Source organism: Benincasa hispida, chromosome 8, assembly GCF_027475165.1.
Source record: "Benincasa hispida cultivar pf3 chromosome 8, pf3_genome.v1.1, whole genome shotgun sequence".
Taxonomy (NCBI): Eukaryota; Viridiplantae; Streptophyta; class Magnoliopsida; order Cucurbitales; family Cucurbitaceae; genus Benincasa; species Benincasa hispida.
Window position 1 is genome coordinate 5,184,175 of NC_143485.1, and position 72,089 is coordinate 5,256,263.

The window sequence follows — 72,089 nt, forward strand, 5'->3', positions numbered from 1 at the left end:
TGGAATTATCAAATGATGACGGAAACAACATATTCAAAGTTAATGGGCAGCGAGTAAAGGCATATCATGGAGAAGGATGGCATCGCCACGTCGACTCCGTGGAACTAAAGAACTTTGAATAAAGAAGGAAGTAGGTGGTCCCTGCGTTATCAAACGATCGCAATCCATCAGGGACGCAAGTTCTGGGAAGCATCAATTCTTCAATTCTTCTCTACTATTCGGAATTCTCACTATATATTTTCATTTTGTATCTATCCTTATCTTCTATTTCTAAAAAAAAGATGGAGATTGTGATAAAGAATTTTGCTTTGTTTGAAAATATTTAACCCTCTCTCTTTTTTTTCTTGCAACGATCGAGGCGCTGGATTGCAGAAATGTTACGCGAAGAAGCCACTTATCTTAATCCATCACCGCAATCCAAAGAAGAGAGATCGTCGCAAAGATGGATGCATCAATACACAATGTGGGCGACAGCGCAAATTTGGGGGTGTATTCTTCCATATTCTTTTTTTCAAATTTCGCACTATCGCATCGCATTTTAGTTTTAAAAGTCCTATCACATCATCCTCTTTGATTACCGCAATCATTTGACATAGATAAATTTAGTAAGTTACCGCATGTTGTTTCTTTGCCAAGTATGATTTCAATGATGAAAAACATGCTTCTATTTCTTTCGTATATACTAGAGTCATCTTAACTTTATGATAGTCACCTCATGAAATATTTCTAGAAGTTAGGGGTTTGCTAGCTTTCTTTCAAACTCTCTTTACGAAGCTTTCTATGAACATCGCATGACTTATATCAATCTTTTGGCAATGAGGAAATTGCCACATTTTAAATTTGGGGGTGAAGTATTTATTTTCGACCTTGCTATTTAAAAAAAAAAAATTGAGAATAACAACTCCACTATCAACGCAATGGGAAACCTATGTTGATAAGAGTTAAATTGTGAAAGGCACTTACCTGTAGTTGGATGTTCACATGACACACGTGAGGGCAAGCCAAAACGAAAGTAAGTCACCAGGATCAACACATAAAATAAATAACCACAACTCTGCTACCAAAAAGGTATGAGTATAGTTTGAGAAAGAGCACATTGCTCGTAGTTGGATGTCCAAATGACACATATAAGGGCAAGCCAAAATGAAGGCAAGGCACTTGGACCAGCGCAAGGTCAGAAAAAAATAACAATGACAAAAAATATGCCAGGATAAAATCATTTGACACCCTGGTAAAAAAAAAAATTCTTTTTGAAATAAATCATGCGATGTTCCAGAAATTAGTAAAGTCCTTTCGAAGGTTAAGCTTGCAGTCCCTAGGTCTTAGAAAAATTTTAAGAAGAGACTTGAATAAGACTTAAGGAAACTTTGGTATATAGGATTTGAACGAAGTATCCTTGAGAAATCTAGGAAAAGAACATTGTGGTCGATTTGCTAAAAGAAATCTTTAGCTTATGCTTGAGGACAAGCATTGTTTAAATTTGGGGGTGTGATAACGGGCGAAAATGCACGTTATCATAGTGCTAAATTCTTAAACAATGTTGGCTTACGTTGATAAAACATGTTAAATTGCGTCCATTAAGCATCGATTTTATAATATTGTGGTCGCATGCATTCATCGCATTAGAACAGTTGATTTTCGTATTTTTATGCAGAATATGCGATGACGCAAGGTGGAAATTTCAATCATAGGAAATCATTGGTTGAGCGTAGCATCACCGCTAGGCTTTGCGGTGATCGTGTTCGCAAATATTCGTCCGAGAAGGATCGGTGCAACTTGGTCAGCACAACATGGTGGGCACATCTGGGTGAAAGGCTAATTAATCGCGATGGGACAGAAAATTAATGGCAGTCGAATCCGAATTAAGTTGATAGCCGATAACGATCACAATACATTCAGTTTTTTGGTGACAATTATTCGGCACATCAGTCAGGAATTAAAGAAGTCCCATCTGTACAATCATGAGAGAGAAGCCGCCTTTCACCCTGGATACTCTATAAATACGAGGGGCATCCTTCAGAAAAGGGGTTCAGCAGTTCGAAATTTCATACTTCAGTTCACACGTTTTTGTTCATAGTTTTCCTTTCATTTTAAGGCGGAGCAAGAAAAGAGTGGTGATGTCGGAGATCGCTCAAGGCAACTCGAGAGAGAACCTTGAGGCGAAGAAGCAGAGAGCAGGCTGACTCTCGCGAGAGCGAGATTATCTTTTGAGTATGAGTAGAAAAACAGTGTAAAAGCCTGGGCAGCAAGAGATTGCTACCATGCCCTTTATTCTATATTTGCATTATTATTTTATACTTCATCTTTATATTTATACAATGGAAGTTCTATTTCTACATCTGTTCACTCTCTTAGCACACATGAGTAGCTAAACTAGTCGAATGGGTTGATAAGAACTAAGCTAACATGACCTAGGAAGTTCATTGCTTGCGATTGTCTTGTTTTATGTTGTGCCAAATACCTTTTAGAGCTACTCGAGAGAGGGTCTAAAGAAAGAACCTAATGACTCGAGAGAGCTAGGTTAGAATCTAGACTCGAGAGAGCAAGATTAGAACTGCATAAACAAGAGATAGGGACTTAGAGATAAGCTCTGTTTGTCAACCTGCATCGCATGCATCCTAGAGATGAGAATGATATTATGTGGTTGCCTTATTTGTATGTGTGTCATTTCGTCATCGCATAAATAAGAATAGAGACTTATGTGTAGGTCCTATAGACTAAGCACATATATCGCATGCGTTCTAGCCTTAGAAGCCGTGGCATTCGCACCGAGAGTTGCTTTACTATTGTATGCATGTTGCATGATTGCATAGCATGAACGCGCCCTAGGAAGTGTTAGCTGAATCTTTTCTCAACCCATTCACCGCATACTCATCGCATTTCCCGTTTATCAACTTTTTTCAAACTCCGCCGCATTTGTTTATTTTTCATTAACGCAAACAACAATCCCAACACTTTATTTATTTATTTGGTTACCACAAAGTTTTCATAAAATTTACCAGCGCAACCTGTTTTCACAAGTCCCTAAGTTCGACCCTGGACTTACCAGGAAACTCAGTGGAATTTACACTTGGATTCCGCTGAGGAAACTTGAGTGCACAACGCATTTTCACCATCGCATATCATCCATAATTCACTTCATAAAATCAAGCATCAAAGACTATTCTTCAAGAATCCCTCAAACGAGTCGCGAACGGATCTCCTTCTTCAAAAAGAACACCACCAAACGGAGCCTCCTGTATTCTCCTTAGGGATTGAGAATGGCAAGAGGTGTGGGCTTTGCCTTAGGGTTTTAGAAGAGGGAAGGAGATGGAGAGGTGGAGAGGGAGGAGAAGAACTTTTCTTCTCTTTTCGTTTTTTCCAGAGAGAACTATTCTCTCAGTGTTTTATGGAGGAAGATGAATTTTGCACCATCCCTTTCACTGACCCCTCTCATCATGTATTTTCCAGAGAGAAATTAGGGGGAGTGAGTTATAACTCCCTCCCTTTAATTAATTAATATTAATTTAATAAAATTAAATTAACAATAATAATACATATAAAACCTTATTATATGTATATAAACTATATATTATATCCCAAACACATAATCTATAGTTACATATTGTATCAAATACAATATAATCTATAGATGTATTTTCTCTCAACCATGCATGACATTTAATATAAATCACATTTATAGTAAACTCACTTATATGAATCTCATTCATATAATTGATATTTTGATCATATCCAAATATTTAATTCCTCTCAATTTATTTATGATATTTAATATAAATCATATTTATATTAAATTTAATTACATGAATCACATTCATATAATTATTATTTGAATCATATTCAAATTCCTCTCATATTACCTTATAATGTATCAAATATATTATATTAATTATATCACTGATAACTTGTAAAAATACAAGTTATCTTTGCTCTTAAGTTAGAACAATTAGGGTTTTTAATGATAAACTCTCTTCATTTTTAATAGAGACGCATGGATTTACTTAAACAATAGCAATTTCATGTAAAAGAAGTTTATCACTAAAATTCGCGGTGCTAACGCATTACTTTGCAGGATTTCAATGCAAGAACTGACAATAACGCATTAGACAAGTGTCACAGAAAACGCACTAACATATGAGCCATGCGTCGGAGGGAATTCAACACATAGAAGATTCATTGCTCTGGGTTGATTGTGTCACATCACCACTTGCAAGCATGGGCACCTGCAATAGGCGGCGTCTGAAAAGTTTCTAGTAGCAAGCGGCATTTGAAAAGCTTCCAGAGTTCAGGCGCCAACCAGGACATGGAGTTTAATGCTGAACAGGGTATGGACTTAAATGCAGCCCATCCTCCAAGTGGACGAGACCAACGCCTATAAATACTTGAAGACCCTCCAGAATTAAGAGTTCAGACAATTAGAAGTTCCATACTCTCTGTAAATTTGTAGACTTAGTTTTAGTTTGTACAAGTTGTGCCGAGGTGTAAGATGATCGAAGGAGCTGAGAACCACCACCATCGCCGGCCAGGGAGTGGAAAAAGTTATTCTTGAGAAAGATACTCTGTCCTCGGCTCTTTAAAGTGATTGTACACAACAAGATTGAGCCAAAGAACTACAAGATATTGTATTCTTTGGCTTGACTCAATCTCTCTCTTAATATCATTTCCATTTCATTTTGATTGAATATAGTTCTTTGTAAAGACTTATTGATCCTTTATAAAATTCATATATTTGATCATCACTTTTGTTATTATTTATCTTCTGTTGAAAGCATTAGTACTTCATGCATAATTCTGTTCCAACACCTAAACCAACTTGACAACTTGGTGAAAGCTTCTTTACTTAGTTGTTCGAAAGAATAGCTAAGCCACATTAAGTAGAACGCCTAGTACAGCTAGAGATAGACTTACTGGTGTTTGTTGCATTCTAGGTTAGACACATGCATCTTAGAGATAGGCTTGTATGTTAGTCACATTGAGAAGTATTGAATGATGTCTAACGCATGAACAGAAAGATAAGTAACCCATCTCATTTCATCCACAATACATCAGTTGTGTGCAATTATCTTTAACCGGCGCGTCCACCTACTTAAATTCCATTTTCACATGATCCTTCATTTTCCACTCAACTCTTTTGTATTGTCTTGCACAAGCATAGCATGTTAGTGTAAATAATACATCTTTCACATTTATTTAGGAAAAACATCCTACTGCAAGTACAACGCATAATCTGTGTTAGTGAAACTGAGTCCCTGTGATCGACCATGGACTTGCCAGGAACCTAGATTAGATTTATACTTGGGTTTAATCTAGGAAAACTTAAACATTATTATAAGGAGTTGTATGCCTTCTGTGCATAATACTAACGCCCCAACGCATTGCATTCATTTAAACGCATCAAGGTAGAATGCAACACTTAGACTTTATTCTTCCAATCTGTTTTACTTTATGCACTCCTAAACCATCTCACGATAGCAAGCGAACAATCACATATATAATTAATTTAATTAATTATATCATATATAATTAACTCACTCGATTAATTTGAACACTTCAAATTAATCCAAAAATAATTCTCAATTAAATCTCTATTGAGCTACAGAAGGGACCTTATGAACCTGGAGATTGAAGCTCCAACGGTACTTGGATAATTAATTAAACTCTTTAATTAAATTACCCAACATCCGTTAACCGTCAGTCATTTTACTAAAGACCGACAACTGCACTCTTCGCACTACAGATAAATTTGTGTCCATTGGATATAACCAATCAACAGTGCGATGACCCTTTACAAATTGCTCGTAAGTACAACTGAGCCAAAATTATCGTTTTGCCCCTATAGTTACATCTAACTCCTTAAGTACCACTGATCCCTCTAATAAACAATAAGTCATAGTCCAACTATGACCAAATCCTTCTCAGGCCAGGAGAGGGTGTGGCCACTAAGTTCAAGTCTCGAAATCAACCCTTAAGGGAGAAACTTATCTACTTGCCCCTACATCAGGGAAGGAGTGAATTACATCTCGTGTAGCTGTGTTACCAGTTCCCCAATCAGACGAATCCCCAAAATGGTAGGCTTATTGAGTTGGCAATCTGGCCACTCTTACCCATACAAATCAAAGGACTGCCTTCATGAGTAGGAGTTCACAACTCACTCAGGATTCAGGTCATGTCACCTATGGTCATCCTAGTGAAATTTAAGCCTCTACTATTAACGGCGTTATATAAAGAGACTAATCATTTCGTGCTCCGTTCTTATACAAACTCTTTATATAGGATACCCCCACTCACATGTCTCTACATGAATGATCAGGATCATATTATTTGTAGCACTTTACAACACTTGTAATACCTACAAAGTGGGTTCTATCCGTAGTATCACCAGGATAAGGTACCCAGGCTTATTCATCTACTACAGACCATTTAGGTTATATTTAAACAAGATCCACTTGTATGTCTCTACTGATAGATAAATTAACATGCAACAGAGAAAAACATAATCAATAAGCACTTTAGTTACATTTAATTTGAGTTCTAAAAGCATGCTTTGACATAAATCAGAAGAGGGTTTCAAGTTTAACATACCTTTGATGAATCCTCCCAATTCCAAGCTGCTTTTCACGTGAATTCAACTCCAATTCTTCAGTGAACTACTAAGAGATCTTCTCTACTATTCTCAGCCTTCAATTTGAGTGGTGAAACTCCAAATTGAGTGAATTTGTGAAGGGAATTCTGTGGGTTTGAAGAGAGAAGAAGAAAATTGCAGAGAACCTTTCTTTTTTCCACTCAATCACCAAAGACTCAGGCAAATTTGAAGTCTTTTATTATGCCTTTACATGCAAGCATTATTGAATCCACAAATGCTAGCTCCAAGTTGCTAAGTCAGTGGGATTTGTGTGTAATTCTAAGAAAACACCTCCTACTAGGTGTGTTTTGTTGGATATTCCCACTTAAATCAAATTTTCATTTTTGAATTTCAAATTTTAATCAATTCCAAAATTACCTAAAATTTGATTTAATTAATTCATAATTAATTAAATCCAAAACACCAAAATTCAATATCTTAAATTGAATTTGAAATTGAAAAATTAATTTGCTTTTTAATTAATTAAACATATTTAATTAATTAAATAATTTAATATTAAATATTAAATTAATCACACACCTAATTTTAAACATGAATCCTATTCATGTAACTAATATTTAACTCAACATTTAAATATTATAAACTCTCCAATTTCATTTAATTTCACCAAATTAAACGTTTAATTATATCACATATAATTATATAAAACCCTAATTTTGAATTAGAACTTTATTCAAATCCAAACCCTAATTTCAATTTAAACATTTTCAATTTGAGATTCAATTTGAGCAATTCAAATTGATATCATTCTAAATTCATTTAATTTATTAATTCAAGGTGTTCATGTTGTACGAGCTAGTAGAGGGACCTTATGGACCTACAGATCATGAGCTCCAACGATTTAAGATTAATTGGCTAAAACTCTCTAGAGCAAATTAATCAGTATTCGTTAACTATTAGATCACACCATTATAGCTCGATAGTTGCACTCTTTCACTGTAGATATATTTGTGTCCATTTGATTTATCCATAATCAGTAAGTCGACCCTTCACAGATTGTTCGTAATAACAGCTGGGTCAATACGTTGTTTTACCCCTGATATTACATCTTGCTCTTTAAGTTCCACTGATTCTCTAATGAACAATTGGTTTGTGACCCAATCAATAAACCAAACCCCTCCTGGGCCAATGAGAAGGTGGGCACCCTTGCTCAAGACCTGGATTCAGTATTTAAGAGAACAGCATTTCTCCTATCCCTAAATCAGGTAGGCATGAATTCCATCTTGCACCCTATGTCCCCAGCTATCTACCCGGTCTTACCCCTGAAATGGGAGACTTATTGAGCCAACCCTCACCTATGCAAATCTAAGGATAATCTCAAATAAACAGGAGTTCATAGTTAGCTCAATATTAAGATTGAGTTACCTAGGTCATCTAAACGAAATAGTAAATCTTTAAACAGTAAACAACGTTATAAAGTAAGAGTGATTTATTTCTTGGTCTGATCTTATGCAAACTCATTGCATAAGACGCCCCCACTCCTCATGTCAATACATGAATGAATCAGGATCACTTTGTTTGTAGCACCTTTACAACAAATTGTAATAACTATAAAGTAGGTTGCATCTGATAGTGTTACCAGAACAAGGCACCCAACCTTATTCATATACTATAGATCGTTTTGGCTATTTACTCAAACTTGATCCATCTTTATGTCTTTACATAAAGTTCACATATTCATATAATAGCCATGTATCTTAGTTTATTGGATTTAGATTTTACAAATGCAATTTATAGATTCAATAGCAACTTTATTGAAGAAATGTTGAATAACATCTTTATTAATAATAGAATATATTTAACTTTACAAATTATGAGTTTTAGGATATACAACCCAACATCTACATACTTGTTTAAATTAAATAAAATAACCTAAGATCTTAGTTTATTGGATTGGGTATATGCTTATAAAATAACACTTATTTTATTAACAACAATATGTTTATACAAAGTTTACAAACTACGAGATTACAAAGAGATGTAGGACACTAATACGAACATCACTTCACTAAAGACCCACAACTGCACTCTTCGCACTGTAGAATATTTCAGCGTCCATGGATTTAACCATTATAGTAAGTTCATCCTTCATAAGAGTTTGTAATTACAGTTGGGTCAAATTACCATTTTACCCCTATAAGTACCATTTACTCCTTAAGTACCACTGATCCCTCCAATGAACAATTTGTTTATGGTTCTATCATAAACCAAGCCCCTTTCGGACCAGCGAGAGGGCAGGTACCCTTTGTTTAAGACCATAAATCAACACTTAAGGGAACTACTACTCTACATACCCTAAAGGTATGTATGAATGAGTTCCATCTTGTGTAGCAATGTTCCCAGCTACTTGTTTGAATAAGTCCCCAAAATGGTAGGCTTATTGAATCGGCAACTCGAGCCACTCTCACCATACAAATCAAAGGACTACTCATATAGACAGGAGTTCATAACTCACTCAAGATTGAGATAAAGTTACATGATTATCCTATGAAATATTAATCTCTTCAGTCAATAGTGTTACAATGAAGATTAAATATATCGTGGTCCAGTCTTCTACAAACTCATTGTATATGATACTCCCACTCGCATGTCTTTACATGAACGATTTGGATCAATTCATTTGTAACACTTATAACATTTGTAACAATTACAAAGTGGATCCTATCTATAGTGTTATCAGGATAAGGCACCCAACCTTAATCCATATACTATAGATCCTTTAGGTTATTACGTGAAACATGGTCCACCTGTATGTCCAATACATACTGTTTCAAGTCTCATGAAATAACTTTGGATTTTTTACATAATGGATAGCTAATTATTGAATATATAAAATAATCAATTATTATATCAAAGAACTAATTAACTACGAGACTTCGGGGCATAAATCCCAACAATCCCATCCCATGAAAGTGTGTGGTGAGGGACAATTCTTCTTTAAAAAAGGGGAATCAACCTAGGAAAAGACTAGGAATTTGAGGACTTGTCTCAAAATCTCTTAAGTTGTAATTTCCAACATTTATCATTCATTTATTTCTTATAGTTCCTTTACTTTTCTTTCATAATTGAACTCTATATTGTAGCTATGATTTATTATTCAATAAAGATTATTATTTTATCATTAGTTATGAGCTAAATCTTTCTAGGGGTTGAGCAATATAGATGTCCTAGGGTTGGTATGGCTTGAGTAATATTACATTTCATACCACTTTGTTTTTACATATTTTCTCTGTTGAATTTAAAGATAAAATTGGTAATTTAAACTAACCACTTAATTTAACGATCTAGTGGACCTCTAATGCTAAGGTTAGGGTGTACGGATGTCACAAGGGATATGGGACTTCGAGCCTAGAAATAAGACTGTCCCGTCACCTTAGAAATAAGGGGCAACATAGGATAAAGAAGTTGAATTAAAATTAATCTAAGATCCAGCTAACCATGAAAATATTGGGCATTTGTTATTTTGACCTCCTAAAGGAACTTGACACAAGACCGAATAGGAGTGGATTGTTGTTCATATAACTCACTGTCTTGGTATGATGCGGTCACATCACTTAAGGCATAACATAACACCCAAAAAGTTGAAACATTGTTTGCCTCTGCTCGATAATTATTATTTACTATTTCTCAGTTTTTTCCTCACTTACCATAATATAAACTTTTCATTGTTTACCTTGGTTTAATTGGTTCGCAGTTGTAACCAACTTAAAAATCGATCTAGTCCTTTGGGATTCGATACTTGGAATATTCTAAGTTTATTACTTCATCGATAGTGTATGCTTGCACTAAAACCTCATTTATCCGTGAATTTTTTCCACTCATATATTTGGTCGATCAATGATCAAATAAATTGGTAGTGAATGCATGCTAAATAAATAAACTATCTTTTGGTTGATTAATTATTTAGATACCAAACACCTTATAATTGTCAACATTTATCACGGCAAGTTTGTTTGTAATTCACATAAATATTGATCTACCTTTGGGTTGATGAATATTTGCACAAATATATATACTCAACATTAAACACCCTCATGAATGATCTCCACAAGAGAGAGTTACTTTGGCAACATCAAATTTCAATTATTCAATCTTACATTTAACATGACATTAACTCCAAAAGTAAATCTAACAAGATATGAAATTATGATCTACATTGATTTATCACAAAAAGACTCAATAAAAGAAGAATTGAACAACATCAATTAGAAACAACAGTGGTTGCATGCCAATAAAGCAAAATGTCAATTCAATTTTTCTCCTTTCGAAGACTTTAATTTTGAGGTGGCAAGAGTTTATGAAATTTAAGGAATACTGCATCTTTTGGCATTATATAAGATTTAAATGTAATAACAACTAATTGCCACTAAATTCCATTATAGGAAAATTCATCTTAGAAATTTACATAAATATGTAATTTAAAAAAATAACTTATTTGAAGGGGAAAAAAACGTAAGTGAAGCCTTATTTCGTTGTTTGAGAATTTGAGGTGGTTTTGGATCGAAAAACAATTTAAAATTTTAGGCCAAGACTTCTGTAGAAAAGGAGTTTGATTTTCTTGGATTCATCTCAATGTAAGTACCGTTACTATTCAAATGTCTTCATGTCAGGCAAAATAAATAGAATATTATCATTTTTATCAAACAATTTTTAGAAAAGCTTCCATGATATGTTTTTCATGATTTAATAGATATTGTGAAGCATGCATGCTATGAATGTTATCAAATGTGCTATGATTTTATGTTATGGGACTCTTTATTCCATGTTGCATGCTAGATCAATTTAGTGACAATTGTCCTCCTACCCGTAGCTATGTACACTCTAGTTTGTGACAATTTAGTGACAATCGTCCTCCTACCCGTAACTATGTACACTCTAGTTTGTGCTCTTTCAGTTTCATTAGTGTCACACCCCCTCCTGAGCTAACCTTTTTTTACCTAGAAGGAGGCGTGAAGACGGTAGATACCATCCTTTTGTTATACCTACTGCCCATCTAGCTTTAACTCAGACTTAGCTAAAGATAAAATTAACTTCAAGTTTTCATATATAGAAATTAAAGTCCATACAGTTTAATAGGTTTTACAAGTCATTTGTCCAATCCATTCCCAATTACTACATAAGACATTTAGCTCGTGGCAGACCTCGTCTTCTCGCAGCAATCCGGACTCTTCTGCTACCTGCGAAGGAAAACATAAGAGAAAAAAAATGAGCAAAAAGCCCAGGGAGTGGTAAAAAAACTACAGGGTCTCTTTCAACCCCTTAAGAGCAAACAACTCAATAACATCATCTCAACACAATGAGGTTACTACTCAAACCTCAGGCTTGCACATATCTATTTCCTGTTATCCCTACACACTCGGTAGACAAATAGTATTAGCTCCCTATGTGCACATAACACTTACAAGGTTTAAATAGTACAAGTCAAATTCAATTAAAAGAGATTAATTGGCTTGCCTCCCTGGCAACGATGTCATTTTGTTCGGTCGGGATTTTTACGTCGTTAATAAACCCCAGATTCAATCAAAAGAATACTTATAAATCATCGAACTACTACTTATACTATTAGGTAGCACAAATGGCAAGAACCAGATCGAACCACAGAGAGACCAAGAAATAAATCTCTCATAAACTAAATTTAACTGTAGAAAGCAATAAAAATGAGGGTTTTGGTTTTGATTGGCAGAAAAACTAAATGCATAAATTAAAATGCGGAAAAGTAAGATAGATTGAGAAAGAGAGATCGAACACAAGATTATCTTCATCAGTTTAGAGATTGTAGGATGTTCTATTAATCTAATCATCAATTAATTATGAAAACATGCTTTAAATTAACTATTTCTTAAGCCTAATCGAATATAGGGGCATCCCATACAAACTCCCTAATGAGAATCAACATGTCGTTAATTTCTAAATTAACTAAGCTCGTTACAAAGGCAATTTACTTAGCTAATTGCATTACGTTCATGGTTTGATTAAGACATTAAGCAAGAATAGCCAATTCTATCCTAATGCATTTTCAATCTTTAGGTTTTGTTATCAATTAAGTGATCCTAGATAACCTATAAAACATGCAATAATTCAAACTAAAACATATTGCTACTGAATTGAGCATGCTTTCAATGCAATTACGAACATAAAAAACACAGATAGCAAAGAAAAACATTCAAGAAATTTGAGTCGTTAGTTCATCAATCCTATATGCTTGTTCTAGAAAATTGAATAAAAGAAAGGAAATCATAAAGAAATAGAAAACGTCCAAGAAAAATTCATAGCAAACCTCAAAGAATTCAAGAAAATACTACAAAACTAAAAAACCGACGTCATGGCCTTCAATTGTTCATCAAATCCGATTCATGATGCCAAGATATACAATTACAACTCAAAATAAAGGAAATCTCATGATTTTTGGCTTGGAATGGCCAAAATCGAGCAGCGTGCTCCCTAAAACGGCCTAACTTTCCTCTTCCTTTTTACCTAATTCGAAAAGAAATATTTATACTACAGTGCAGTATCGCAACGTTGAGGATAGCGTCGCGACACTATTAAGAAAATGGCCTCAAGCGCTTAAGGAGCAGTGTGACGCTGGCTTGTGTGCACGCGAATGCTGGGAATTACCGTCAAAAGTTCGACAGCATTACAACGCTACCCTACACATCAGCAATTTGCCTTTCAGCGTTGGATTAGTGTCGGGCTAAGCAATTGATGAGCATCGCGACGTTCATCTTAGGGGCATTATGGTCATTTCATCTCCTTTGAAGCCCAGGTGCTCAAATTGTCTCTAAATTACTTCAAATTAACCATATTTGGCTCCAAACACTCAGTTCTACCTCTTGGTTGCTCGATACCTACAAAATAGGATAATTAACATTAAAAATCTACTAACGAGCTTGAGTTAAGCTAGGAATTATAACTCTTTTTGGGAGCTATCAAACACCTCCAACTTAATTCTTGCTCATCCCAAGCAAGGTAGAAACACACTTAAGAAAAAATTATTAAAAAAATATCATGCTTGCTCTAAAATTGTGCTTAGTTGTTACTCTAGTCTCAACAGTAAAAAAGGATGAAATTTTGCAATCAATAATGAAATTCAATTACAATCAATCAATGAAGCGCATTTTTAAGAATGATTCTAAATCTATTCATGCATGAGTGAGCCTAAAGCCTTGTTAGTTAAGCTTGCACGACCCGGAAAGGTTTCATAAGGTCCTCAATCCGCTTTTCCTCTACTCTGGTTCAGTTATCGACCTTGATCATACCAAACTCGCAAACAAAAGGCAACACTAAGACAAGGGTGCTTAAACTCACACACACAAATTTTAAAAGACATTTCTTTTACCTAGAGGGCTAGCTTTCACACTCAATCATCGGGAACCTAACCACTCTTTTCTCACGGAGTCCTAACTAGACACGGTGAAGGTAGCTCCTTTCACCTCTACCCATGCACACACATAACTCTTCTTTTTTTCTTTCTTTCTTCTTTTTTTTTTTTTTTTTTTTTTTTTTTTTTTTGCATGCTAGCTTTTGCCTCATTTTTTATAATTTTTTTTTAAATTTTTCAAGCAACTAATTTTCTTGTATGGTCTATATTTTTTTATTCACACACTAGGACCATTATTATCCATTTTGTCTAGTTTTGCTCTAAAACAAGTAAGGTTAAAGGTGGACCTTTTGGGGTGACAACAGAAATATAAACCTGATAATACAATTCTAAGCATGCCAGACTTTAATTTCACAAGAACAATGACTTAAAGATGCATGAGAAATAAGAAAAAAAAATTTTAATTGACTAAAAATCATGATTGTGCTCTCTTGACATTCTTTCATGCAAATTTTATCACAATCAGAGTGTGCCATGCACTATTTATCATAACAAACTAAGTAACAAAGTAGACAAACATTCAAGCACACAACATTGTCCGAGCACATCACTCAAAGACCTTAAATCAGATCAAAACTAAAACTAAATTACCCAACAGGTACCCCACCCCCAACTTAAAATGATACATTGTCCCCAATGTATACTAAGTAAAGCTCTAATTAAAAAGTACAATGGAACAGAAAACTTCAGTTCTCATGCACGGGGTGATGGTTGGATTACCGCTCTCTTCAATTTGGTTTTCTTTCTTTTTAGGGTTTTGTAAAGACCTACAAAAAAAGAAAAACAAAGGGGGAAAAAAAAAAGAAAACTATACACAAAATAAAATTAGTTTAAATTCTACTCTTAGAAAGTAATTAGAATTTGTCACCTGATTGCCTCTAAAAAGCGCAAATTTTTAATGTGGGTTGCTCCACGTGACCTGACCCCTGTCAAGGTACAAAGAAATTATCATATTTCTCTAATCCCTTCTTAGATGAGTCAATATAGCCCGGTAAGATTATAAGGGTTCCCATGTTTTGAAAAGAACCGGACAGGTCAAATTTAGTTTTTTCAATTTGTGGTAGAAAAGTGAAAAAGAAAGAATCAAAAGACTCAAGCAACCCTAAAAAATCGAAATAAAGAAAAAACTCAACAACTAACTCTTACTCATAAGAAAAAGATGAGTAATAATAAATATATATATATATATATATATATATATATATATATATAAGATGCCAGGTAAAAGAACATATCGAGGCTTGGAAGCCTCTAAATCTTTTACCTAAGACTCCTCGAGATGAAGCACGGGCTCACACTTTACCTCATTGACTTGTTCCTGACATGGTGGGGAATAAACATATTTTCTTCATCACTGTTGAAAGGGTAAAATTCCTCCACGAACTCAACCTCAGTGGTATAAACGATGGGAAGCTCTGAACGGTTCTCGAGAATTCTTGTTGACCAAATGAGGATTCCTGCACAAACTTATAAGAGATGTTAGAAAGTTCCCTACCCAAATCTTCTAATGATATACTTGAATTGGCAGAAGAAGCGCACATCGGTGTCAAACTTGGGCTAGGCATCTCCCAAGGGGAATAGTAATCGTGCTCAGAACCACGCAAAACCTATAATTTCCTAATAGCCAAATCTTGAAAAAGAGAGGTTAGTTGTGAAACTTGATTTTTAAGCTCATTAAATTCTCCTACCTCTTGTTCTCTTCACTGAGTCGCTTGCCTCGCACGAAGTGCATAGTAAATGTTCAAACCATATGCCATGAGAAAACAAGTAGACACAAGAAAAAGAAAAAATATTTTTGGAGTTTTTAAAGCTTACAAGTCAAATTCAACTAAAAAATTAATTGACTTGCCTCCTCGACAGCAACGTCATTTTGTTCGATCGGGATTTTTACGTCGTTAATAAACCCCAAACTCGATCAAAAGAATACTTATAAATCACCGAACTACTACTTATATTACTAGGTAGCATAAGCAGCAAGAATGGTGTTGAACCACAAAAAGGCCAAGAAATAAATCTCTCGTAAGCTAAATTTGAATGTGGAAAGCAGTAAAAACGAGGGTTTTGGTTTTGATAGGAAGGAAAACTAAATGCGGAAATTAAAATGCAGAAAAGTAAGATCGATTGAGAAAGAGAGATCAAACACAAGATTATCTTCGCCGGTTTAGAAATCGTAGGATTTTCTATGAATCTAATCATCGATTAATTATGAAAACATGCTTTGAATTATCTATTTCTTAAGCCTAATCGAATATAGGGACAACCCATACAAACTCCTTAATGAGAATCAACATGCTGTTAATTCTTAAATTAACTAAGCTCGTTACAAAGGTAATTTACTTAGCTAATTGCATTACGTTCATGGATTGTTTAAGACATTAAGCGAGAATGACCAATTCTATCCAATGCATTTCCAATCTTTATGTTTTGTTATCAATTAGGTGATCCTAGATAGCCTATAAATCATGCCATAATTCAAACTAAAACCTATTACTACTGAATTGAGCATGCTTTCAATGCAATTACGGACATCAAAAACACATATAACAAAGACAAACATACAAGAATTTTGAGTCATGAATTCATCAATCCTATATACTTGTTCTAAAAATTGAATAAGAGAAAGGAAATCATAAAGAAACAGAAAAAGTTCAAGAAAAATTCATAGCAAACCTCAAAGAATTCAAGAAAATCCTACAAACCTAAAAAACCGATGTCATTACCTTCAATCATTCATCAAATCCAATTCACGATGCCAAGATATCCAATTACAACTCAAAATAAAGGAAACCTCATGAGTTTTGGCTTGGAATGGCCAAAATCGAGCAGCATGCTCCCTAAAACGGCCTAACTCTCCTCTCCCTTTTTACCTAATTCGAAAAGAAATATTTATACTACAGTCGCAGTATCGCAATGTTAAGGATAGCGTCGTGAAGCTATTAAGCAAATGGCCTCGAGCGCTCAAGGAGTGGTACGACACTGGCGTGACGCTAGCGTGCGTAAAAGGTGCGCACACGAATGCTGGGAATTACCGTCAAAAGTTTATATCGTTGCAACGCTACCCTGCACATCAGTAATCTATCTTTTAGCATTGGGATAGCGTCGGGCTAAGAAATTGATGAGCGTTGCAACACTCATCTCAGGGGCATTATGGTCATTTTATCTCCTTTGAAGCCCAATACTCAAATTTCCTCCAAATTTCTTCAAATTAACCCTATTTGGCTCTAAATGCTCGATTCTACTCTTGGTTGCTCGAACCTATAAAATAGGATAATTAACATTAAAAAACTACTAACAAGCATGAGTTAAGCTAGGAACTATAACTCTTTTCTAGAACTATCAATTTTTTTCTTCACTTACGACTATCTCCAAACCCACATCTTTAAATTCTTGTTTTTCTTCAATTTTATCTTTCAGATTTTCTATTTGAAAAATTTTCAACCATGATTTATTTTTTTCTTTGGTATATGAAATCAATCCGTTCTTGACCTCTTACAAGTGAATTGATAGTTGATCAATATGTTGATTCATTTTCCTCAATGAAGTTGGATTTCTTTTGTTGTTTTCTTTATTTCCTCTAATTCTACAGTATCAAAGTAATTATTTTGTTAGATTCTTGGACATGTTTCAGTCTTATAGTGGCTATAAAACTCATCCATCAATTTTCCTTAATCAACCTTTCTTGATCGGGTTTCATAATCAAAAGAGTAATTTTAAGTCTTGAACGTTTTTATTGGGATGTAAAAATCCATTCTTAATAGTTCTCAATGATTCTTTAATTCATCTGACTCCCAATCTTTACGTTGATATCTTGAAAAATGGGTTTGATTGGATCGTGGGCCCTCTTCTGATATTGTCACTTCTTACTCCGTCCCAAACTACCTTTGAAACATCATCAAAGTCACTAAAATCACTAGAATCAATTTTTCAATGTGGATAATGATAGGTTCTTTGAGAAAATCAAGCATGGACAAAATTAGCATGTCGAAATTCTTCTTTGAAATAACTTGAATCGGAATTCTAGCACTGTTTTTGGAAGTACATTTGATTTTCTTGCCTATATCAACTCCTGTATTTTTTTTTTTTTTTTGGACATCTTCTTTGATTGGCAATATTTCATTCTTGCAAAATCTTAAATAATCTTTGATTTCTTATTTCTTTCTTGGAATTTTAAAGGTTTCCCCTAGTTAGATGTGGGTTGTTCAATAACGAGCACAACTCATGAAGCTCCCTCTTGTGATCGACGTCACCAAGAGTTATCCGGACTTCCACTTGCGATAGTCAACGTTGGCCCAGACGAATGCTCTGATATCAAATTGATATAGCCTAAAGAACATAAAAGGAGAATTCTCTCCAAGAATGAAGATTGTAAATCTTTTATTAGAATAATAATGTGTTTCATACAAGAGGGGAAAGTTCCTATTTATAGAGTTTTACTATAAGTAGGGGTAAAAAGGGAATTAATGTAGAATATTACCTAATTACACAACTAACCTCTATTCTTCTTACATCACTAGGTGTCACTAGTTACATACATTCAGTTACATGTGATTGCATAATCTAACCCTAGTAATGAGATTACTTACTGGGTATTTTTAAATACTCGTCCTTTCATTAAATATTTTTTTCAGGTAAAGGCAAAGATGTATCAGGAGCTTGACGAGGAGATTTGTTAACAGTGTCATGGAACTAGCGTCATCACTTCCGCTTATCAGTATCATGTTCTGAATATAATTTGTATGTTTTAATGCAAATTATCGAGTTTAGTAGTTTTAAATTTAAATGTCTTTTTTAGTCAAAGTTTTTTTAGGGATCCGAGTAGGATCATATCGCAACACGGAAGGTGGTGAATAAGGTTGCTTCATAAAATTAAAAAAAAATTTCTAGAAGTTTGACACCAAATAACACAATTGAAACCAATGAAAATAATTAGCAACACAAAATAACAAAATTTCAGAAACTAAATAGTAGAGAGTGAGAAAGATGACACCGGTAAGTGTTACAACTTTTACCTCTTTTTGATTTTTGTATAGATGACCTACTTCTAAGAAACTAATAAAAACTAATATTTTGCTTACGTCATAGAGCAATTAACCACCTAGGATTTGGTATCACGTTAGGGACATTTCACCCATCGCGAAATGATTGTAGCCCTAATTTGATGTCAATGTCTACATGATTTTCATTTTTTTCGCTGGTTTGTCAATTTTGCGCAACTTCTCTCCCACCGCGGTATTTTTAATAACATCATGATTTTTAATTAAATAGAATCATGAAAGACTCCCATTTTATAATTTGATAAGCACGCTATATGAATGGCAATACTACTTGTGGCCAAAGGAACGTGTTATTCACAATAACCATTAAAGTTTATGGGGATGTTTGTTTTAAAGGTTGGACTTGACAAACTAAAAAAACCTGTATATAAAAATATTTTTAAGAAGGAGTTGCCAAACACTTGTGTGTTTTTATTTTAAGGAGTTTTTCTTTAATCAAAAGTGTTTAAATAAAAATGAATTTTTGAAAAACTATTTCTTCTAATTCTTTTTTCATTTGGAGTTTTTTCTTTTTAATTATTATTATTATTTATTAGATTATCTTTTTAAATTCTCTCTCTTCCCTTATTTGTTTATATGCTTTCTTAGGAGATTTCATTTATTTTCTTCTATTTCTCCTACTGGAAATCGTTCACTTCAAGAAACATTCCTTATATGCTTCTTTTCATATTATAATTATAATTATTATTATTATTATTATTATTATTATTATTATTATTATATAGACATTTTTAATAAAAAATGAATAGTACGAAAGACTAAAAAGTAAATTGGACTAAATTTTTGTGTAAAATAATAGTTCATTAGATTGCAATTGTGTAATTAAGTATATTTATTTAAGCTATTAGTGTAGAAAACCATAATTTAAATTAGTTAAAGTGACAAAAGTCTATATAACATTTTATTTCAAAACCTAGTAAAATCAAAATATCAAATTATTAAAATAATAAATTAAATAAAATTATAATTTGCAAGTCTCTATTTCAAAATTCAAATTCTAAATTTTTTTAGATTATTTTAAACTTAACTATATTAAAATAATTAAGATGACAAGTTTAAACTAATATAAAATCCAACCATTAATTAAATATAAGAAAATATTTCACAACCTCAAGATCTACCTTCGTAGGCTTTCTACACTTCAAACACAGACTTATTAAACCTAAACTTCCAAAGTATGAACTCCAAATATAGTTTTCTTAGATCCAGACTATTTAAACCTCCCAGCATAATCCACATGCTTAACATTCTCAGATTTAGCATTTCAAACTTGTGCGCCAAACACCCTTTTAGGATTTGGAAGGCCAAAACAAGTTAAATAGAAGCATGTTTAATGGTTCAAGTTTAATTGAACATTTTCTTACATGATAAGATACAAGGTAATGAAAATGTGGTAGCAGATGCACTATCTAAGTATGTTTTGTTAAACACACTTCACACTAGGTTGATCATTAGTTTGCTCGAAACATTTTACCATTTTGCACCTATTGTTAAAAATCTAATGCAAAAACATGCGGTTCCTAATTATATGATGTTTGATTGTTCTTTATTTAATAAAAATCTCTAATGTTCTTGTTTTCTAACGTCATTAATTTCGTATTTGACCTATGTGTTTTATCATTAAATACATATGAGAATATATTATTTATTAATGACTTTCAAATGAAAGTTTATAAGGGTAAAAATTCCCATCCTTATTGAATTTCAAGGCAAAGTTGCCACAATTATTAACGACGTGCAAATTTATAATATTCAAAGTCACCTTGTCAAGTTCAAAGTAAATATTGGACTTGAGTCTAAGATAAAACTATGATTATCAATTCTATAAATTAAAAGTCAGGTAAAAATTGATGCAATAGATTATCAGTTTATCTTTTTATAACTTTGAATTAAACACTATAACAACAAATTATTTTATTGAGCCAAATTTTCTAATGGCTTATTTAAACCCCATTTAATAACTATTTAATTTTTTTTTTTTTATTGTTTAAAATTACACTTGTTTTATCACTTTTTTTTTTTAATTATAGTTTTCATCTTTCTTATATAACTAATTGAATTCTTGACGAAATTTTATTAAAAACTAAGGCTCCAATTCATCAATGTGGTTTTTGACAATTGTGTTTGTTTTCACATAATTTTTTCGTAATAATTTTCTCATCTTTTCTACAATAATAAGTGAATTCTTAGCCAAATTTGTCAAACAAAAACTACTATGTTTAATTTTCTAAACTTAATTTGATTTTTTAAAACATAAAAAAAAAGTTACAAAACAAAGAAATTTATAATGAAGAATAGAGTTTATAAGCTTAATTTTCAAAAATAAAATTGTTATCCAACATGATCACTTTTTATTTGTTTTCAAAATTTGAGTTACATTTTACAAACAACCTTAAAATATAGATTCCATAACATTAAAAAGAAAAAAAAATGTGAAAGTGATATTTACACGCTCGATTTTCAAAAATAAAAGAACAAAAAATAATAATTATCAAATAGAGCCTCAATTTTTGGGAAAAAAAAAAAGAGTCAGCAAAAACCTATCAAGTTTTATTTCACTTTGTACTTTTAATTTCATCAAAATTGAACATGTAACTTGTCTTAGTGTTACAATTTTACCCATACCCTTTTTTTTTTTTTTTTAATTTACCAACAAATTGTAACGAAAAACAATGTGCAAACCTTCAAAAGCCTTCATCAAAATTCACACAAAACTAAGTTTGATCAAAACATAAACTACAGTATCATAATTTCGAAAAAAAGAAAAATCCTCAACGTCGTTTTGCTTTAATATGTTAGCAATTGTATCTAAGTATATGGTGAAGTTCGATTCAAATAAAAATTGATAACTTGAAAAATGTAGAAGCCATTGAGTTTTCCTTTAATTTTATTTGAACTTTTATTTTTAATATACATCGTACTCCCAAAAAATTGATGCAATTCTACCATGTTTCAAATTATTTTTAGGGCAAATATCAATTTACACCCCTAAACTTCCGTATTAGTTTAAATCGCAAACTAATAATTATATCAATTTAAACCCTGAACTTCATAAGTGTGTCGATTTAAATCTTAAAGTTTCATGAGTGTATCAATTTAAACCCTCCATTGTATTTTATTTGGTTACACTTATGAAAGTTTAGGGTTTAAATTGATATTCTTATGAAAGTTCAGTGTTTAAATTGATACACTTATGAAAGTTTAGGGTTTAAAATGATATAATTATCAGTTTTTGGTTTAAATTGATACAATTTCTATTGGTAAGGACCTAGTCCATCTACCCACGTCTGGTCTTGGGTTGCATCTCTATGTTGATTGGTACACTCTAGTCCCTTCTCTCCTTTTAAGAACGTTGGCAAAAAAGTTTAACTTAAAAGCTCTTTCCCTAACCCTAAAAAGAAGTTAATCTGGAAGTGACGCCGCTAAGGCTAAGACTGATTCCTTTCTTTTCTAGGCTTTGACACCTTGTCCACTAGAAAGAGATGTATGAAAAAGAATACAGTCCAAGTAGAAAGCTAGTAAAGGCACTCGATTAACCGGCTTGTTTATAGCAGAGATCTTCATTCATAAAGGTAAAGAGGAATCCAAAAAAGGTTGGTGCTAACTCTACAACGATTCCGCCCGTTGCAAAAAGATGGGGTTAGTATTTCTTTAACTGTCTAATCTCGGGTCAAGAACGGTGAAGCGCGAAGTACATATTTGAGAAGCGATCTTTGTGAGGTCCATTGTACTTTTGCTTTGACCTCGGAAGAGGTGAGGTGATAGATAGGGTTTGGCCCTTCTTCTTGCTGGTTGAAAGGAAAAAAGGCTCAAGATATTAGAAAGCTACCTCTAACTAACTCATAGTAAGCCCAAGCTTCAGAACCATTCTGATACTAGTTTTGCCTAGTTAGTCTTCTTATTCTGATGATGATGAATGAGCCATTGATTTGAGAATTGAGGTCCTTGCGCGGGCGTCTCATCCCCAAGACTTGCTTGCTCCGTATGGAGTTCCCAGCCGCGGAGAGGAATGCCATCAACTAGGGTGCTATTGGCCACTAACCACTTGCTAACCGACTGCTCGGACTCTGCATTTCAAGTTCGTTATCCTAACCGTCTCATTTGCTCCACCGAGAGGCTTGCCCATTCTTTGATCTTATCTACAGCTTGGCTCATCGGCTCCCTATAGCTCTAGCCACTCACTATAATAGCTTGCTTCTCGGGTGGCTCACACCCTAGGTGGTGCTGCTGAGTTAGAGTGGGCTCAATAGTCGGCCTATGTTTCCGAGCGCATGCATAAAGGCATGATTAATTCTACAAATCTCACTATTGGTCCCAAGGTAAGCAATAACCAATTATACCAAAGGATGCGGTCAATACAGTTAGAATCACACATGTAACCTAAGTCAATTTACGAGGGCCAGGCTCCCGGTGGATTAGAGAAGATGGTTAGGATAACGAACTTGAAACGTGGAGCCCGAGCAGCCGATGAACAAGTGGTTAGTGGTCAATAGCGCCCTAGTTGATGGCATTCCTCTCTGCAGCTGGCACTCGAGGAACCACACCCACCAAATAATTCCACCTCGACTCCCCTTTGCCAGAAAATCTATGAATTATGGACGCCTTCAATAACAGCAGGAAGATCCAAGTCAGCACCGACAAAGATCTTTCTTCCTCGTGGTCAAGCCGGCTTGGAAGTAAGCTACCTGTCACCTATCTCAGCCCCTTTTTTCTTATTAGTAAGATAGGTTGCTCTTTTCTCTAATAAGAAGGTATCTTTGTGCCAAAGTTCTTTACAAGGGAGAGGAACATTGAGTAGCAATAAAGTCAGGGCCATGATCGAGCAACTAGTAGTCCTATCTATCTACCTCTCCAGACAATATCTTGAGTACCTATGATGGTGACCACATCCACTGGCATGTGATGTTTGGACATTGAGTCCTTGATAGGTTTCCAAGGAGGGCCATTGTAATTGGTTGTCTAGGGATGGAATTACAAGAGGGATCCTATATTCAGTCGATTTTTTTTTCACTCCTGCGGGGAAGGTAGATTTCTTACTAGTTCTTACCTTTATACTTTATTAGTTTCATTAGGGTAGTAGCCTAGCTCAGCTGGGTGAAGCTCTTAATGGAAAGAGTACTCTCATTAAAGCAAGGTGACATATTACCACTGACCTCAGACTACACATCTCATTTCCTCTTCCCGATCCCCTGAAAAAAGGCAGATGCTCTTGTATGCTTTCGATGTTTGACGCTCCCTTCAGTTCCCTTCAAACTGATATCTAAAGATTCCCTGTAACAGGATTGTTTGAAATGATGGTTTATTATAGGTTCTGATGGCATGAATAGGATGAGCATACAAATGAGCAGGAACATGGATAGCATAGTGGTTCGAGCCGGTCGAGAGTACGACAAGAGTGTTAGCCAAGTTCACTGGCATTACATGCCTTAGCACAGGAAGAGATGCCTTGCACTGTGTGGAACCATTTTCCTTTATTCATGCAGCAACTAGTGTTGGGCACAGTAGATGTCTTTACAGGATAGACTGTTTGAGACTTATTCAAAGATCCTTATCTCCCAAGTTTGGGTCAACGCTATGCAAACAAATGGTGACCTTGAATTTCCTCTCATAACAGCATGTACTACACTCATATCTCGATGGTCCCCAACAAATAACTCAATTGAGTTCAATAGTTGCTCAAACAAAAGTCAATCGTACTACCGAAGTTCATGTCCATCTTGATGCTCACTCAGGATTACAAATAAAGGGTAGAGATAACCCAAAGACTATAAGGTAGTAAGCCCAGGATGGGATTGTAGAAACTTCACTCTACCAACGAGGACGATAAGACCAAGCATTATAAAAATTCAAGGTTTAAATTGATACAATTATTAGTTTAGGGTTTAAATTGATACAATTTCTAGTTTAATGATATAAATTATTTTTACTACCGTCCAAATAATGTTTAAAATGTTTCGAATATATCCCTTGGTTTTAAGATTGTTCAATTATACTCTCATTGCAAATCAAATTTGATTCACATAGGAAACATAGTTTGTCCAATTTTCAAATTACTCACATTTGTTTTCCTTTCCAATATTTGATATTCTAGACGCCCATAAAATAAATGAAAATGGTTGGTTCAATTGGATTTAGCTTTTTAAATCTAAAGGTTGACTTCACTAAGCTTTCTATAACTCAAGAAAAAGAAAGATTTTCTAACCTCCCTAACTAGCTGCAATCAAACCTCACCTCTCCTATGTTAGGAATTCTCATCTACTAAAGAATATTTAATGCTAGAAGTTCGAGCAAATAAGGAAGCCCCATGTGTAGGTTCCACCATTTTTTGACAGAATTTTCAAGCTTACTAAAAAATACTGATTTTTTTTCAAGAGTTCGAAGAATAGAGGAAGGTGGAAACATCTCAACCTCTCTTGGTCAATGGTCAAAGACGTAAGCTCTAACCAATTAAACTATACTCAAATTAGTACCTTTTAGTAACCCTGCAATCTTAATCATGCATCACCATTCTTCAAAAACTAGTGCTTCTCAAGTCCTCAAGAGTTTAGATCCTTTACTTTTCCATCATTTTTAACAGAAAAGTTATGCCAAATGAAGAGCACATACACATTACAAAATCATATATAACTACAGCTCTGTCCAATTACATGCTGTGCAAGGGTTTTCAAACATGGGCTGAGCATACTAGACATTCAGGAAAGATTATCTAGTTAGCAAAACGAAGAGCAGAAATCGAGCAAATAAACCACATACAAAACAAGAGTATCAAGAAAAGGCACTACAAATTAGCCTGGGGTCAGTCGTACAACATTAACCCTGCTATGGAATTTGTATTAACATCTGTACCATTGGAGAATTGAATAAGCAAAGTGATTGATCATGGTTCCAGAGATTCAACCATTCAACTAAGAAAGTTTATTCCTCAGTCCCATCTCAAAAAGAAACCTTAGCATCAGATCGTAGTAGTTAATAATCCATGAGCTTCATCTGCAGAATACATACTTAGTGAATCTTTGGGTAAGCTTAATGAAGAAAGAACTCTTAAGCCCCATTTCATTACTATTTGGAAAAATGTTCTTATTCCCCTTTTCTTTCTAATGATGACTAATATATTACATTTGAATTCTTAGCCTAATTTCAAAAACAGAAAAAAAGACTTAAAAATTCTATTTTTTAAGATTATTTTGTTTTGAAATTTGCCTAAGAATTCAAACCATTCTTCAAGAAAACTGAAAACCATACCATCCAAATAGTGAGTAAACAAGCATAACTTTCAAAAACTAAAAACTAAAAACAAATCATTATGAATCGGAGTCTTATTGAGGCAGGCACAGTCTTTATAGAAAGAGAATAGATATTTAGTACATGTGCTGTTCATTCTTCATACAATTCTACTAGGTTCAATGTGAGGGTAGACACATTTATAGTACAGGAACTAGTGAATTTGGAATCTAGCTGTCCAAAAAGATAATATTTCTCCAGACAAGTTTGGTTCCGCATTGAACCTCAATACCCTATTTTCTAGAAAGTATAGAAATTGAACCATATACTCGAACACAAATTTCTGAACAAACAGTGGTATAAACATGATTGGATACTTTACATCGAAAGTGCAGGAGACTAAAAATCAAAAGTAAAAAAAATGAAGGTATAATTATAAATTGCAAATAGAGAGCAGACGGTGAAATTACCTTAATTTAGTCTGCCACGTTGATTAGCGGAGACTATTAGTGATTTCAGATGCAAGTCGGAAAAAGATAAAGGGAAGAAATCTCAAACCTCCTTCATAGATGTGAGTATCCCGTGTTCTTCACTTTTCAAATTTAAAATCCGAAAATTTTGAAACAGTCTGACATGTCCATTCTGAAAATGGGCTTTTTTGAGTTAGAACATCTGAATTTGCTTTTCAAACATGAGCCACCAAAAATATACTCAATGAATCCATTATATCCATTATATTTAAACACAAAGATGAAACTAAGGAACATAACATACAGGCCCTTCCATCCCTGCCTCCTACAGTGATATCAAGTAATCTAAAGCTACTCTTAACAAATTGCTATAAGAAAAAACTAACAATTTGTATGTACACCAAATGACTAACATTTTTCCTTTACAAATCCAGTGCATACAAATTAAAATTACCAGTCACATCGGGCAATTCCATCCTACCAAGAGTATCAGGTGCCGTTGCCAGTTTCTGTAGCAAAGCCCAAACCTTCCTTCCAAGTACACAAGCAAGATCCATTGTGAGGAGCGGAGAGTGAAAGAAAGGCCAACTTAATTATCATCAACTTTCTGCTTCTTCCAACGGTATGCAGCTTCAAGGATCTTGAGATTTGTCGTTTGTGTTTCTTCAGGGAACAAGTAATCTATGTATTCCTCGAACCTGCCAAAGAAAGTTTCAACATCAGCAAACAAAATATCTCAAAAGGAATTAACAAAAAGCCATCTCAAATGGAGAGTAAATTCCCTACCAAAATACTTCCCTCAGTGCATGTGCAACAAATTGCTTTTAGGAGAACGAATGGAAAAGGATTGAGATATAGAGAAATCTTTTTCTTTTTTACAATGGCTTAGTGCGTTGCAGGAGGAGATAACAGAAATGGAAAAATAGTTCTAGACTGCAACATTTTACCCCCAAATTTAAACAGTATAAAGAATCTAATTTGACAACTCGTCAACCAGATAACAATTGACCCATGGCATAAACATTAAGTGAGTCACATACCCAGCCGGACCATCCTCACTAACAATTTGACGCCTCTTCTTCAGCTTCTTTGGAAGCTTAGACTGCACTAAGCTGACATCACCAAGCTCACCAAAACTTGTCTCCATATTCAACCATTCCTCAAGGAGCATAGCTCTCTCCTCTTTCAACTCTGGTGCTGAATTTCTGTAGTAAGTAATAGCTTTTTCGAAGACCCCTGAAGCATGAAACTATGTCAGACTTCTATTCTACTTGAGGGATGACATACCAATACTAATGATCTTGAAAAAATACGATAATGTAGGGCTCCCTTACTTCTAGCCTGTTGAATACATTGTTGCTTCCGTGCATGAAGATATTCCTGCATGTTGTCTTCTGGTAATTCCAAAAGCTGGCTGTCATCCTCCATTGCCGATGCCTCAAATTTGGCATAACTGATCCACACTTTCAAGTGTTTTGTTCTGTCTAGAAGTCTCTCGTATAGCTCTCTAGTTCTTTGAAATTCATGTTCTGATATCTCAAAATCAATGTAGGCCTACATCAAACAATAAAAATATGAAAGATACTCATTTCAACCTCTAACAATCGTGTCATCAAACAAATAATTTGTTGGAAAACATGCAGATAAGATCAATTTGACATCCACAAGCATAGAAGTCTAGGGCATCACCTTACTACATCTTTTCAGGTAAACTCAAAATTTCAAACCCAAAAGTACATACACCAGACTCCCAAAGTTCATTGTGACAAAGCCTCTAGGGTAAGAAATAAGTTTTTATCATATTATTGTATCATTTTGAATCTAACTTAATCCCTCTTCACACATCATGACACTGTTTCACAGGCATATGCTCATACGTTTTTTATGATTATAATGTTAATATCTTCAAGTCCATATACCATAAGATAATTCGTGCACTCATCCTGAAAGTTGAATTGGTTAGAATCCTTTTAAGTCTAGTTGGCAGTAGCATGTAAAGTAGGGTCCCCAAATCATGACGCAAACAGAAGAGAATTGCAAAGTTTCCATTGCCCCAAATTATCACATGACGAATATGACAAATTGATTCTACTTTCACAGAACCTATGTGAAGAGAGAAATATTAATAGCTTCAACAAAATTGAGCTAAATGAACAATGCAAAGATGAAATGGAGTCAAAACTGCTGAATGAAGGGGAAAATAGATCCAAGAAGTCTGATAATTTAGACGAGTGAAAGAATTTGACAAACATAATTAAATGACTGGTCAAAAAAGCTATAAAAGTTGACATTTCAGGATAAATGACGAATACACACACTAAGTGGAACATTCAACTAAAGGTATAATTAGTGAAGTACCTTCCACAATAACTCTGGCATATCCAGTGCAGGCTGTGCAATTGCAAGCTCAAATATAGACCTCGCTCGATCAGTTTCACATAGAGATCTCTCCAACTCTGCATATTTACTCCATGCATAACAATTTTCAGGTGACCACACCAAATACTTCTCATAAAGTTTACGGCATCGATCTATGTTTCCCAGCTGCAGCTCTATCTCTATATACTTCTTGAATATCTGTTATTAAATAAAGTAACAAAATGAACTCTCCAACAAATGAGATGAAAGTTCAGGAAAACAAACTATATATATATAGAAAAATATACACATTACCTTATCTTTAGGAGCCCTCCCAATGGCATTGCCTAGAATTTGTCGGGCACCTTTAAGGTTCAATTGTCGTATTTCAAATTGTGCAGCTAATAGCCATATCTTTGCAAATGAAAACTTCGCATGAGGAATCAAATTTAGGCACTCCCTGCCACAAAATTCATATTAAATGGAAAAGGCTTTCATGTATATTTATAACATGTATTAATGATTATCAAGCCAGCTATCTAATGCTTTGCTAAATGATTATATTGCATGTTGAACTTTCTGTAGAGTAACACGATGTACGTTCAAATGCTTGAAACATCACGCAAGTTAGATATTGCCGGGCATGCAGCATAAAATTAAGCAAGAGCAAAGAAACAGGCTCCTGGAGAGAGAGACATAATACAATAGGAAAACATAACTTGACCTTCCCCAGACATTAACCGAACAGCACAGAATGAACTACAGCTTTTCTTTCCTTCACTCTCAATGAGTGTTGAAAAAAAGCATCTCCTTAAAAATTGCACAAACTGATGCCAAAGAAAAAAAAAAATCAGCATACCTATAGATATCACGGGTACGCTCAGCATCTGCAGCATCCAACTCTTCATATAGTGCATAATTGATCCTAAATTGGATAGAAACAAACAATGAGCAAAAATCTGTATGCTTGAAACCAAATTAGAGAAGATAAACATAGGATGCCTTCCTTGATGTACTTACCATAGATAAATATAACGCTGCCAGTACCGTTTCTCTTCAGCTGGAGGAACATTGGCTATTGCCCTCTCATAAACTTCCCTGATTCTCTCCTTGTTCCCTGCACTCTCCTCCAACCGTATATAATCAAACCAAGAATCATAATTTAGGGGATTCTTCCTCACTTCCTCTTCATACTGAAACCTCCTCTTCCCCACTATAGCATCTTCTATTCCTTCCTTATCCCCATACTGCTTCTCAAATGCCACAAACTTCCTGTAGATATCCTCAGCTCTACCTTTGGGGATATGATCTAAGGCAAACTTATATATACACCGTGCCCGTTCTGTTTCCTTACACCTCTCCTCAAATTCAGCAAAAGCAACAAACAGTTGTTCTGCCTCTTCATCATCAGCTAACTTCTCAACGGCTCTCTCATATAAATTTCTTGCTCTAGCAATTTCCCCATTTTTCATCTCAAATTTGGCAAAACGTATCCATGCCCCAACTTTGGGGTGGCATTGAACGAAGCGCTCAAATATGCCTCGTGCACGTTCAACCTCATTGTATCTCAACTCAAACTTGATGTAAGAGAGCCAACCTTGCTGGTCCGGCATCCAGCTCATCCATCTCTCAAAAATCTGCCTTGCACCAGCAATGTTCCCCAACATTTCCTCCATATGGAGATACTTGTACCATAGTTGGTCCACTCTTGGCAAGAGGGTAACTGCCCTATCCCAAACATTCCTCGCATGGTTGATAAACTTATTTTTCATCTCAACCTCTGCATACTTGAGCCAAAGGGTATGGTTTCGGTAATCGACCTCAAGGGCACGCTCCCAAACAGAACGAGCCCGATTGAAGTCCTTTTGAGACTCTTCCCATTGAGCATACTTGACCCAGACACTAACATTCCACCTGACACGACGTATAAGGTCTTCAAACTCCTTCCGCTTGCGTAGGCGATAATCAGCAAGTTCAGTCGGATCAGTAATTTTTTGTTTGGGTGGTCTAATTTCCGCCTCCTGTCGTTCTCGAGCCTCACGAAGGATCTGCTCTGCAGTTATTTGAATTGGAGCCGGAGTCTTGTTCTTCACCCTAGTGGGTCGCGGTAACTTCACCTCTGCATCCTTTCGAGTGAGGTAGCCTAGGGTTGGATCCGCATCTTTGGATGAAGACATTATTTCAGTGTAGTTGAGGTTTTTTTACTTCAGTAAAGGTACTTTATCCTTCAGAGTAGGTGCCTACTTCCCACAGCAATTGTTCTCTATTAAGAAATAAAATAAAATAAAATAATAAAAAAACAAAGAGAGAGATGTTATAGCAACAGCAAACAGGATAGTGGATAATATAAATTTCATATAAAAAGTGAAAATTAAATAAATAGATCCAAAGGTACGTTAAAACTCGTGGCTTGGTTATTCAACGAAACACGAAACTGTAACCACTGCATTGACCTAAAAGACTAAATTCCCGACTTTCATGATTCCTTCATTTTACTGGCTCAACCTTCAATAGATTTATTTTAGATATGGATATGAAAAGATTGGTTTTTAACCGCACTCAAGGCCACGATGTCCCTTATAGCACCCAACGTTCACCCTCAGCCATACCTAAGGCTCGAACCACTTGTCGAGCCTTAACCGTACTTAAGGCCCCGACATTCTCGACAGCACTCAGTGTCCGACCCTTAGTCGTACCTAAGGCCTTGAACTATGCATCGACCCTTAACCGTACTCAAGGTCCCGATGCTTTTCTAAATCCAAGGTAACGTCACTTCTCACCCAACCTTTCTTTATGAACACAGTCCTCAAACATCTTTATCACACGATTGCATCAAAATGCGTGGATCCTATAACATACATCTAAATCATACCTTATGATAAAATTACTTAAAACAATTTTATACTTTCAGCACTATGCAGATACTTCTTCAACATTTCAAAATCTATAGTATGTTTACGAAAGCACATAATAACACCACAACATATTATACATTATACAATTCCATATAAAGAGCATCTAGGCATGCTTAATCCTATCAAAATAGCAAGATAACATAGGTCACGAATATTTGAAATAGAAATGTATCACACATCAAGCTAGCACACAAACAAACAAGCCCAACAGGTAGAATTCTACTTACCTAAGCATTCTAAAACACTTCTAACTAATCGAAAAGTTCTGAAATAATAAAAACAAAGCTCCAAGGTTACAGCTTGGTTCGAATCCTTCGTTGAAAACTTAAATAGCAAATGAGAGAACTTACCCAAAGCGACCTTAAACCTCAATCCAAACACTTCAAATCAAGCCCAAACTACAAACGAAGAATACCCAAGAATTATTGACTAGTTTACAGCATCTAAATTTAATTTGAAAGGCTTTAAATGAAGTTCTAGAGCCTAAAACTCACCAAAAAGACTTGGGTTCTTGTTGAAATGAGTTCGAATAACCCTGAAACTATTCTGGATCTACAATTGAGAGCTTCCAAGCGTTAGAGACTAATATAAAGAATGTTAATCTAGTTTGAAAAGGAATTTAGAGCACTAAACCAGCTGCAACTTACCTAAAAGAATCCGAATCTTTGCTGATTGGGGTCCGAATAGACTTAATCCTACAAACTCGGAGCCGTTAGGAAGTGGGTATTTCTATTTCGATGCCAAAAATTCAGTGGGTAAGTGTCGAAACTCACGGAAAGGGTAAAAAAAACGCCGCTGCCAGGATGCTCCAGTCGCGTGCGTTGGCCGGAGCTCGCGGACAGACACCGATTCGCGCGCAGAGGAGGTCGCCTGGGTTGTTGTTGGGTGTTGCGCTGTCGTCTGCCCGTGCTGTTGACCGCTGGCACCGGAGGGTAGCGTGGGTCTATTGCTAGAGGAATGCCGGAGTTGAAGAAGAAGGACCGGCGACTGAAGAGAACGCACGGACTGGGGGTGGCAGCTATATTATCGTGAAGAGAGGGAGAAGGAGAGAGGGAGAAGGAGAGAAGAAAAGGTGGAGGCTAGGCTAGGGCTTCTACTCTTTTTTCTCTTTTCTTTAAGAAAAAAAAATCCCAATTTAAAAAAAGAAATTAACAAAATCTAATACCTCCATTTAAATTCTCAGTAAAATTTTCGAAATTTATTTGGCAGAAATAACAAAAATAATATTAATAGATTTTTATCCGGATCTATTAGACTTATATCAATTTTCATATTTCTATCACCCTCTATTAATAGATAAAAAAAGATTAAATTTTATTATTTTATATAAATAGTTTCTCTTATTTTTTTATTTTTAAAAATCTCTTAAAAATTTTCTCATAAATTTTGATATTCTCTAGAACATAATTAAAAATAAAATAAAATTCGAGTATAAATTCCAAAATCTTTTAACTAAATAGTTTAATTACAAACTCATTTTTTCCAACCATTTAATAAAAATTAATTTTAATAACTTAGAAATTAACTAAAACTCTAATTTTCTAAATTAGAATTAAAAATTTAGAAGTCCAGTTAATTTAGAAATAATAGGCGAAATAGCATAATTTGTTCCAAAACTAGCTTAATTTTCTCATGTGGGTCGTTACAAGAGGCTTCCAAATTATTCGTGATTTTCTACTCTCGGTATGAAGAGAATAGACCAACACAACTCAATGAAACAAAAATAAAAAATAGAACTTGGGGATCTAAAAAAATGAGTGGCGACGATGAGATTCGATAGATCTTGGCTAGGAAAATCACATAAAGTGAATTAATGAATTTTTTTATATATATTTTTATAGTTTTTTTTTATATATACGTAAATTCATCTACTTTCTTCAATAATACCGAAGAAAGTAGAGAGAAAAACCTTGTTGACAATAGAAAAACTTAATTGATTTTTTTATGCTTTGTAGTTTTTTTTAGTTTGTAATTTTTGTATATGCACACAAATTAGTTTAGGAGTTATAATAATTTTTACTATTTTTTATATACTTTTGTACTTTTTATATTCGTAGAACTTTGAAATAAAGTTAAAAGAGATCTATAAAAACCAAAAGGGATTTAAGTTTGTAAGGTCTTGATGAGAAAAAAATAAATATTTTTATTCAAATTAAAATCTATATTATATAAAGGGGTTATGGGAAGAAACTTTTAATTTAATTTTTCACTTTAAATGAATATAGATCTCTCACGTTAAAATCTGAGTAAAAGAAGTTTTTGAAAAGAAAAAAAAAATCCCATTTGATCTACGGTTCAGATTTAAGAAAATCTCAGGGTCTTATTTTAGATAAAAATGAAAAAGAAAAAAATCTAGATTTTCTAAAATTTAAACAAAATCACAAATATTAATTAATTTTGTAAAATCAAATTAAGATATATATCATGTTGTCTAAGAAGTGGCTAGGAGAAAACCTTCTAATTCCTCCTCTCTCTTTTTTTATTTTGATTTTAATTTTGTTAACTTGTTCTCCCTATTTATTATTTGCTTTCATTTTCATAGAACTTTTTTTTCTTTTTTGCATTCAAGTAATTTTTTTTAAAATTATTATTCCAACATTTTGTGTTTTTTCTTATTCTTTTAACCTTTCTCAGGGTAGACATCGTTTACATTTTTTTTTTAATTTCATGTATTTCTTATTTTTCAACGTTTTGTTTTGTTTTCTTTTTTACTCACTCTTATTTTTTTAGGTCTAGGAGTGACTATGCATTACACCATTATCTTTCTTTATTTGTAAGGTATGTTGGTTTAAAGGTTGGGGTTATGCATTTAAGAGAGAAAACAACGCATCATTCATGAAGAGAAGACAAGAAGGAGGATATGCATTTAAGAGAGTGTCAAACACATGGTGAGAGGGGAAGAGGAAGAAACCAACGTGTGGTCGGAGGTGAAGAATTACCTTAGAGAGGACATGTGGTAACATAGGAAAAAATTAACTAAGGGTAGAAGGTTGGGATGGCGAATGAGAAATTTTGGACCAATCACAAATTTCCACGTCATTCATGATGAAATTTCAAATCATCAAATTTGAGACGAATTAGGAGTTGACATTTGTCCCAAATTGAAGTTGAAGATAAATTTCGATGGCATCATGTGGTTTCATCATGACCGTTGAATTAGACAAGATTAATTTGACCTAATTTGATATTATTATTTGGGTTAAAGTCCAACTAAGTCAAAAAAATGGGCTGAATTTGACTCAAATGTCAAATCAAGCCCAAAAGTTAATCATTTAAAAAGGTCAACAAACCTAAAGCCCGATCATCCAAGAAGATCAACAAACCCAAAGGCCAACCACCCAAGAAGATCAACAAGCCCAAAGGTGGATCATCCAAGAAGATTAACAAATCCAAAGGCCGATCATCCTAAAAAGATCAACAAGTCCAAAGGTTGATCATCCAAAAAGATCAACAAGCCTAAAAGTCGATCATGTAAGAAGGTCAACAAGCTCAAAGGGCGATCATCTAAGAAGGTCAACAAGTCCAAAGGTCGATCATCCAAGAAGATCAACCAGTTTAAATATTAAAGTTTATTTTGAACGCATCAAAGAATTATTATATTAGAGATTGTATTTGCTATACTAAAATCCATACAAATATAAAGTTCAAATTCCTCGAATTATGTTTTTTCGAAAACCTCATGCGAATAAATTGGTATGCCAGTGGGACATATTTACCTCCCATCTTTCTCTCATCATCCAAGTCAATAAAATCGGTAACTGGTACCAAAGAAAACCGCATCCAAAGCTACCGTCGCAAGTGACGCTTACACGAGACCTGTCACTCACAGCCATTCAAAAGAGATCATGTAGGAACAAGAAGAAAGTTTTATTCTCACAAAGAAAATTTGGGAACAACTGACAGAATCTCCTAAAGGCGAGATCTTCATCAGAGAAAATCCTTTATTCGACAACTATGCTCCTACTTCTGATCAACCAAAGAAAGAATCACACTTTGAAGTAGTGTTTGTCATGATGGCAAACGTGACGGCAAAGTCGACCATGGCGGAGATGGAGAGAAAGATAAATCTGAAGGAACTCTTATCAAAGAGACCAGTGAGTGGAAGCGAGATCGTTACAAATCTCATTGTAATAGAACATACACATTTACAATCAAACAATAATAGTTATGCAAAACTCTAAATTACAGCATGCGACAAAAGGGAAATACTAAGGTTTCAGAGAACTTACTCTTGAAGAACTATTCTTCCCGTTCCCTCGAACTTACTGTACGATCGTTCACTAACACAAACATAATGCCTCAACTATCTTCTCGAACAAGCACAAACAACATTTGTCCCTCATACAGAAAGTATACACCACCAGAAGGCTACCTTGGTATTTTCGGTGTGAGAATCCATGAGTTGTGGGCTCTATAGGATTTGGTAGAGGGAGGGGGAATTTTACAGATCGTGTAGACGATCGAGTAAGTGTGAGATAATTATAGTTTATCGTATAGACAGTGTACTCGATCTTTAAAAAACTAATGACTATCGTAGAGCTAAATCTTTTGATCGCACGATTCTCAATCGCTTAATGATCGCCTTATGTAAAAATGAAAACGATTTTCATTTTATTCATCAGTTACTATAACTGATCACAACTTCCACTAAGTTGGTTATGGGAGAAAAAACCGAAACCAATTATCATATAATTGATTTAATTACAAATATAATCAATATATTCATAATCTATAGTTTTAATATCACATCTCATGCAATATATAAACCATAGTTCTTTTTCTCCCTTATAGCATTTAATAATAATTTCTCCAATTAATGTATCTAATACATTAAGTCAATTATATCTCATATAATTGATGCGATTTAATTATATCGTATATAATCAAATTTTCTCTTGTTAATTTGAACACTTTAAACTAACCCGAAAATTGATTCTCAACATGAATCCATTGAGCTACCAAGGGAACCTTATGAACCTGTAGCTTGAAGCTCCAATAGTACGTGAATAACTAACTAAACTCTTTAATCACAATATCCACCATCTGTTAACTGTCGGGTATTCCACTAAAGATCGACAGTTGCACTCTTTGCGCTACATATATTTTTGTGTCCATTGGATATAACCAATCAATAGTATGATGACCCTTCACAAATCGCTCGTAAGTACAATCAGGCCAATTTACCGTTTTTCCCTGTAATTACATCTAACTCCTTAAGTACCACTTATTTCTCTAATGAACAATACATCATAGTCCTACTATGAGTAAACTCTTCTCAGGCCAAGAGAAGGTGTGATGCCACATTGTTCAAGTCCTGGAATCAGCCCTTAAAGGAGCAATTTATCTACTTTCCCCTAAATCGGGGAAGGAGTGAATTCCGTATTGTATAGTTGAGTTCCTAGCTCCCCAATCAGACGATCCTCAAAGTGGTAGGTTTGAGTTCACGATTTGGCCACTTGCACCCATATAAATCAAATGATTGCCCTCATAAGCAGGAGCTCCCAACTCACTCAAGATTAAGGTCATGTTACCTATGGTCATACTAGTGAAATGAAAGTCTCTGTCATGAACGACGTTATATAACGAGACTAAACATTTCGTGGTCCGGTCTTATACAAACTCTTTTGTATAGAGCATCCCCACTCGCATGTCTAATACATGAATGGTTAGGATCAGACCATTTGTAGCACTTTACAACACTTAAAATATCTACAAAGCGAGCCACACTCGTAGCGTCAACAAGATAAGGTTTCTCTCCTTAATCCATATACTACAAACCATTTAGGTTATCACTTAAAGCACGATCTACTTGTATGTCATCACATACATGCTTAAGTTACAACAATAACCATTGATCTTAGTTTATTGGTTTGTGGTTAATGCAACTAAAATATCTCATATTACAAAGACAATAGTGAAGAAAATATCTCATATTATTACATCACAAATGTTTGTTCATACACGTGTTTACAAACTACTGGACCCTACGAGATTTAGGGCATCAACCCCAACAAAATCTCCTAATGAAAGCTGTAGAAGAGTAAAATCATGAAATTGTTGCTTTAAAAGATCGGATACAAGCATGAGAAACTGTTGATTTGAGCAATCTCCAGCTGCAAAAGCTAATGACAAAGGAAATATTGTCTTGTAGGAAGACCAGCCACAACAGTCCACCTCAGTTGCCTCCTTATCAGTTCAACAGCTGTAGGATATGACCACAAACTCCATAAGGGCTCAGTATGGAGGACCATTGCAATTTTTCTTCATGTACTCCAAACCGTATACCAAGAGAATCAACAACCTGAGAATATCAGTTGGGTATCAACCTCCAAAGTTCTAGCAGTTCGATGGAAAGGGCAATTTGAAACAACATGTTGCTCACTTCATTGAAACCCGCGAAGATGCAAGAATTTGGTTGCATCTTTAGTGAGTTGTTATGGTGCTGAACTAATCAAATTTTTGTTGCTTAGTTTGTTGAAAGAAATAAATATTTCTAGACTTATTTGTAATAAAAGTTGTGAGAAGTTGTATGTTTATATATTTTTAGAACTTTGTATCAATGTTAATTAACGTGTGGATTTGAAAGATTTCTTAGTAGACAATCTATTTTAAAATGTCCATCAATCATGCCTATGCGTTCAAGCTATGCTTAGTAATTATACTCTTCCTTCCTTTGCTAATTTTCAAATCGTATTTTTTTAAGGCAACGAAAGGGCTCTTATGGGACAACATTAACAAAACAATTTTTTGAAAGATTTTGGGATGAGAGGAATTCCAAGATTTTCAATGGAAAAGAAAGATCCCTTAGAGATACTCTTGATTTATCCATCCATTTTCAATGCCCTTTTTTGGTGTAAAAGTCCAGAATTTGTTGATAATGGTTCTCGTGATTTCCTACTCTTAAGCTTGGTCCAATATTCCAGTGGGTGATAGTGTGAGAAAGGAAGTCATCACAAGATTAACAATGAATGTGGTTATGGATAAGGCGTTCTATACTGATTCAAACAGGAGATACTTTTAAAGTGGGTAATAACATACAAATGCTCAAATTTCAGTTTAAAACATCTATTAGAACATTTTGAGTTATCGCTTCCTTATTCTTTTGATAACAATTTCCTTTTCTTATATCTTGTTTTACACTATTTCTCTTCTCGACTTCAATTATTTATTGCTCTGTTTTTACCATGAGTATTATTTGTAGGTTCGTGACTATAGACAAGATTGGAATCTTTTTGTCAATGAACCGCAAGTAAGAAAGTATTATTTCAGCATGTTTGTCATGCTTATTTTTTGCTTTTTTCTTAATGGGTAAACAAGTTACACTTTACTCTATTGTTGATTTCAATCTATTATTAGAATTGTAAAACATCTCCATATTTTACATATTGTTCTGAATTTGTTTTTAACATATTTATTCATTGTGCTTTTGTTTCTATTTTACTACTATTTTCATATGTTTAGAGTTCATGACCATTGCTTTATTATTATTGCCTAATTAGTGGCATTTATTATTTCAATGATCTATAAAGTTTAATGTCAACTTATCCTTCCCAACCAATGCTTATATTATTGGGGATGATGCCCTAAACTCTAGGTCTTGTAGTTTGTAAACACTGTATTGAACAAACGCTTGTGATGTAATAATATATGATATTTTCTCCACTATTGTCTATGAAACATTGGATGTTTTATTTGCTTTATCACAAACCAATAAACTAAGATCCCTGGTTGTCATTGTAACTTAATGCATGTATGTGAAGACATATAGGTAGATCATACCTACGTAATCATTATTAACTATTAACTATTAAAACAAGTAGTTAGCCTATGTGAGCATGCAACTTATCTTTGTTATGGATTTTAATATCTAATCCAATATTATAACAACTTATAAAACTTTAGACATACTGTACATCCATAACATATGTCAAATATCTTTATGATTTAATATAACACTCATTAAAACATCATAAACCCTAAACATGCACATATATATATTATGACACCTTATAAACATAATTTCAATGCATGTAACATGCTTCCTATGGTGAGATTTTAAATCTACATGGCATACTATATACACATACAAGATTTGTTTAATTATAACATACATCATATGCATAAATAATTAAACACGGAATGATATGGTTTAGTTTTGGCATTCTCAAGCAAACAAAAACCTAGATTATTACAATAATAACCAAAACTGGCTCCAAAACACTTCTGGACCACTCGAATCGCCCTGAATTGGACCCAAACCTCTTGAACTAGACCTCCAATGCTCAAAATTGGGCTGAACCGGGCAAAAAACCATCGAGTGCCATAAGCATCCAGTACCATTGAGCATGCCATCTAGCATCGAGTATGCCATCAAGCAGCGAGTATACCATCAAGCATCGAGTATGCCATCAAGCACGAGCATCAAGTATGCCATCAACCATCAAATATGACAACGAGCATTGAATATGCCATCAAGCATCGAGTATGAGCATCAAGTATGCCATCGAGCATCGAGTATGACATCGAGTATGAGCATCAAGCCTTGAGTATGGCATCGTGCATCGAGTATGCCATCGAGCATGAGCATCAAGTATGACATCGAGTATGAGCATCAAGTATGCCATCGAGCATGAGCATCAATTATGCCATTGAGCATCGAGTATGGCGTCATGCATCGAGTATTTACCAAGGTAGTGGTTGGAAAAACAGTTTTTGCTGCTTGACATTCTTCATTTCTTTCTTCAATTGCAAACTAATTTCAACTTTAATGACTCCAATCGAACTACAAACACTTAATCACACATTAAGGCCCATCAACCAAGAGCCAATTACAAGAATTACAACATAATTGAAGAGAATTCAATGCCAAAACTCAGAAAAACCATATATCTGTGTGACTTTATAAAGTATGCTCTAGTTTATTGTATTTTATATTGTTTTTGTATTGTACATTAGTCTCCCGAGGCTTTAGTACAAGGGGGAGATTGTTGGGAATGGTGTCCTAAACTCTCCTAGTAGTCTCGTAGTTTGTAAACTCTATAAACATATTGTTATTTAATAAAACATATTGTTATAAGCATTTACTCAATCCAATAAAATAAGATCCGAGGTTATTTTATGTAACTTAAGCATGTATGTGGAGACATACAAGTGGATCATGCCTTAAGTAATAATCTAAATGGTCTGTAGTAGATGAATAAAGGAGGGATACCTTATCCTGGTGACACTACGGATACAACTCGCTTTGTAGATGTTATAAGTATTGTAAAGTGCTACAAATGGTCTGATCCTGACCATTCATGTGAAGACATGGGAGCGGGGAAGTTTATATAAGACCAAACCACGACATGATTAGTCTCTTTTGATGTGTCTTAGGACACTGTTCCTTAGATAAAACAATTTCATGCCTGAAAGGTGATAAACCCTTCTTGGAATTTTGCATCAAGTACTTGATCAACATCTTGTCAATGTACGATGCCTGAGACAAGGCCAACATTTTGTTCTTACGATCCCTTATGATCTGGATCCCTAGAACAAACTACACCTCTCTCAAATCTTTCATTTGGAATTGGGCGGCTAACCATTTCTTAACGTCAGTCAGAAAACCTACATCATTCCCAATGAGTAGGATATCATCCACATACAACACAAGGAAAGCTACTGAGTTGTTGATGATTTTCTTGTAAACACAAGGCTCATCAACATTCTGATTAAAGCCATATGATTTGATCGCACTATTAAATCTAATGTTTTAAGATCTAAATGCTTGTTTTAGTCCATAAATGGACCGATTAAGCTTGCAAACCTTTTGCTCTTGATCTTATACAACGAATCCTTTTGGTTGAGCCATATAGATGGTCTCCTCAAGATTACCATTCAAAAAGGCAGTCTTGACGTCCATTTGCCATATCTCATAATCATAAAATGTGGCTATGAACAGGAGAATTCAGATAGATTTTAACATGACAACAAGTCAGAAAGTTTCTTCATAGTCCTCTCCCTCAACCTGGGTATAACCCTTTGCCATATCTCATAATCATAAAATGTGGCTATGGACAGGAGAATTCAGATAGACTTTAACATGACAACAAGTGAGAAAGTTTCTTCATAGTCCTCTCCCTCAACCTGGGTATAACCCTTTGCCACAAGCCTAGCCTTAAAGGTCTATACCTTTCCATCCACACTTCTTTTCCTCTTGTAGATCCATTTACGACCTATAGGTTTTACCCCATCAGGTTGATTCACAAACTCCAAGACAGAATTGAAGTAAATAGATTCCATTTCTTGATTCATGGCTTTAATCCATTTATCTTTGTCAACATCTTCCATTGCTTGCTTATAAGACAATGGATCCTCAACTCCATCATCAAATATGATGTTTTGGGCTTCTATTAAACCCATGTAGCGTATAGGTGGGTTCACAATCTTCCCACTATGTCGAGGCAGTCTCAACTTTTGAGATGGCTGACTAGAAAAACCGACATCAACAACTTTTGTTGATCTATCAACCTATTCAACAACTCTTGTTGAACTCTCAGTAGTCTCATTAGAAATCTCATTTAAAACAAGTTTACTTCGTGGCTTATGATCCCTTATGTGGTCTTCCTCCAAGAAGATAGCATTTGTCGATACAAACACTTTATTCTCACTTGGATCGTATAAGTATCCACCCTTCATTTCTTTGGGGTAACCTACAAATAGGCAAACTTTCGAACAAGGTTCCAACTTTTTAGGTTTAGCCACAAGTAAGTGGGCTGGACATCCCCAAATCTTGAAGTGGCGTAAACTACCTTTACAGCCTCTCTATAACTCAAAAGGCATTTCAGAAACACTCTTTGAGGGAACATCGTTCAAAATGTAAACTACAGTCACTACTACATATCCCCAAAACGAGTCTGGAAGATGAGTATAACTCATCATAGACCGAACCATGTCCAAAAGGGTTCTGTTTCTTCTTTCTGATACACCATTCTACTTAGGTATACCTGGGGCTAAGAGTTAGGACGTGATTCCATGTTCTATCATATAGTTCTGAAATTCTAAATCCATATACTCTCCACCATGATCAGATCGTAGTGTTTTTACCTTTTTACCTAACAAGTTTTCAACTTCAGCCTTATACTCCTTGAACTTTTCAAAAGCATCAGACTAATGTTGCATTAGGTATAGATACCCATATCTAGAATAAATATCTATGAAAGAGATAAAATATTCATACCCATCTCGAGCTCTTATACTCATCGAACTACAAAAGTCTGAATGTATAAGCTCCAAAGTTTCCTTGGTTCTATAACCTTTTCTAGTAAAAGGTCGCTTGGTCATTTTGCCTTCAAGGCAAGATTCACATATTGGCAAAGAGTTTCTTCTAAACTATTGAGAAGTCCATATTTTACCAACTTCTCAATCCTGTTGAGATTGATGTGACCTAACCTTAGATGCCAAAGATGAGCATTTTCTTTAGGATAAACTCTTGGTCTTTTCACAGTTGTTGCTATTTTTAAGCGAGGCTTTTATTGAAGGAAATCGATCACGAGGATTTCCATGAGCAGCGAAATAGATCATTCTAAATTGCAATCATGTATGAACATTACAAATTATAGTTGTATATAGAAACAAATGGTTATGCAACCAATACAGAAATTACAGCATGAAACAACAACTGAACAAGGAGAAAAGCTACGAAGTTTGTCGACTCGTCTCCACGCTCCTTGCTTACAAATGCTTGAACATAGCAACCTCAAATGCGTGAACAACACGATCGCTACATAGCACGAACACCGCGTACTGGAACTCTGCGATCGCCTCAGTCACAAACAACCTCCACAGAACCTCGACGATGTCGAGTTGAGTATGACACCACCAAGAAGGGTACCTTGGCATTCTCAATGTGAAAATACAGAAGTTGGGCTCTGTATAGACTTGAATTGAGGAAAAAGAAAGAGGATTCAACAATCGTATAAATGATCGGGCAAGTGGGAGAAGGCTGAACCTATCGTATAGGTCGATGCCCAATCGTTTAGCACAAGCTAAGCGATCGTCTAGCAAAAGCTAAGTGATCGTTTAGCTCATCGCTTAGCAACGTGTCTGTCGCCTACAAACACTACATGATCGTTTACCTTTTTCAAGTTGTCGCCTAGTAAATCCGTATTCACTTGACAACTTCTTTTCCGAGAGAAAATTCACAAATTAAACATTTGCAAAACTTACTAAAATTAGGAAAACAATTTTTCTTTTATCTCACGGTTACCATTAATCACCAATAACCACCCACTCAATTGGTTATTAGAGAAAAAGATTTAATTATCCAATAATTAATATTATTATAAATATAGATGATAACCAACTTATCGTACTATATTATAACCTATAGTTTTAATATTTCATCTCATGAAATATATAAATCATAGTTCTTTTTCTATTCCATGGTACTTAATATAAATCTCATTTACATTAATCCTCCACTAGATGTATCTCATACACCATACCAATCATATTATATATAATCAAAATACCTCTTATCAATTTGAACATTTCAAATCAACACCAAGAACTGATCCTTAACTGAATCCATTGAGCTATAAAGGGGACCTTATGGACCTGTAGCTCGAAGCTCCAACGGTACGTGAATAACTGACTAAACTCTTTAGTCACAGGATCCACCATCCGTTAACTGCCAGACACTCCACTAAAGACCAATAGCTGAACTCTTCTTACCATAGATATATTATGTATCCATCTGAACCAATCAGTAGTGTGACAACCCTTCACAGATCGCTTGTAAGTATAGTTGGGCCAATAACCGTTATGCCCCTATAGTTACATCTAACTCTTTAAGTACCACTAATCCCTCTAATGAACATAAGTCATAGTCCTACTATGACTGAGTCCCCTCTTCCAAAGAGAAGCTGTGGCCACTATGTTCAAGCCCCAGAATCAGCCCTTAAGGGAGCAATCTCTCTACTTATCTCTGCTTCGAGAAGTGAATTCCATTTTGTGGATTGAGTTCCTAGCTCCCAGATCAGACAAGTCCCCAAAAAGGTAGGCATGTTGAGTTAGCAATCTGGCCACTCTCACCCATACTAATCAAAGGACCGCCCTCAAAGACAAGAGTTCCCAAAACATTCAGGATTGAGATCATGTCACCTATGGTCGTTTAGGTGAGATGTAAGTCTCTAGTATCGATGGCGTTATATACAAAGTCTAATCATCTTGTGGTCCAGGTCTTATACAAACTCTTTGTATACGACACCCCTGCTCGCACGTCTCCACGTGAATGGTCAGGATCTACCATCTGTAGTAGTTTACAACACTTGTAAACCTTTACAAAGCGGGCTGTATCTGTAGTGTCACCAGGATCAAATATCCCACCTTAATCCTTATACTACAGACCTATTTAGGTTATCACTTAATGCATGATCCACTTGTATATCACATATACATGCTTAAATTCACACAAGATAACCATGGAGCTTTGTTTATTGGATATGAGTAAATGCCAGAATTAAATAACATTTATTTTATTCATCAAACAATGTATATCTTTACAAAACAACAAGACTCCGGGAGAATTAGGACACCAACCCCAACAATCTCCCACTTGTCCTAATAACTTGGGAGACTAATGTACAATATACAATAAACTAGGGCATACCCTATTATCATCTCCCACTTGCCCTAGACAAGATGTCACATGTCCCGCAGACCCAAAATCTCCAGGTGACCCTTGAACACTTTAGTCATGAGGGCCTTTGTAAAGGGATCAGCAATGTTGTGCTTCGATGCGATCTTGATGACTATCATATTACCGCGATGCACCATCTCCCTGATCAGGTGATATTTCCGTTCGATGTGCTTACCCCGATGATGACTCCGAGGTTTCTTTGAGTTTGCCACAACCCCGCTATTATCATAATAAAATGTGATAGGCAAATCCATATTTGGAAGAACTTCCAAATCTGAAAGGAATTTCCTTAGCCAAACAGCCTCCTTAGCTGCTTCACAAGACACTACGTATTTGGCTTTCATAGTGGAGTCCGCGATGCATCCTTGGTTGATGCTTCGCCAGACTACAGCCCCTTCATTCAGAGTAAACACTGACCCCGATGTCGATTTACGAGAATCTCTATTGGTCTGAAAGTCAGAGTCAGTGTATCTTATAAGGATTAGATCCTTATCTCCATACACAAGCATGTAGTTTCTCATTCTCCGAAGATACTTGAGGATCGTCTTGACCGCCGTTCAGTGATCAAATCATGGATTAGACTAATACCAACTGATAATCCCTACTGCATAGCAAATGTCGGGTCTGGTACACAACATTGCATACATCAAGCTTCCTACAGCAGAAGCATAGGGAATTTGTCTCATCTCCTAACCTCTTGAGGTGTCTTAGGATATTGATCCTTAGACAAAACAATTCCATGCTTGAAGGGTAACAAACCCTAATGATGGGAAATTGGAAGTCAATTTTACTCAACAACCAACTTCCCTTGGACGTGTTATGCGATGCATGTTCCTAAGATATGTGTTGATAGTCATGCGTCGATGGTCATGCGTTGGAATGAAGAATGCATTAATTGAATGTATGCGATGACCATGCATCCTGCCATAAGTTTTCTTGCGTTCACACCAAGTATAACATGAACGCAAGTTTCTCGGGTAATCCGAGGTCGAACATAGGGACTTGTAGCTATAAGTTTGCGGTGATGTGCATGCGGCGGTTTGAATAAAAGAATGGAGGGGATGTTGCTATGTTAATCCTACTCCTACTCCTATCTAACAGAAAATGCAATGAGAATTATGCATGAAAGGTAGAGAAGTGACAAACCTTGACATGAAATAAATGTATGGGAAAGTAGATAAAATGTGGAGATGTCTTCATTGCAACTCCGGTCGAAGGCTCCGGTCGAGATGTGCGTCAAGGCTGCCGGTGGTGCCATGGATGGGCGTAGGAGCTGACTCTCTCAAGATCTAACTTCGGTCGAAGGCTCCGGTCGTCACTCGGAATGGATGAAGGAGGTGAAGAACTCTCAGCCGTCTTCTCACGCGTTTTTCTCGATCGCAAGGATCTTCCATATGCGAACCTCAGGCGAAAACCTTGGATAAAATGAATTTCAGCTCATCGGCTTCTATTTATAGAGCTTGGGTCACCGATAGCATTAATTGGACTGCTCTAAGTCTGACGTTTGGCACATTCGTCCTTTCTGAACCTCTGCCACTAACGGCGTGGTAGGTGAAATGTCAACATCATCTTTGGATTTTCTCGAGGTAGATGCGTTGATGCGTTCATTCCACCTACCTTGCGTTGATCCCATTAGTTGCATTGTCACGTAGCCGCAGTCATTCAATTATTGCATTCGCTTAATGCCTCAACTCTACACATTGACCGCATTCGCTTGACGAGCGCAACTCCCATGCGATGGATGCATACGGCTGATTACCGCAACATCCATGCATTGATCGATGCGTTTTCCTTTGCGATGGAGTGTTTCTCTGCATGCCTTCATCTATGCGGTGGTCCGATTTCTGTGTTTGCGTTCATTTCCTACATTTGCTACAAAGATAGAACATTGAATGCATAATTAACGCAAAATAACGGGTTAGCTGAGATTCGACATGCTGATCGATGCAAGCTCATATTCTTGTGAATTCCTATCATGATCAACGCATATTCTGCCTAACAACCTTTATAATTCTAAGTAAAAGGCCTAAGATGACATGCATTTCTTCATGTCATCAAACCCCTCTTGGAATCCAGCATCCAGTACCTATTCAACATTTGATCAATGTACGATGCCTGAGACAGGGCTAACCGTTTGTTCTTATGATCCCGTATGATCTAGATCCCTAGAACATACTGTGCCTCACCCAAATCTTTCGTTTGGAACTGGGCAGCTAGCCATTTCTTAATATCAGTCAGATACCCTACATCATTCCCAATGAGTAGGATATCATCCACATACAGTACCAGGAAGACTACTGAGCTGTTGATGATCTTCTTGTATACACAAGGCTCATCAACATTCTGATCAAAGCCAAACGACTTGACAACAGTGTCAAATCTGATGTTCCAAGATCTAGATGCTTGTTTCAGCCCATAAATGACCTATTAAGCTTGCAACCTCTTTGCTCTTGATCTGAAACTATGAACCTCTCCAGCTGAGTCATATAGATGGTCTCCTCAAGATTACCATTAAGAAAGGCAGTCTTGACGTCCATTTTCCATATTTCATAATCATAAAATGTGGCCATGGACAGGAGAATCTGGATAGACTTGAGCATGACAACAAGTGAGAAAGTTTCCTCATAGTCAACTCTCTCAACCTGGGTATAACCCTTTTCCACAAGTCTTGCCTTAAAGGTTTTCACCTTTCCATCTACACCTCTTCTTCGCTTATAGATCCACTTACACTCAATAGGTCTTATCCCATCAGGTGGATCAACAAGCTCCTAGACGTTATTGAAGTACATAGACTCCATTTCCTAGTCCATGGCTTTAACCCATTCATCTTTATCAACATCCTCCATTGCTTTCTTAAAAGACAACGGATCCTTGACCACACCATTCGAAATGACATTTTGGGCTTCAGTCAAACCCATGTAACGATCCTGTAGGTTCATAACTCTCTCACTACGTCGAGGCAGTCTCAACTCTTGAGTTGGTTGACTAGACGTTCCGACCTTACCAACTCTTGTTGATCTGTCGGCCTTGTTGAACCCTCAGTAGTCTCAGTCTCACTAAAGATCTCACACAAGATGAGTTTACTCTGTGGCTTATGATCCCTCATGTGTCCTTCTTCCAAGAAGATAGCATTTGTAGAATTAAACACTTTGTTCTCACTCGGATCATAGAAGTATCCACCTCTCGTTTCCTTAGGGTAGCCTACAAATAGGCAAACCTTCAAACGCGGTTCCAACTTCTTTGGATTAGTCGTTAGCACATGTGTAGGATAGCCCCAAATCCTGAAGTGGCGTAAACTACCTTTACGGCCTCTCCATAACTCAAAAGGTGTTTCAGAAACACTTTTCAAGGGAACGTTGTTCAGGATATAACATGCAGTCTACACTGCATAACCCCAAAACGAGTCTAGAAGATGAGTATAACTCATCATAGACCGAACCATGTCCAACAAGGTTTTGTTTCTCCTTTCTGATACACCATTCTGCTGAGGTGTACCAAGGGTCGAGAGTTGGGATGCAATCCCATGTTCTATCATATAGTTTTGGAATTGGAGGTCCATATACTCTCCACTACGATTAGATCGTAGTGTTTTTATCTTCTTACCTAACAAGTTTTCAACTTCAACCTTATACTCCTTGAACTTGTCAAGAGCTTCAGACTTATGTTGCATTAGGTAGAGATACCCGAACCTAGAATAATCATCTATGAAAGAGATGAAATATTCATACCCACCTTGAGCTCTAACATTCATCGGACCACAGAGGTCTGAATGTGTAAAGCTCCAAGGCTTCCTTGGCTCTATAACCTTTTCCAGTAAAAGGTCGTTTGGTCATCTTGCCTTTGAGGCATGATTCACATACCAGTAAGGAGTTTTCTTTTAAACTCTTTAGAAGTCCACTTTTCACCTTCTCAATCCTATTGAGGTTGATGTGACCTAACCGTAGATTCAAAGATGAGCATTTTCCTTAGGAGAAACCTTTGGTCTTTTAGCTGTTGTTGTCGTACTGAACATTTCAGTGTTAAACAAGGCTTTTATGACTAATGGCCTTAGTACATATAAGTTACTTTCCATTGAACCATAACCAATCTCCATTCCATTCTTGAAAATAAACACTTTATTCTCAGAAAAGAAGACTGTATACCCTTGTTCAATGAGACAAGAAACTGAGATTAAGTGCCTCTTAATATGAGGAACTACAAAAACATTATCCAGTAACAGATAATGTTTCTTGTCAACAAATTACTTTAGCCTGCCTACAGCAACAACTAAAAAAACCTCACCAGTACCGACTCGTAGAGTCATCTCTCCTTGTGGCAATGTTTGCTAGGAACTAAATCCTTGAAAAGAGAAACTGACATGATTGGTAGAACCCGAATCAAGGATCCAAGCAGAATCATCATTCTCTACCAAACACGTCTCCAAGACCAATAAATCAGATTTACTGTCTTGTTTCCTCTTTTGGAGAGTAGTGGGATCGAGGTCGCTCGCTATGAAATACATTTCACACGATTCTTTCCATTGTAAGTAATTGGTTATTTTAAGCTTTAATCGGAAATACTAACGAGTTGCTGAAAAGAAAAACACATTGACCTACGTTAGGTTTTAAGCAAATACCCGTTGCAAAACAAAACAACATCCAATAAGGTTTTAGCAAAACTAATATGAACCCAGTGTGACATCTAGTTTCACAATGACACTTCAAAGGTTTAGGAAAAAAGCCGTCGAAGGGAGGTTAGTTATTCCTCATTTGAATTGAGAAGTTCTCAACCAGTCATTAATACCAGAACAACTCTTGCTCCTATAACGACTAGGCATCATTGATTTGGCCAAGAGATCATTAACCTACTTAATAATCTCCCATAAGTGTGACCCACCATTTTAGACCTTAGAGATCCGCCCCAAAAAGCCAATTTGAAGGGAAAAAATCCGATTGGGGCAAAATCTAAAGCAACCCCATCCATTTTTGGAGTTCACCTTGATCTTGACCAATTGCACAAAACTATCTGAAGAGGGACGCTCAAAGGCGACACGAGAGAGTACAGAATGATCTCACGATGTGAACCAATGACAGAGACCATAGGATGTGTTGACACACACCCTTCACCCATTTACTATAAACACTCTCTCCATTCACCTTGATATTGACTCATGCAAACACCATCCGAAGGGGGATACTCCTAGGGCACCATGAGGCCAAGCATGAATCTCACAGTGTGAACATACTGGGAGAAATGTGAATGGAATCATAGACATATCAGATACATCTCTTCCTCCTACTGAGTATTTTATAACCTAGGGTTTAGCTTACTTAGAAAAAAACACGACTAAGGATTTCAACTAAGTGACTTTTAGGTTTTCCCAAAGAGTAACTTTTACCTTGGATAGTTAAATAACTTTTGATAATCATCCATTAAACTCTTTAACAGAGTCTTTGACCAAATTGTCTCATGCTTGTTGAAAATCTATCTAATTCACCTTTCCAGGTAGGTTCCCAGGTAGGGGTGTTACGTTTCCGTCAACTTAAGAACCCTAGCCTAGCCAAAACCCACCTTAGACAAAAGGTTCCTTATAGATAGATTTACAACAAATTTAATCTTTTATTCCAACCAATTTAATCCTATTAAACCAATTTTAAAAGATTAATCTAGGTTACTAAACTCTTTAGAATAAGTGGAACTTAGGTCTATCTCAAACCAATTTTAAAACCCTTTTAAAAAAACTTGAGTTCACCCTAAGTCTGCATGCAACTCTTAATTATTGATTTTAGGTCTAATTTCCTTTATAGCACTTATAAATGGAAACCAACCACAATGCTAAACTAACACATGCAAGGCATTCATAACGCTTATAAACAACCTAAGTGTCATGCTCATGCATTGTTCATTCATTGCTACTTCTTTTATATAACACTTATACAAAACAACAATGAAACAAGTAAAACATGCTTCCATTCACCCTTAGACTATAACACTTATAATAAAAGGATGATGCATGATAATGCTCATTGCATGCAAAATACAACTCTTATATTTCATTATACATGTGCATGCTTTTAAGTAATTTCTTCATGCTAGATTATAACATTTATAATACATGATGCATGAATAATTGCACAACCTAATATGGGTTTTGAACTATTTGTCAAACACTTTGGCATATAAGCACCATACATCACATGTATAATAAACCAATGTTGATGAACCGGGTAAAATTGCCTTAAAATACACAAAATTAAAGCTAACTATTACAAAGAAAAGGAGTCTCTGGTTCAAATAGGCGAACCGGGTCTTGAACCGCTCGGACAAATCATCACGTCTCCAACCATCGTGTACTAAACACCCCGCGATTGTCTACATGATAAAACAAACGCTTTTCTCTATCGCTTACCAATGCTTCCAGAGCTAAATGATCGTTTAGAAATTACTACACGATCGTTTAGCTATTACTACACGATTGTGTACCTCTTACTAAGCGATGAAGCCTGAGGTACACGATTGCTTAGCACGCTCCACACAACGCCCGCCTTTTGCGATCGTCTAGACGACTACGATGCCACGAAGCACCATCGCCGAAGCAATCACTTAGCTAGCGCCTCCGTATCGTATACGCGCGATCGTGTAGGTAGTAGTAACTAAGCGATGAGGCTTGCTAACTACACGATCGTCTAGCGCACGCCTTTTACTAAACGATGAGCATCACATGCTCCCACTACGATTGTCTACCTCCAGCGCCTACGCGATCGGGCAACCAACGCTACGCGATAGAGTAAACCATTTACCCCATCGCTTAGCATTAGCTAAACGATCGTTTAGTAAATACTACACGATCGTTTAGAAAATTCTAAACGATCGTTTAGTTAAATCCCAACGATCATTTACCTGAGGCTACACGATACGACCGACGCTTGGTCTTCTTCTTCGTTGAGATCTACATCACCATGCTTCGAAACTTCATCACGAACAACTCAACTAGCTTAAACTCTTTGAATTACAGACTCGATTGCAAAGATAATTACGCCCAAAAACACAGGGGCCCTTATAAATTAACACTTTGTAATAACATAAAGCTTTAACTAAAAGGCAATTAAACTCGAAACATTCATCAACTCCATCCACAAATGTAGAAAACAATTCTCCACAAATGCAACAACCCACCATGACTGTTAAATGAAGTTCAAAACAGACTTGTAATTGGGAATATTAGAATAACCTAGCTCTGATACTATTTGAAGGAAATCGATCTCGAGGATTTCCATGAGCAGCGGAATAGATCATTCCAAATTACAATCATGTATGAATATTACAAATTACAATCATATACAGAAACAAATGGTTATGCAATCAATACAAAAATTATAGCATGAAACAACAACTAAACAAGGAGAAAAGCTACGAATGTTTCTAGACTTGTCTCTATGCTCCTTGCTCACGAACACTCAAACGCTTGAACAACCCGACCGCTACACAACACGAACACCGTGACTGGAACTCCGCGATTGCCTTGGTCACAAACACCCCAACAACATGAATGACCTCCACAGAACCTCAACGGTATCGAGTTGAGTATGACACCACCAAGAAGGGTACCTTGGTATTCTCGGTTTGGATTGTGGAAGAAGAAGAAGGATTCAACAATCGTGTAAATGATCGGGAAAGTGGGAGAAGGCTGAACCTATCGTATAGGTCGATGCCCAATCGTTTAACAAAAGCTAAGCGATCGTTTAACTCATCACTTAGCAGCGTGTCTATTGCCTACAAATACTATACGATCGTTTACCTTTTTCAAGCTGTTGCTTAGTAAATCCGTATTTACTTGACAACTTCTTTTTCGAGAGAAAATTCACAAATTCAACATTTGCAAAACTTACTAAAATTAGGAAAACAATTTTTCTTTTATCTCACAGTTACCATGAATCACCAATAACCACTCATTCAATTGGTTATTAGAGAAAAAGATTTAATTATCCAATAATTAATATTATTATAAATATAAATGATAACTAACTTATCATACTATATTTATAACCTATAGTTTTAATATTTCATCTCATGAAACATATAAACCATAGTTATTTTTCTATTCCATGGTGTTAATGTAAATCTCATTTACATTAATCCTCCACTAGATGTATCTCATACACCATACCGATCATATTATATATAATCCAAATACCTCTTGTCAGTTTGAACATTTCAAATCAACACCAAGAACTGATCCTCAACTGAATCCATTGAGCTACCAAGGGGACCTTATGGACCTGTAGCTCGAAGCTCCAACGGTACGTGAATAACTGACTAAACTCTTTAGTCACAGAATCCACCATCCATTAACTACCAGGCACTCCACTAAATACCGATAACTGAACTCTCCTTACCACAAATATATTATGTGTCCATCTTAACCAATCAACAGTGCGACAACCTTTCACAGATCGCTCGTAAGTATAGTTGGGCCAATAATAGTAATGCCCCTATAGTTACATCTAACTCCTTAAGTACCACTGATCCCTCTAATGAACATAAGTCATAGTTCTACTATGACTGAGTCCTCTTTTCCAAAGAGAAGATGTGGCCGCTATGTTCAAGCTCCGGAATCAGCCCTTAAGGGAGCAATCTCTCTACTTATCCCTGCTTCAGGAAAGGAGTGAATTCCATCTTGTGGATTGAGTTCCCAGCTCCCAAATCAAACAAGTCCCCAAAAAGGTAGGCATGTTGAGTTAGCAATCTGGCCACTCTCACCCGTACTAATCAAAGGACCGCCTTTAAAGGCAGAAGTTCCCAAAACACCCAGGATAGTGGTCGTATTACCTATGGTCGTTTAGGTGAGATGTAAGTCTCTAGTATCAACGACGTTATATACAGAGTCTAATCATCTCGTGGTCTAGGTCTTATAAAAACTTTTTGTATAGGACACCCTCGCTCGCACGTCTCCACATGAATGGTCAGGATCTACCATCTGTAGTAGTTTACAACACTTGCAAACCTCTACAAAGTGGGTCGTATCCATAGTGTCACAAGGATTAGGTATCCCACCTTAATCCTTATACTACAGACCTATTTAGGTTATCATTTAAGGCATGATCCACTTGTATATCACATATACATGCTTAAGTTCACATAAGATAACCATGGAGCTTTGTTTATTGGATATGAGTAAATGCCAGAATTAAATAACATTTATTTTTATCATCAAACAATGTGTATCTCTATAAAACAATGAGACTCCGAGAGAATTAGGACACTAATCCCAACATTTATGACTAACAACCTTAGTATATACAAGTTATTTTCCATTGAACCAAAACCAATCTCCATGCCATTCTTAAAAATAAACACTTTATTCTAAGAAAAGGAGATGGAATAACTTTGTTCAATAAGACAAGAAACTGAAATTAAATTCCTCTTGATATGAGGAACTACATAAACATTATCCAGTAACATATACCATTTCTTGTCAAAAAATAACTTAAGCCTACTACCGCAACAACTGAAACAGCCTCACAGTACCGGCTTTAAGAGTTAACTCTCCAACTTCCAAGTTTTTCTAGGAACTAAATCCTTGATAGGAAGAACATACGTGGTTAGTATACATGAATCAAGTATCTAGGTAGAATCATCATTTCTACCAAGCATGTCTCCAAGACAAACAAATCACATTTATCGTCTTCATACTTCTTCCTTTTCTGGAGAGTAGTGGGATTAGTGTCAGAACCTAGATTATAAACTCCAAGTTCTATTTCAGAGAACAATTCTCGTTTATGAACTTCATCAGAGTCAACAAAAATTGCTTTCTCTGTTAGTCCATTGACATTCAAAAAAGATCGGAGATTATATTGGGAACTGATACCACTGGTTTCTTTGTCATCAAACCCATGTTGCTCAAAAAGTGAGAACTTATGCTTAAACAATTCTTGCAACGAGTCCATGATCTCACGTGCAATGACCATGTTCTCAACCCTTTTGGCCAATGCATTAGGTATGCTTGCCAAAATGTGATGTCGGGCCTTAGAATTAGCCTTCATCCACACCTCATATGCATTACGAATATTTCGCTGTGCATTAAGGGTCGAGACTTGAGGACACTCCTCAAACATGACAAAAACGAGGTCGTTTACCACGAAATACGTTTTAATAGACTCTTTCCAACATATGTAATTAGTCAAAGAGGAAAAGGCAACTAATGGAAAATCAAGCATTGACATGTTGCTGAAAAAAATAAACATATTGATCTACGTTATATTTTAGCAAATACTCTTTTAAAATAAATCCAATCAGGTTTAGCAAAATCTAAATGAACCTCGTAACACATCTAATTTTGCAATGACACTTCAGTGGTTTAGGGCAAAAGCCACCGAAGGGTAGTCAATTTATCCCTCATCTAAATTAAGACACTCTCAACCAATCATTGCACCAGAAAAACTCTTGTTCCTATAACGACTAACCATCATTGATTTGGTCAAGAAATCATTAACTTGTTTAACAATTTCTTGTAAATGTGACCCTTCATTTTAGATCCTAGAGTTCCGCCCCAAGCAGCCAATCCGAAAGGAAAAAATCGTTTGGAGCAAAAACTAAAGCAACCCTATCCATTTCTGGAGTTTTCCTTAATATTGACCAACTGCACAAACCATCCGAAGGGGGACGCTCCCAGGGCGCCTCGAGGCCGTGCAAAAAGATCTCATGGTGCAAACCAATGAAGGAGACTGCAGAACAAGTTGACACACATCCTCTCCAACTTACTATAAATACTCTCTCATTCACCTTGATATTGACCCATACAAACACCATCTGAAGGGGAACGCTCCCAGAGCGCCACAAGATCAAGCATGAATCTCACGGTGTGAACATTAAGGGAGAAACGTGAAAAGAATTGACATATCATATATATCTTTTCCTCCCACTGAGTATTTTAACAACCTAGGGTTTAGTTTACTTAAAAACACAGCTAATAATTTTTACTAAGTGATTATTTAGGTTTGCCCAAAAGTAACATTTATTTTGGAAAGTTAAACAACTTTTTGATCAACATTCATTAAACAATTTAACGCATATTAATCAACTGTTGCATGCTTGTAGCAAATCTATCTAATTCATCTTTCCAGGCAGGTTCCTAGGTAGGGCTGTTCCGTTTCTGTCAGCTTAAATACCCCAACCTAGCCAGAACCTGCCTTAGACAAAAGGTACCTTATAGATAGATTTATTACAAATTTAATCTTTTATTCAAATTATTTTAATCCTATTAAACCAATTTAAAAGATTAAACTTAGGTTTCTAATCTCATTAGAATCGTGATCTTAGGTCTATCTCAATCAAATTTTAAAACTCTTTTAAAACATGATTATAGCCTAAGTTTGCATGCAACTCTTAGTTATTGATTTTAATTCTAATTTCATTAATTATAACTCTTATAAAAAAAATGAAACAATCAAAATCAACCACAATGCAAAGCTAGACATCCACTAGGCATTTATAAATCTTATAAATAAACCCACGCAATGTTCATTCATTACTACTTTATATATAACTCTTATATAACAAAATAATGAACTAAGCATATAACTCTCATACACCCTTATACTATAACACTTATAATATAAAGATGATGCATGGATATGCTTAATGCATACATATATTATAACTCTTATATTATATAATGCATGAGCATGCTTTAAGGTAATTTAATCATGCAAACTTCTATATTCTAACTCTAATAATATAAAGATGATGCATGAATAAAATGCATAACCTACGGTGGGTTTTAAATCTATATGTCATACATTATGGCATATAAACAAACATACATCTCATGTACATTAAAAAAAATTGATGGACTGGGACAATTAGCCTCAAAACTGGAAAATAAAAGCTATCTATTACAAAAGATATCGAGTCCACTGGTTCAAACAGGCAAACCAGGTCTTGAACTGTCCGGGCGAACCCTCGTCCCTTGATCGTGTAACAACTCGATTGTGATCATTGAGTAATGTTAATTGAGTATAAACGATCATGTAGCATGGATCGAGTGCCTTTTAACTATGCGATGAAGCATGAAGGCCACACGATCGTGCAGTGCACATCGAGCAATATATGCCTAGACGATTGAGTAGACGACAACTATGCGATGAAGCATGATCGTCTAGACGATCGAAGAGCAAGTGTCGAGTATCTTATACCGAGTGATTGAGTAGTCAGTGACTATGCGATGAAGCATGCTGGACTATACGATCGTTTAATGCGCGTGCCATGTGTTGAGTATCATATACTCTACGTGATTGTTTACTCTGAGCGTCTACGCGATTGAGTAGACAATGCAACACGATCGAGTAAACTCTTTACTCGATCGTTTAGCATCAGCCATGTGATCATTTAGTAAATGCTACACGATTGAGTAGAACTTTTCTACACGATCATTTAGCCAAATCTAAACAACCGTTTAGCCTGGGCTATACGATGCGACCAATTTTTGGTCTTCTTCTTCAAAGTGAACAACATCTTCACGCATCTTTGAAGCTTCATCATGAACGACTTAAACAAAACAAAACTTGAATATAACTCAATTGCTTGTTAATTATGCCAAAAAACGTAGGGACCCTTACAAATTAACACTTGAAATGTAAAGAAGGCTTTAAAATAGAGGCAATCATCCCGAAACATCCATCAAACCATCCACAAACACACTTAACACTTAAATGCATCGTAGAAAGAAAACACTTAAAACCCACCAAGACTGTAAAAGAAGTTCAATACAACAATGAAATTTGGAATATCAGAACAACCTGACTCTGATACCAATTGAAGGAACGCTAAATAGAGAACCAGTGAGCGGAAGCAAAACTTTCCAAAGTCCATTGAGAAAGAATACAAACATTTACATTCAAGAAGAACAGATTATACACAAGTCTGGGTGTGTGCACAACATAGTGTACATTCAACTCCCGACTGCTAATAGGATTTTTTTTCATATTCTCAATTTTTTGAGGTGTCTTAGGACATTGTTCCTTAGACAAATGAATTCCATGTCTAAAAGGTAACAAACTATTGGATTTTATGTCCTAAAACTCGTAGTTTGTAAATTGATAAACATATTCTGTTTTGTTTTTTCGATAAAATTGTTATTGAAATTGTAATCTTGAATCAAATAAACTAAGGTCTTGAGGCTATTTTATGTAGACTTGAACTTTATGTGATGACATAAAACATGGATCAAGTTCGAGTATATAGCCTAAAATGGTCTATAGTATAGGTATAAGGTTGAGCACCTTGTTTTGGGGACACTATGGATGCGGCCTACTTTGTAGTTAGTACAAACGATGTGATCCTGAATCGTTCATATAGAGATATGCGAGTGTGGACATCCTATGCAATGAGTTTGTATAAGACTGAACCAGGACTTAGTCACTTTTGCTTTATAACATAGTTTACTGTATAAAACTGACTAAGTCAAATTTAATGACCTAGGTAACTCGATCTCAATCCTGAGCTAACTATGAACTCCTGTTTATTCGAGATTATTCTTAGATCTGCATGGGTGAGAGCAGCTCAACAGTGCTAGCTCAATAAGCCTCCCATTTCAGGGGTAAGACCGGGTAAATAGCTGGGGACATAGAGTGCAAGATGGACTTCACTCCTACCCGTCTCTAAGGATAGTAGATAGGTTGTTCCTTAAGTGCTGACTTCGGAATTAAAATAAGGGGCCCCACCTTCTCTCTAGGCTGAGAGGGACTCGATTTGTTGGTTGGACCACAAATCAATTGTTCTTTAGAGGTTCAGTGGGACTGAAGGAACAAGAAGTGTTCTCAGGAGTAAAATGGTATTTTGACTCAACCAAGACCACAAACAACCTGTGAAACATTGACTTACTAGTTATGATTATATCAGATGGACAGAAATATATCTACAGTGAGGGGAGTGCAACTACGAGACTTTAGTGGAATGACTTGTTAGTTAACAAATGTTGATTAATTAGGTTAAAGAGTTTTACCGGTTAATCTCGGATTGTTGAAGCCCATGATCTGTAGGTCCATTAGGTCCCCCTGCTAGCTCATATGAATTAAATTTAGAACAATATGTTGGATTAATTCAAATTGTTCGAATTAGGAAAAGGGATTAAAACCGACAAGTATATGCGATATCGCTATTGGTTTTTTGTATGGTGCTCTATATTCAAATGTGATTTGAATTTCGAAAATATAAATGCGGATTCATGTTCGGGAGGTCAAAATTAGTCAAGAGGGTCAAAACTGAAAAAGTTAAAGGGCTGACTTTTTCGCTAGGGAAAGTCAAAGTTTGACTTTGACCAAATGGAAAAAGACCTTTTTGCTCTTGACTAGAGTTAGTGGAATTATCCAACATTTTTGTTGGATAATCTCACTAACTTAAGTGGACTATATGTAAACATTATAGAATGATACATAGCCTACTTTGGTTTAGTGCTTTGTGAGGTGTTGATTTTTTGTGAGTTTATACATACATTAGATGCATGTAATTGTTTTATAAAAGGAAGTTTTTTTTTAAATAAAGTCTTTTTCTTCTTGCTGAATTTTCTATTTTTTGGTTTCCAAGTTCTCACAAAAAACTCTCTTTTTCTCACATTAACCTTGAACCTCACATTCTTCTTTTTCATTCCTTCATTCATCGGGTCCCACAACCTGGTTCTGAGTCTAGAGAATAGTAGGAAAACTCTAGTGGTGGTCCGGTAGAGTTCGGGTCGAGATTTAGCGAGAAAAAGCATTTTTCGAGAGCTACAAAGGTTGTACACTATCTCTTTTTAATTTACTATTTTTTCTATATTTGCATGCTAATTTCCTTTTAATTAGAGGCAATTAGAGTGTAATTAGATCCTTATTCTGCTACGTATGTCTCGTGTTCCATCACAAACCTCTTTTGGAATATTTTATATTATATCTTGATAACATTTTGTCAATATAAGATGCTTGAGATAGTGTTAGTGTTCTGTTCTTGCGATTCCGAACTATTTGGATCCCAAGAACATATTGTGCATCTCTTAAATCTTTTATTTGAAATTGTGATACTAGCCATCTCTTTACGTCAGCAAAGAATCCTATCTCATTCCCAATAAGTAGGATATCATCAACATAAAGTACCAGAAAAGCAACAGTTTTGTTGACTATCTTCTTGTAAACACAAGTTTCGTCACTATTTTTTTCAAAGCCATAAGATTTGATTGCAGCGTCAAATCTTATATTCCACGATCAAGACGCTTGTTTCAACCTATAAATGGATCTTTTGAGCTTGCAAACTTTTTACTCTTAACCCTGTTCAATGAACCCTTCTGGTTGAAACATATAAATACTTTCTTCAAGATAACCATTCAAAAAGGTTATCTTGACATCCATTTGCCATATTTCATAATCATAAAAAGTAGTAATGGATAAAAGTATTCTAATAGATTTAATCATGGCAATAGGAGAGAAGGTTTCTTCATAGTCTACCCCCTCTTTTTGGGTAAAACCTTTTGCCACGAGTCTGGCTTTGTAGGTTTGTACCTTACCAGTTTGGTCTCGTTTTCTCTTGTAAATCCACTTACAATCAATAGGTTTTACCCCATCTAGTTGATGTTCAAGATCCTAGACAGAATTGAAGTACATAGACTGTTGAGGATGATGCCCTAAAGTCTCGTGTCCTATAGTTTGTAAACATAGTTTGTACGAATGCTTGTGATGTATAATATATGATATTTACTTCATTTTTTGACTTTGCACATTGGATGTTTTATTTGCATTACCACAAACCAATAAACTAAAATCCCTGGTTGTCATTATGTAACTTAAGCATGTATGTGGTGATATACAAGTAGATCTTGTCTTAAATGATAAACAAAATGGTTTGTATTATACGAATATAGGAGGGAAACTTTATCCTGGTAACGCTACAGACGCAGCTTGCTTTGTAGAATGGTTACAAGTGTTGTGACTTACATAGATTGTCTGATCTGATCATTCGTGTGGGGGACATGCCAGCAGGGGCATCCTATACAAAGAGTTTGTATAAGGCTTGACCATGAAGTGTTAATGTCTCATTATATAATGTCGTTCATGACAAAGACTTCACTTCACTAGGATGACCATAGGTAACATGACCTCAATCTTGAGTGAGTTGGAAACTTTTGCCATTGAGGGCGGTCCTTTGATTTGCATGGGTGCGAGTGGCCAGTTCGCCGACTCAAACCTACCACTTTAGGGATTCGTCTGATTTGGGAGCTGGGAACTTAGCTACACAAGATGAAATTCACTCCTTCCCCGAAGTAGGAGTAAGTAGATAGATTGCTCCCTTAAGGGCTAATCCCAGGGCTTGAACGATGTGGTGCCACACACCTTCTCATGGCTCGAGAGGTGTTAACACATAGTAGGACTATGTTTTATTGTTCATTAGAGGGATCGGTGGTACTTAAGGAGTAAGATGTAGAGCAAAACAGTAAATTGGCCCAATTGTACTTACGAGCATCTGTGAAGGGTTATTGTACTCATGATTGGTTATATCCAATGGACACAGAAATATATCTATAGTAAGAAGAGTTCGACCATTGTCTTTAGTGAAATGTCTGGCAGTTAACGGATGGTGGATCTCGTGGCTAAAGAGTTCAGTCAGCTATTCACGTACCGTTAGAACTTCGAGCTATAGGTCCATAAGGTCCCCTTGGTAGCTTGGATTCAAGTTGGGAATTAGTTTTTGGGTCAGATTGAAATGTCCAAATTGACAAGAGGGAGTTCGATTATATATGATATAATTGAATTGGTTAATTATATATGATATGATTGACTAAATGTATGAGATACATTAATTTGGAGGAAATTGGATATAAATATGATTTATATCAAGTAGAGGAGAAAACACTATGGTTGATATATGATATCAAACTATAGGTTATGAATATAATATGATTTATTATTTTATTAATTGAACAGTTATGGGATAATTGCCCAGCGTTTTCTCCGTAACCATGCGTTAGTGGGAGTTCAATTTGGTTTTCGTAACTGAAGAATAAAATGAAAATTGTTTTCATTTTGCAAAGATATCGAAAAGAGACGCAAAAATTGCTCATGAGGTGTTTGGATTCCATCGCTTAGTAATTGAGAGCATATACGATAAGCTCGCATTCGCTAAACGACCACTCACCCGCGCGCGTGCTTCTCTAAACGATCACTTACATTTTATTAAACGATCGCTTAGCGCCTAAGATTTTCTAAACGATCGTATAGACGATCGCCAAGCTTTTCCTACACGATTGTGTACATCGACTAAACGATCAAGCATCTTGACTATGTAATAGTCGTTTCCTTCTCCCACTTGCTTGATCGTTGTACACGATTGTTTTTCCTCCTCACCTCTACCAAATCCGAACAAAGCCCACACTTTGGATTCTCACTTTGAGAATACTAAGGGCTCCGAGTGGTGGTGTCGTCCCCATTTTCTTGTTGTTTGTGTGAAGCTATTCGTGGTAGATGACCGGGGTGTTTCTAAGCAATAGCCTGCTATTCTAGCGAAGGCGTAAGGAGGCCATTCTTGTGAGAGCGAGATTTGTCGAGAAGAGAGTCTTCAACTGGTAAGTGTCCTCGATCTCTTGTTTTTTTATTTGAAAGCATGCCGGTAATTTAGTAGTGTTAATGCATATCTGTATGTGCGAATGTATATGTGGAAATTTTGTCAAAATGAATTGGAAAAATCTGCTTCCGCTCATAGGTACTTTTATATAAGAGTTCCTTCAATTGGTATCCGAGCCAGGTTTCTGATATTCCAAATTTATTGATGCAAAGAATTGCATTTACATTCACGGTGGGTAAAAGCATGTCTACTCTCTATTTTAAGCGTTAATTCGTTTGTGGATATGTGGATTAATGAAGTTTCCTATGATGAAACCTCGGTTTGTTAAATTCTTTTACATTTTCAGTTAATTGTAAAGGCCCTGCGTTTTTGGGCATTATTAATTGCTATTGAGTCCATATTCAAAGTTAGTTTGAGGTTTTGTCGTTCGTGAAGAAGCTTCGTAGTAAGGGTTGCTGTTCTTTGAGGAAGAAGACGATCAAATGTTTGTCGAGTCGTGTAGACGATGGGGTAGATGATCGTTGAGTATCGGATGTTCGGATGTCGTTTAAAGCACGCGCACTAGATGATTGTATAGCTCAGCAAGCCTCAACGCTTAGTTACTGACTATATGATCGTGGAGTAAACGCATGGTAAATCGTTTACCTTTCACGTGTTAAGCCTCGTTGTCATCTAAGCGATCGTTTAGCATTCGCACTATCGTCTAGTGTGCGCTACACGATTGTTTACCTAGAGGCATTTACTAAACGATGGGAGCTTTGCCCGGTGATTCAAGACCCGGTTCGTCTGTGAACCGGTTTGCTCGGTGGAAAAATGTATAGATAGAATTTTTCATTCCAGTTTTTTGAGGTGGTTCATCCCGGTTAATTATTCTGTGTTTTATACATGAGGTGTATCGTTTATTTTATATGTCATTTGGTATGTACATATAGAAAAATCTCACCTTAGGCTATGTTATGGTCATGCATCATCTCTTTATTATAAGTGCTATGATTTAGAGAAGCATGATTTAAATTACGTAAGAGCATGCTCATGCATTATATAATATAAGAGTTATATTTATGCATGCATAAAACATTGACATGCATCATCTTTATATTATAAATGTTATAGTATAAGGGTGTATGGAAAGCATGTGTGCTTAGTTGTTGCTTGTATATAAAAGTTATGTATAGTAATGACTGGACATTTCATGAAGCATGACACATAGGTTAAATTTATAAGCGTTATAAATACCTAGTTGTATGGAAATGTATGTTTTAGTTGTTTCTTTTAAAAGGTTAAAGAGAAATTAGAACTAAAAGCAATAAGAAAGACATGCAAGCTCACTTAGGTTTAATTCATGGTTTTAAAATGTTTAAAACTTGGATGAGATAGACTTAAGATCACAGTTCTAATATGATTAGAAACCTTAGGCTTTAATCTTTTAATCAGTTTAATAGGATTAAATTGACTAATAAAATGTTAAAGTGTAGAAAATCTATCTATACATGACCTTTTGTCTAAGGCGGGTTCTAGCTAGGCTGGGGTATTTAAGGTGACGGAAACGTAACACCCCTACCTGGGAACCTACCTGGAAAGGTGAATTAGATAGATTTGATGCATGCATGCAAGTTAAGGACAGTCTATTAAAGAGTTTAAATGTTACTACTCAAACTTGTTTTATTTTAAAGACAAAAGTTGTTTTTGAGCGGACTTAATAAATGACTTAGACTAAAATCAATAGCCGGATTGTCTAGGTTAATGAACCCCTAGGTAGAACATTCAGTGGGAGGTACTTGGAGCATATGATGCTTCATTTAAACCTTTCACGTTTCTCCCTTATAGTCTACACTATGAGTTCTATCATCAGCCTCGTGGCACCATGGGAGTGTCCTTTAAAGGATGGTGTTTGGGTAGGTCAATATCAAGGTGGATGGAGAGAATGTTCATAGTAAGTAGGAGCGGGAAGTGCGACAGCATATCCCACAGTCTCTCTCATTAGGTTGAATAAATTTTCTGCGCATCGCCTCGAGGCACCCTGGGAGTGTCCCCCTATAGGATGACAGTTTTTCATGTTTCTTTATTTAATCTCCTGCAAGAGGATAAGGTTACTTAGTCTCTTGTCCTAATCTGCTTCTTCCCTACGGTGGGCTCATTAGGGCGGGACTCTAGCGCCGAAAATGAGGGGTCACACTTATGCGGAATTGTTAAGGGTTAATAATTATGGACCAAATAAATGGTGGCTGTTAGGTTCAGTTCCAAGAGTTGGTTCTGCCTAATGGTTGAGAATGTCTTATCCCAGTGAAGAGGAATCTGATCACCCCACCAGTGACGTTTGTCCTGCCTCGCTGGGGCATCATTGCAAAATAGAAGTCTAATAACTTAGGGTAATTGAAAACTGTTTTGCTAAAACTAATGGTTAAAATTTGGTTTAGCAAAGTCTTATAAAGTTTGTTCGATTTTCAGCAACGGTTTTTAAAATGGCTACAGCCACAATCGCTTTGCTTAATGCCGAAAAACTTACTGGCGACAACTATTCGAGTTGGAAACATATGATCACGACGATACTCATCATCGAGGATCTAATGTTTGCCCTTAAGGAGGTCTATCCTCATATTCTAGCTCCAAACGCCACTCGAAATGTTCGGGAAGCATACAAGCGATGGACACGGGCAAACGAGAAGGCCCGAGGCTATATCTTGACCAGTCTTAGTGACATGTTGGCCAAGAAGCATGAGCCCATGGTCTCAGTGCGTGAGATCATGGAGTCCCTACGGGGGATGTTCGGACAACCGTTTGGACAGCTCAAGCACGAAGCTCTTAAATACATCTTCAACTTGAAATTGGAGGAAGGCACCTCTATTCGTGAACGTGTGCTTAACATGATGGTCCACTTAAACGTGGTAGAGATGAATGGGTCTAGAATTGATAAGGGTAGTCAGGTTAGCAACATCCTGCATTCATTGCCGGAGAGCTTCCTCCACTTTGTTAGTAATGCGATTCTTAACAAAGTGGAATACACCCTTTTAACTCTCCTCAAGAAGTTGCAAACATACTAATCTTTACTGAAAAGTAAGGAGAGAAAAAGGGGTGAGGCAAATGTTGTTTCATCTTCTAGGACGTTCCATCGAGGTTCGACCTTAGGAACGAAGTCTGCACCTTCTACTTCTAACTCTGCAAAGGGGAGGAAGAAGAAGGGTGGTAAGAGGAAAGGGACCGCCCTCAAAAGCAGGAGTTCCCAAAACACTTAGGATTGGGGTCGTATCACCTATGGTCGTTTAGGTGAGATGTAAGTCTCTAGTATCAACGACGTTATATACAGACTCTAGTCATCTTGTGGTTCGATTTTATACAAACTCTTTGTATAGGACACCCCCGCTCGCACGTCTCCACATGAATGGTCAAGATCTACCATCTGTAGTAGTTTACAACACTTGCAAACCTCTAGAAAGCGGGCCGTATCCGTAGTGTCACCAGGATCAGGTATCCCACCTTAATCCTTATACTACAGACCTATTTAGGTTATCACTTAAGTCATGATCCACTTGTATATTACATATACATGCTTAAGTTCACATAAGATAGCCATGGAGCTTTGTTTATTGGATATGAGTAAATGTCGGAATGAAATAACAATTATTTTATTCATCAAACAATGTGTATCATTACAAACAACGAGACTCTGAGAGAAGTAGGGCACCAATACAATCTCTCACTTGTCCTAATGACTCGGGAGACTAATGTACAATGCAATATAAAACATGTACAATATACAATAAACTAGAGCATACCCCAGTATCATCTCCCACTTGTCCTAGTGAATATGCCGCATGTCTCGTAGACCTAGACTCTCTAGGTGACGCTCGAACACTTTAGCCGTGAGAGCCTTTGTAAAGGGATCAACAACGTTATGCTCTGATGCGATCTTCGTGATTATCACATCACCGCGATGCATAATCTCCCTGATCAAGTGATATTTTTTTTCTATGTGCTAACCTCGACGATGACTCCGAGGCTCCTTTGAATTTGCCACAACCCCGCTGTTGTCATAATAAAGAGTGATAAGCAAATCCATATTTGGAACAACTTCCAAATCTGAAAGGAACTTCCTCAGCCAAACAGCCTCTTTACCTGTTTCACAAGCCACTACGTATTTGGCTTCCATAGTGGAGTCTGTGATGTATCCTTGCTTGATGCTTTGCCACACTACAACCCCTTCATTCAGAATGAACACTGACCCTGATGTCGATTTATGAGAATCTCTATTGGTCTGAAAGTCAGAGTTCGTGTATCCTGTAAGGATCAGATCCTTATCTCCATACACGAGCATGTAGTCCCTCATTTTTTGAAGATACTTGAGGATCTTCTTGACCGCCGTTCAGTGATCAAATCCTGGATTGGACTGATACCAACTGACAATCCCTACTGCATAGCAAATGTCGAGTCTGGTACACAACATTGCATACATCAAGCTTCCTACAGCTGAAGTATAGGGAATTCGTCTCATTTCCTCAACCTCTTGAGGTGTCTTAGGACATTGATCCTTAAACAGAATAATTCCATGCCAGAAAGGTAACAAACCCCTCTTGGAATCCTGCATCGTGTACCTGATCAACATTTGATCGATCTACGATGCCTGAGACAGGGCTAACCGTTTGTTCTTATGTTCCTGAATGATTTGGATCTCTAGAACATACTGTGCCTCACCCAAATCTTTCATTTGGAACTGGGCAGCTAGCCATTTCTTAATGTCAGTAAGATACCCTACATCATTCCCAATGAGTAGGATATCATCCACATACAGTACCAGCAAAGCTACTGAGTTGTTAATGATCTTCTTGTATATACAAGGCTCATCAATGTTCTAATCAAAGCCAAACGACTTGATCACAGTGTCAAATCTGATGTTCCAAGATCTAAATGCTTGTTTTAGCCCATAAATAGACCTATTAAGCTTGCAAACTCTTTGCTCTTGATCTGGAACTATGAACCCCTCCAGTTGAGTCATATAGATGGTCTCCTCAAGATTACCATTAAGAAAGGCAGTCTTGACGTCCATTTTCCATATTTCATAATCATAAAATGTGGCTATGGACAGGAGAATCCTGATAAACTTGAGAATGATAACAGGTGAGAAAGTTTCCTCATAGTCAACTCCCTCAACCTGGATATAACCCTTTGCCACGAGTCTAGACTTAAAGGTTTGCACCTTTCCATCTACATCTCTTTCGCTTATAGATCCACTTACACCCAATAGGTCTTACCCCATCAGGTGAATCAACAAGCTCCCAGACGTTATTGAAGTACATAGACTCCATTTCCTGTTCATGGCTATAACCCATTCATCTTTGTCAACATCCTCCATTGCTTTCTTAAAAGACAACGGATCCTCGACCCCATCATTCGAAATGATGTTTTGGGCTTTAGTTAAACGCATGTAGTGATCCGGTGGGTTCATAACCCTCCCACTACGTCGAGGCAGTCTCAACTCTTGAGCTGGTTGACTAGATGTTCTGACCTGAACAACTCTTGTTGATCTGTCGGTCTATTCAACAACTCTTGTTGAACCTTTAGCAGTCTCAGTCCCACTAGAGATCTCACGTAAAACAAGCTTACTCCATGGCTTATGATCCTTCATGTGGTATTCTCCCAAGAAGATAGCATTTGTAGAAACAAACACTTTGTTCTCACTCGGATCATAGAAGTATCCACCTCTCATTTCCTTGGGGTAGTCTACAAAGAGGCAAACCTTCGAACACGGTTCCAACTTCTTTGGGGTAATCCCTAGCACATGTGCCGGATAACCCCAAATCCTGAAGTGGCATAAACTACCTTTACGACCTCTCCACAACTCAAAAGGTGTTTCAAAAACACTTTTCGAGGGAACGTTGTTCAGGATATAACATGCAGTCTCCACTGCAAAGCCCCAAAATGAGTATGGAAGATGAGCATAACTCATCATAGACCGAACCATGTCCAACAAGGTTCTGTTTCTCCTTTCTGATACACCATTATGCTGAGGTGTACCAGGGGCCGAGAGTTAGGATGCAATCCCATGTTCTATCATATAGTTCTAGAATTGGAGGTCCATATACTCTCCACCACAATCATATAGTAGTGTTTTTATCTTCTTACTTAACAAGTTTTCAACTTCAGCCTTATATTCCTTGAACTTGTCGAGGGCTTTAGACTTACGTTGCATTATTTAGAGATACCCGTACCTTGAATAATCATCTATGAAAGAGATGAAATATTCATACCCACCCCGAGCTCTAACATTCATTGGACCATAGAAGTCTGAATGTACAAGCTTGATAACTTGAAGAAATACAAGTTATTTATACTGCTTTATTTAGATATTGCGGCCAAAAGAAAGGAAAGTTGCGTCAATTGTAGAGAAATTAGCTAAGAAATACAAAAATTATAAATTGTCATCAATACACGCACTGACACCATTGCGATGGTAGAAAAGAATATTTCAAGTCTATTTTGTAGGAAGTAGGAAATCAAGTCACCGCATGCGTTCATGGCTCAAGAGAAAAGAATAATGCATCTACGTTGCATTGCACCAATCATTCAGAAATGAATAAACGATCAATGGAATGACGGTGCATGCGACAATCGATCAAGAGCTAAGCGATTAACAACTTTAACTGCATGCGATAATAAAAAAACAACAACGCATGCGGGCACACGATCGAAAATGCAAAAGAGCAACGCAATTACGGAGGATCCTGACACGTGTACAGCTGACCGTTGTGCATTTCTGACGGGATGGATAGCGTAACAGAAGAAATATTCACTCCACCATTTTTGAAATTGCCATAACAATAAAGTGGGGTCCACACTGTAGAGAGTCAAAGCTGAGCCTATAAATAGCCTCTGAAATTCTATGAGAAGATATACTTGATACAAGCATATTTGATATTTGTATATTGAGAGAGAGACTGGTCTGAAGAGCCTGATCAGAGAAGATCCGGGAAGATTTAAGAGACAAGGCCGAGAGGTGAGTCTTAGGGCAAATCCTTTCAATCCCCGCCGTGAAGCTCTATACCAAGGTCACTTCTACCGGACGAGCAAGCCTGAGAGGGAAGCTCTTCCTTCCATTCACTCCATTTGTCGGCAAGCAAATCCACCATCCAGATCTGTGTCAAGACATTGGCACTTTTCTATATTTGTTTCTATCTCTTATCATCAATTGTATTCATCTTCTTAATCTCTATCATTCACACCATGTATCAGATGCTAAATATTAATATTGAATGTCATGATCATTTTCATCTCCATCTTTTTGTCTATTTTCGTTCCTCCATTAATCACTTTCTCCATGATGTTTTCTTAATCCCTTGATAATTAGAATGAATTAAACAAGTAAATTAATTTGTGCTAAAGAAATAAATATGTTTAGCTAAAGCATGCTAGACGACATCTTCACCTGTGAGAGCAGAAGTGAAAATGCCATTCTGCCTGTCGAGAGAAGGTTAGAAAAATGCATTAACTAAAGCGAGAAGTACTTCCAGAGATAGAAGAAACCTTACGTTCATTACGTTCACCCTTGTTTCACCACAGAGATGTGGGAACGTGGCCGATCACCGAGAGGTGTACACCAAGGGAAAGCGGAACCGTAGTTAAATCTTTAATGCAATTAATGAACTTGCGATGTTTATATTAATTACCCTTTCTATCTCTGTTTCATACATAAAGACTTGCCACCGCATAACACGACCCTTTGTATAATCTTCACAGTCAGTCTCAATCTCAGTATCATGTATCAGTATCCTGTATCTTGTATCATAATAGCTTAGGTTTACTTTTATCGCATTTTATTTTATTATCACAACTTTACTTTACCGCATATTTTACTTTACCGCAATTTTAAATACCTGTATAAACCAATCTTTTATTAATTGAAAAACCCCCGGTCGCATATATCACAAACGTAATGCATTAACTACGCAATCCCTGTGTTCGACCTCAGATCACTTCGAGAAACTTGCGGTGGAATTATACTTGATTTCAACGCAAGGAAACTTGTGACAACGCATAGCATACTACAAGCATTTCATTAATAACGCATACATCTAAAAGTAGTATCGCATATCATCGCATTACATTACACACATTATGCGCTTACAAGTTTATGGACTTGTATCATGCATCATATATCGTAGTGCATGTGCTTAAAATAGAAACATTCAAATTTTATGTCAACAAAGCTCCAAGGCTTCCTTGGCTCTGTAACCTTTTCCAATAAAAGGTCGTTTGGTCATCTTGCCTTCGAGACATGATTCATACACCGGAGAGGAGTTTTCTTCTAAACTTTTTAGAAGTCCACTTTTCACTAACTTTTCAATCCTATTGAGGTTGATATGACCTAACCTTGGATGCCAAAGATGGGCATTTTCCTTATGAGAAACCTTTGGTCTTTTAGCTGTTGTTGTCGTACCCAACATTTCAGTGTTAAACAAGGCTTTTATGACTAATGGCCTTAGTACATATAAGTTATTTTCCATTGAACCATAACCAATCTCCATTCCATTCCTGAAAATAAACACTTTATTCTCAGAAAATGAGACTGTATACCCTTGTTCAATGAGACAAGAAATCGAGATTAAGTTTCTCTTAATATGAGGAACTACAAAAACATTATCCAGTAATAGATAACGTTTCTTGTCAACAAATAACTTTAGCCTGCCTACGATAACAGCTGAAACAAGCTCACCAGTACCAACTCGTAGAGTCATCTCTCCCTATGGCAACGTTTGCCAGGAACTGAATCCTTGGTAAGAGGAACTGACATGATTGGTAGCACCCAAATCTAAGAT

At 36.1% G+C, this 72,089-nt stretch overlaps 1 protein-coding gene across 5 annotated transcripts; it reads right to left on the reverse strand.

Annotated features, from left to right (window-relative positions):
• Positions 1-25,657: 25,657 nt before the first annotated feature.
• LOC120082858 (crooked neck protein, putative / cell cycle protein) lies at positions 25,658-33,187 on the reverse strand. Of its 5 annotated transcripts, XR_016531302.1 has the most exons (13): positions 32,813-33,176; positions 32,687-32,734; positions 32,534-32,591; positions 32,390-32,437; positions 30,145-31,387; positions 29,984-30,049; positions 29,440-29,584; positions 29,125-29,343; positions 28,101-28,320; positions 27,807-28,002; positions 27,221-27,464; positions 26,767-26,938; positions 25,658-26,062 (listed from the first exon to the last, which is right to left on the reverse strand). XR_016531302.1 is itself a non-coding variant. In XM_039038202.2 (11 exons), the coding sequence occupies exons 5-11, from the start codon at positions 31,299-31,301 to the stop codon at positions 27,356-27,358; spliced, it is 2,112 nt and encodes a 703-aa protein (XP_038894130.2). In that variant the 5' UTR covers positions 31,302-31,387; positions 32,390-32,437; positions 32,534-32,591; positions 32,687-32,734; positions 32,813-33,176; the 3' UTR covers positions 27,005-27,355. The 5 variants fall into 5 exon arrangements, 2 of the variants coding, with proteins under 2 accessions (XP_038894130.2, XP_038894131.2); XR_016531303.1 differs by having other exon boundaries at positions 27,248-27,464; positions 32,687-33,187; XR_005483307.2 differs by having other exon boundaries at positions 32,687-33,187.
• Between the last annotated feature and the right edge of the window lie 38,902 nt (positions 33,188-72,089).

Coding starts and splice junctions, on each gene's coding strand:
- LOC120082858 (XM_039038203.2), bottom strand. CDS start 31,301: ATGTCTTCATCCAAAGATGCGGATCCAACCCTAGGCTACCTCACTCGA. Junction 30,050..30,144: donor CAGCGTTATATTTATCTATG/GTAAGTACATCA, acceptor TATCCAATTTAG/GATCAATTATGCACTATATG. Junction 28,321..29,124: donor TGCCAGAGTTATTGTGGAAG/GTACTTCACTAA, acceptor TGTTTGATGTAG/GCCTACATTGATTTTGAGAT.